The sequence below is a fragment of the Dromiciops gliroides genome, chromosome 5 (genome assembly GCF_019393635.1).
Source record: "Dromiciops gliroides isolate mDroGli1 chromosome 5, mDroGli1.pri, whole genome shotgun sequence".
In the NCBI taxonomy this organism is placed as follows: domain Eukaryota; kingdom Metazoa; phylum Chordata; class Mammalia; order Microbiotheria; family Microbiotheriidae; genus Dromiciops; species Dromiciops gliroides.
The window spans coordinates 224307439-224379527 of record NC_057865.1 but is presented as its reverse complement, the minus strand read 5'-3'; the positions used below and the strand labels follow the sequence as shown (position 1 = coordinate 224379527).

General features: G+C 38.9%; 4 protein-coding genes and 3 pseudogenes across 4 annotated transcripts in view; 2 read left to right on the top strand and 5 right to left on the bottom strand.

The window, feature by feature from the left end:
- Positions 1-20469: 20469 nt before the first annotated feature.
- On the bottom strand, positions 20470-21396 carry LOC122729692 (olfactory receptor 6C4-like). Its single transcript, XM_043968689.1, has one exon. The coding sequence runs from the start codon at positions 21394-21396 to the stop codon at positions 20470-20472; it is 927 nt and encodes a 308-aa protein (XP_043824624.1).
- Positions 21397-28126: 6730 nt separating this feature from the next.
- LOC122728976 lies at positions 28127-29428 on the top strand (annotated as a pseudogene).
- Positions 29429-37418: 7990 nt separating this feature from the next.
- On the bottom strand, positions 37419-38366 carry LOC122728622 (olfactory receptor 6C2-like). The gene has a single exon (XM_043967412.1). It carries the CDS (start codon positions 38355-38357, stop codon positions 37419-37421), a length of 939 nt encoding a protein of 312 aa, XP_043823347.1. The 5' UTR covers positions 38358-38366.
- Positions 38367-52639: 14273 nt separating this feature from the next.
- Positions 52640-53566, bottom strand: LOC122729634 (olfactory receptor 6C4-like). Its single transcript, XM_043968605.1, has one exon. The coding sequence runs from the start codon at positions 53564-53566 to the stop codon at positions 52640-52642; it is 927 nt and encodes a 308-aa protein (XP_043824540.1).
- Positions 53567-57166: 3600 nt separating this feature from the next.
- Positions 57167-57507, bottom strand: LOC122728975 (annotated as a pseudogene).
- LOC122728974 lies at positions 57508-64011 on the bottom strand (annotated as a pseudogene).
- Positions 64012-71218: 7207 nt separating this feature from the next.
- Positions 71219-72089, top strand: part of LOC122729366 (olfactory receptor 6C2-like) — a 942-nt gene continuing 71 nt past the window's right edge. Inside the window, exon 1 of the mRNA XM_043968213.1 lies at positions 71219-72089. This exon is cut by the window's right edge and continues 71 nt beyond it. Within this exon, the coding sequence (XP_043824148.1) occupies positions 71222-72089 (868 nt within the window). The 5' untranslated portion in view covers positions 71219-71221.

Below are 72089 nucleotides of genomic sequence, written 5' to 3'. Positions count from 1 at the left end.
TACTCCAGGCCCAGAGCTCTACCCATTGATCCACCTTGCTGTTTGCAAGGAAAACAGAGTTGTGACTTGCCCATGGCCACACAGCTAGTGAGTGTCTGAGGCCAGATTTTAATTTTTCCTGACCCAGTGCTCTATCCACTCAGCCAACTAGATAACTCAAGTAATCAGTAAATCTTTTTTTTTATATATTGGGTTGAAACTTGTGTGATTCCAGCCTATAGAGTAATTTCCCCCTTTGATGTGGTTGTGCCACTAATTGGGAAGGTGCCTTCCTAGGGAACAAAAGGAGGTTTCTAGAAGTAGTTTTTATTTCTGTTGTAAGGCACTCCAAGGAGTTCTAAGGAGGAGTGTTCTAGCACCTCAAAGTTTCCACTCCCCTGGATCTCTTCTTCCCTAATCCCCTGCAATGTTTCCCTTCATTCCTAGATCATCTAGATCCCTTTCTCATGGATGAAACATTGCCCCAAGTTAGAATCTGGGGAAAGCATTATATGGACATTATAGATTTGTTAAGAAGAATGATGATGTCTTGAGGAAGGGGTTCTAGAATCTACTTGGCATATTCTTTTTGTCCTGATCTCCATGGACAAAAGCACATATGGGTCTTGTTAGAAATAAGATTGCCTGGGACGTCCTTTGCTGATTTTTTCTCCATGACTTTATTAGTCATTGATCTAAAGCAGTGGTGTCAAACTCAAATAGAAACAAGGCCTCTAAAGCATGCATAAGGATCCCTATGGGCCATAGATCAACTTAGAAAACATCACATTAACATTATCTATATTCAATTATATTTTAATTTATTTTGTCAAATATTTTCCAATTACATTTTAATTTGGTTCAGCCTTACTCAGGAATGTTGCAGGAGATTTGGAGTTTGCAAAACAAAATATTATTTTATTTTATCCTCACAACAACCCTGCGTGATAAGTGCTGTTATTATCCTTAATTTTTAATTGAGGAAATTGAAGGATAGATAGGGGTTAAGTGACTTTGCCCAGGATCACACAGCTAGTGTCTGAGATTAGATTTGAATTTGGGTCTTCCTAACTCCAGGTCTAGCCCTCCATCTCCTGTATCACCTAGATGCTTTGTTGGCTTGTGATCCCAAAGGATGTTCAACTTCACAAACTCAGAGGACCTAGCAAAAATGGGACTTACACACATACCTGGAAATCCAGAAAGTAAATGGAGGTTTTCAATCCTAAGTGTTCTGAGGGATAAATCAAAGATGAGAGTTCATAGATTGGTGACAAAGCAGTATTGCACATAACATGTTTTCTCTTAGCCTTTTACCAAGTCCTGCTACTTTTATCACTGTAAAAGAAATAGGTTTTCAAAGAAGCAACAGAGCTCAGTTCACCTAGACCCATGACAACTTTGTGGGCATTTATCTCATTTCTATTATTTGCATTAATTCAACTTCCAAATGAGTTAAAGACTGTGAGAGAGCTGGCCTTATCTTTTTATGCAAGTGGACAAGTAGATGCAGTCAGAAAGGAAGAAATGGGACTAAGGTCAGAGTATGCTCCAAAAAGATAGATGCTGATGACCTTTGGAGGCCTCAAGGGGTCTTGTAAGCTCCTACACTAATTAGAATCACTCGGGTTTTATATGCTCTCTTCTGTATGGGCACTAGGGGATCATTTGGGTGAAACAGTCAAAAGGTGCCTTTGGGAATCATTTTTGGATGTTATTAATGAACCTCCTTAATTGGCAATTTTGGAAATAAACCTTGAACAGGAAGAAGTTCCAGAGAGACCGGGGAGTAAGGTGCTAGGAGAACATTAGCTGAGTTTCTGGAGGCTTCTACTGGCTGTGGGCATCCTCAGCTGTGTGTCCATAGCTACCTGATACCACATCAGGAATAAAATTGTTCTGGGATGAAGGTCATCTTTTGGCATCTTCCCTATGGTCCCAGGTGACCTTGGAAGTTGTTGTTTCAGGATCATAAGATTTAAAGCTGAAAGGAATATTAGAACTTATCTAGTCCATCTTTCTCATTTTATAGATGACCTGAGGCTCAGATGTTAAATGAATTAGCTAAGGACATGGAGTGAATAAGTGAGAGGTCTGGGATTCAAACTCAGTGCTCATATTATACTTTGCCTGGAGCAATTCCTTTTATTTCCCTGGCAATGAAATGTCCTTTTACTATTTTGAGCACTCAATCTCTCTCTCTCTCTCTCTCCTTTACTCTTTGATTATTTTCTTGTTTTTTCCTTATTACCTACAAATAAAATACTACTATCATCTCAAGCTATCACCCTACGTCTTTCCTTTCATAGACAAACTCCTAGAAAAATTTGCTTGCACTCATTGCTTTCACCTCCTCTCTCCTTACTGGCTTCTCAATGTTTATTGGCTTTAGACTTCATCACTCAATTCAAAGTGTTCTTTACTGAGTTAGCAGTAATCTTTTTTTCCTGCTGCATTACTTTTGTTTTATTTTAAAAATAATAATCATTTTTATTTAAAGTTTTGAGTTTCAAATTTAATCCCTCCTTCCTTCACTTGCCTCTCCCTCCCTGAGGCAGTGAGCAATCAGATATAGATTATGAATGTGCATTTATGTAAAACATTGCCATATTAGTCATTTTGTATAAGAAAACTTGAATAAAAGAAAAAAAGAAAGTGAAAAATAGTATGTTTCAATCTGTGTTCAGTCAATATCAGTTCTTTCTTTAGAGGTGGATAGTATTCTTCATCATTAGTACTTTGGGATTGTCTTAGATCATTGTATTGCTGACAATAGTTAAGTCATTCACAGTTCTTCATCAAACAATATTGCTGTCATTGTGCACAGTGTTCCCCTGGTTCTGTTCACTTCACTATACATCAATTCATATAAGTCTTTCCAGGCTTTTCTGAAATCATTTTGCTTGTCATTTCTTATAGCACAATAATCTATTACAATCATACACCACAGCTTGTTTAGCCATTCCCCAACTGATGGGCATTCCTTTGATTTCCAATTCTTAACCACTACAAAAGAGCTGATATATATATATATACACACACACACACACATATACATATATACACACACACACACACATATATGTATATATATATATATATAAACACACACATATATGTATATATATTTGTACAAATAGGTCTTTTTCTCTCTTTTTGGAATACAAACCTGGCAGTGAGTTACCAGTAATCTTGTAACTGCCAAATCCACTGCTTATTTTTCAATCCTCCTTGACCTCTCCAAAGGCTGACACTTTCTTTATCTTTTCTTCTCTTGGTCTTTGTAACTCTGTTCTTCCTTGGTTCTCCTATTGATCTGATTACTTCTTCTCAATCTTGTTTGGTTTGTCATACAGGTCCTGTTCTCTAGCTGGGGATGTACCACAAATATCTGTCCTCAGTCTTCTTTCACTATGTACTCTTCCTTTTTTTTATCTCACTAGCTCTCCTGAGTTTAATTATGTCTTTGCAAATGGCTCACAGATATATACATATCTAGCCCTTGCCCTCTCCTAAACTCCAGTCCAGCAGCTCCAAATACCTTTTTGACATTTCCAACCTCTTGTTTCAGAGGCATCTCAAATTCAACATATCCCCAAACAGATCTCTTATTGCAGGAGCCTTTTCCTCCTCAAAAGAATATGAACTGTTTATTGATTTTTGTGGAAAAATTCCAAATTATGATCATGCCATGGCTCTACTAAACAAAGAAGAAGAAGCAATTGTGCTATATGATAATAATTGTACCATGAAAAAGAGGGAAAAAAGCCCCAACAAATTAAAATGGTCAAAGTAAGGGTTTTATAGGACAGATACAATATTCAGTATCTTTCTATATATTTGGGTTTCACAATGATTTTGCCATAGACTTCTCCCATGGGGAAAAATTAAATATTTTTTACTTACTTTTCAACTATTTTTCTGACATAATTATCAAAAAAACTCCAGAAATTTATAGAATAGGTAAAGTTTTCTACTTACCATTTATGTAGTGGACATATTTATTGTGTTCCCCAGGAGAGAAGTCCTTTTTATCATGAATAGAAATTTAGATTGTTTTAAATTGTGTTTAAAGATTTCTTAAAACAGAAATCAATAACTTCAGATTATTTTCATGTGTAAAACAAAAGATTGCCTCTGTAACATCGTACTATCACAGGGACTTCCAGGCAGATCTGGAAGCCCAATTCTTCATCTTGGCTTGATTGGAGTCCCACCCTTTGTGGGGATTAGGAGGAGAGCTACCACTGGGCAATCAGTGTCTTACTCTCTTATGTTCAAGGGGAGTATGGTGGTTGGAATTATTTCCATCATGCATCAATTATTTATTGTCTAGGTTTTTTTTCAGGGTCCAGGATAAAAGTCACTCCCCTGATTGCTTGGGGGAGGGGAAGTTGTTCCATCTCAGACTTGTGGGGTAACAGTTTAATTTAGGTTGGCTTAGTTTTTTCTTCCATCAAACATTTAAACCAGGTGGAGGGTAACTGACAGGCTTCAAATCTGTCAGCAAATTAGGGGGATGTCTACTCCAAGCATGTGAAGACTTCCTTCCAACTAAATGGGTGGATAAGAATAATTTGTTCCAATGGCCACAAAGGCAGCTGAAGCAGGCACTTGTGAAGCACTTAGAGATTGGTCAGGTATCCAAGACACCAAGGTCATCCACTGGATTCCAGGTTATTGCCAGTTGTTTTTACTTTTATCCTGCTACTGGACTTCAATGACTCTGGAAGAGAGAGTGAGCCTGTTCTCATAGCAACTGACTCATTTAAATCCAATTCGTGCGCAAGTTAAGACATAACCTGTGATGTCATTGGTACTCTTAGAAAATGAGGGGAAAATAGCAACAATATTACACAAAAGAAAATCATAGCCAATGAGCAAATAAATTTATCAAAGCAAACAAGTAAACACTGTAATGGAAAATCCATAGATTAGGGGACAAACTACACAATATATAGGGAATTTTATGACCCAGTAGGGAGATGAAATTTTAACTCAACAGAGTCAGCCAGCCAGTCAATAAGCATTTGTTAAGCACCTACTATGTTCTAGGCACTATGCTAGGCTCTGTGGATACAAGAAATAGGCAAAAGACAATTTCCGTCTTACAGTAGCTTACGGTCTAATGGGGGAGAAAACAAGGAGACAAATATAAGGATCTTTACAAGATAAATAGGAAATCACTAAGAGTGGGAAGGCACTAGAATTAAGAGCGGTTAAAAAAGGTTTCCTGTACAAGGTGAGATTTTTGTTAGAATTCAAAGGAAGCTAGGGATGCCAGAAGTTGGAGATAACAAGGGAGATCATTTCAGGCATGGAATTCTAGCCAGAGAAAATGCCTAGATCTAAGAGGAGTGTCTTGTTTTTGAAACAATAAGGAAGCCAGTGTCACTTGATTATAGAATAAGTGAAGGAAGGGAAGACTGGAAAGGTAGGAGAAAGCTAGATTATGAAGGACTTTCAACTCCAAAGAAAGGATTTTGTATTTGATCCAGGAGGTAATAAAGAGTCAGAGGAGTTTGTTGAGTGGGGGAGGGGGGACATGGTCAGACTAGAGTCTTAGGAAAATTGCTTTCTTTTCAGAGCTTCCCCAACTCTGAACTAGCTCTGTCAATATGTGCATCAATTTCCTCATCTAATTGGATCTCCCTGGACAGTCTACTGCCAAGGCAAGTGAACTTATCCACAGCATTAAAAATTTCTCCATTTGCTGTATGGATACTACAGTGCTGGTGGAGAACCTCATTTTTCTTGGTGTTGATTGTCAGGTCAAAATTAGCTCGTGTCAGAGAATTGATTCACACTCTGTTGCATTTTGGTCTCAGAGGCTGCACTGAGTGTGTGATGATCTGTGAACAATAAGTCATGCACTAACTCTCCTTCCACTTTAGTCTTGGCCTGTAGCTTTTTCCAAGTTAAATAGTTTACCATCTCTGGGTTAGCTGATCTTTATGCTATTTTCATCCTCCTTGAAAGTATCTGACATGATCACCGAATACATCATTCTAAAAAGCATGGGAGCAAGCACACAGTCCTACTTCAATTCATCAGTGACTGGGAAAGCATATTAAGAACCTGTGCAAACAAGCCATCATGAAACTGGTGTACAATACTGATAAACTTTCCCAGGCAACCAAATCTTGCCATGATCTTTCACAAGCCCTCAAGACTGACAGTATCAAACACTTTGGTCAGGTTGATAAATATTTTGTACAGACTTCTGTTCTTCTCCTGGCATTCCTCCTGGAGTTGTTGGGCAACAAACACCAAATCTACCATTTCTTGGCCCCTTCTGAAGCCATATTGACTCTTGGGTAGATGACCATTTTCCAGGTGTGAATAACAATTAAGGAGGAAAAGCACTTTAGTATTTGAATGGAGGATGGTTTAGAGTGGGGAGAGATTTGAGGCAGGCAGATCCACCAGCAGGCTATTGCAATAGTCCAGGTGTAAAATGAAGAGGACCTACACCAGAGTAGTGGAAGTATCAGAGGAGAGAAGGGAACATAGTCAAAAGATGTTGAAAAGGTGGAAGCAACATGTTTTGGCAACAGATTGGATATGAGAGTCTCACCTCACAGACAGTGTGTGTGTAGGGGTGTCAGACATCTGCATAGGAGAAGATTGAAAGATCCTCTGCTGCCAGTGTATACCAGGCCCAGATGTGCTGCCGAGACATCTGGTGAGAAGGAACTAGCACATTTCTGTTGAGTGCAGAAGAAGTGGGGTGGGGATGCTGCTGGCTATAGGCACTTATAGGAAAGCTGAGTTTCTGGTTTCAGTTTCAGGTCAGAGGGGAGAACTGAAGGTTATAGCCACTAGAGGGTCCTCAGGAAGTGAGAACATTTCCAGCATAGTGTGGTTGGGAGTCCTAGCTGTGGCTTGGAGGGGGAAAGGAGTGCTGAGTTTGGGCCCTGGACAAAGCTTAGAAAATAACAGTAAGAAGGACCTGAGGCCATAAGCATCACCCCCCACACCTTGGGACTAGAGGTGTTTATAATAATAAGCTGCTAAAAATTAAAAAAAAGCAAAATAAAAATAAAAGTGAGTAAGCAAAGGAGAAATAACCCAACCATAGAAAACATAGACTAGGGGGATAGAGAATATCTGGCTTTATTTTCAGAGGGAATACTGAAGTAAAAAAAAGTCTCTCCTACCTCAAAGAGCAATGTCAAATGGTCAGTGCCCAAAAAGAGTTCTTGGAAGAACTTAAAAAGGACTTTAAAAATTAAACAAGAGAGATTGAGGAAAAATTAGAAAAAAAAGACAATCCAAGAAAACCAAGAAAATTATGAAAAGAAAGTCAACCAAATGGAAAAAGAGATCCAGAATCTTATGGAAGAAAATAACTCAAAAAATAGAATTGGGCAAGGGGAAGCAAATGATATTATAAGATACCAAGAAATAATGAAGCAAAATAAAAATAAAGAAAAAATAGAAGAGAATGTAAAACATCTCATAAGAAAAACAACTGATTTGGATAGCAGATCACAAAGAGAAAAAAATATAAGAATTATTACACTACATGAAATGTATGATCGAAAAAATAATCTTTATACAATATTATAAGAAATAATTGAAGAAAATTGCCCTGAAGTTTTAGAACAAGAGGGGAAAGTAGAAATAGAAAAAAAATCCACCAATCACCATCTGAAAGAGATCCTAGGATGAAAACCTACAGGAATATCATAGCCAAATTTCAAAGCCCCCAGGCAAGGAGAAAATATTATGAACAACAAGAAAAAACAATTAAAATATGGCAGAATCACAATTAGAATTACACAAGACCTAGCAGCCGCTACACTAAAAGACTGCAAGTCTTGGAACAATTAGCAAATGAACTGGGGTTGTGGCCAAAAATAACTTACCCAACATAGTTAAGTATAATCCCGAACAGAAAAAAAGGATGTTCAATGAACTGAAAGGTTTTCAGGTTTTTGTCACAAAAAGATCAGAACTTAGTGGAAAATTTGCCATATAAGATCCAGGAGAAATATAAGGTAAATATCAAAGAGCAATTACAAGGGATTCAATAAGGTCAAACCATTTACTTTTCATATGTGGAAATATAATCAGTATTTGTAAGACTGTCATTAGTACTTGGTACTATTAACAGTATGAAAGAAAGGTTGGGGATGAGCTAAGTATGATGCAATGAATTTAAAAAGCAAAATTGTGTAGGTCAAGGTAAAAAGCAATTATTTCATAAAAATGTGGGGAGGGGGTGAGAGGAAGAACTGATACAGAGGAATGAGGTAGGGGGTGGAGAGCTGGTAGTGCTGAACCCTACTCTCATAAAATCTGGATTAAAAAGGGAACAACATACATCTAGAAGTACATATAAAAGTCTTCTAAATTTATAAAAAAAATATAAAATATATTTATAAATTTATAAAAAAAATAACAGAAGGCAGCTAGGTGGCATAGTGAAGAAAGCACTGGCTCTGGATTCAGGAGGACCTGAGTTCAAATCCGGCCTCAGACACTTGACACTTACTAGCTGTGTGACCCTGGGCAAGTCACTTAACCCTCATTGACCCACAAAAAACAAAAACAAAACAGTGTATGAGGGAATAGGATAAGGGGAAAGACTTTAGAAGGATGTATAGATTAAGATTGAGGAGGGTGGGGGAGAGGAAAAGGGAGGAACCTCTAGAGGAGTGGGTAGAATAAGGAATAGGAAGGTTAGGGGAGAGGATAAGAGAGATTCTTTTAAAAGGGTGTGGAATGGGGAGGTAGTGTTTAGAAGTAAATTAGAGGGGAACAGCTGGTGGCACAGTGGATAAAACACTGACCCTGGATTCAGGAGGACCTGAGTTCAAATCCAGCCCCATCCCCTTGACACTTACTATCTGTGTGACCTTGGGCAAGTCACTTAATCATCATTGCACTGCAAAAAAAAAAAAGAAATAAAAATAAAGTCACTCTAAAGAAGTAAATTAGAGGAGGGATTGGTTAAAAAGAAAAGGCAGAAAAGAACAATAGTGAAGAAAAATAGGAAGGAGGGAAATATACAAATAGTAATTATAACTTTGAATGTGAATGGGATGAAATCACCCATAAAATGAAAATGGATAGCAGAATGGATTAGAGATCAGAATCCAACAATATGCTGCTTGTAAAAAAAAATTTAAAAATGAGAAATACACACAGTTTAAATAAAGGACAGGAGTAGAACGTATTATGCCTCAGCTGATGCAAAAAAATAAAAAGCAGGGGCATCAATAATGATGTCAAAGTCAAAGCTAAAATAGATTTAATTAAGAGATAAAAAGGGAAACTACATTATGATAAGAGGTACCATAGATAGTGAAATAATAGTAGTACTAAACTTGTACCAAATACTAAAGCATCTAAAATTTAAAATGAAAAGTTAAATGAATTACAGGTGGAAATAGATAATAGCACTATAATAGTGGGGGACTTAAATCTTTCTTTCTCAGAACTAGATAAAACTAACCAAACAATATGTAAGGAAGAAGTTAAAGAAGTAAATAGAATTTTAGATAAGCTAGATATGATAGATATCTGGAGAGAGTTGAGTGGAAATAGGAAAGAATGCACCTTTTTTTCAGTGGTAAATGGTACCTTTACAACTATTAGCATGTATTAGGGCACAAAAATTTTATAGCTAAAAACAGAAAAACAGAAATATTAAATATTTCCTTTAAAGACCACAATGCAATAAAAATATTTAATAAGGTACCATGGAAACAAAGGGGAAAATTAATTGGAGACTAAATAACCCAATCTTAAAGATTATGGGTTAAAGAATAAATAATAGAAACAATCACAACAATAAAACAACATATCAAAACCTATGGGATAAAACAAAATCAGTAACCTGAGGAAAATTTATATCTCTAAGTACTTATATCAATAAAAAAGAGAAAGAACACACCAATGAATTGGGTATGAAATTTAAAAAAAACTAGAAAAAAGAAGAAATTAACCCCCACTCACTTAAACACTAAATTGGAAATCCTAAAAAATTAAATGTGAAATTAATAAAATTGAGTATTAAAAACCCATTGAATTAATAAATAAGACTAGGAGTTGGTATTATGGAAAAATGAATAAGTCATTAATATGATTTAATAGGATTAATAATATGGTTAATAATATTAATAAAATATGGTTCATATGATTAAAAAAACAGAAGAAAACCAAATTATTAGAATCAAAAATCAAAAGCATGAATATACCACCAAAGAAGGTGAAATCAAAGAAATTATAAGGAGTTACTTTGCCCAATTATATGCCAATAAATTCAACAACTTAAGTGAAATGCAAGAATATTTACAAAAATACAAACTACCTAGATTAGCAGAAGAGGAAATAGAATAATTAAATAGATCCATTTTAGAAAAATAGATTGAATAGGCATAAATGAGCTTCCTAAGAAAAAAGCACCAGGACCAGATAGATTTTTAAATGAATTCTATCAAATATTTAAAGACCATCTAATTCCAATATTAAAAAAAATTATTTGGAATAATAGGCAAAAGGGGTCCTATCAAATTCTTTTTATGAAACAAATATGATTTTGATACCTAAACCAGAAAAAGTAAAAACAGAAAGAAAATTATAGACCAATTTCAATACTGAATATGAATGCGAAAATCCTAAATAAAGTACCAGCCGAAAGATTACAATGATATATTACAAATATTATACAGTATGACCAAGTGGGATTCATACCAGGAATTCAGGGATGGTTCAACATAAGGAAAACTATTAACACAATTGATTATATCAATAATAAAAGTAACAAAATCACATGTTAATATTACTAGATGCAGATAAAGCATTTGATAAAGTACAACACTCATTTCTATTAAAAACACATGAAAGTATAGGTATAAATGGACTTTTTCTTCAATTGATAAGAAACATTTATCTAAAATCATCAGCAAGCATTATTTGTAATAGGGATAAGCTAGAAGCCTTCCCACTAAGATCAAGTATGAAACAGCATGTCCACTGTCACCAATATTATTCAATATTGTATTGGAAATCACAGCAATAACAATGAGAATAAAAATCAATAGAAGGAATCAAAACTGGTAATGGGGTAATAAAACTATCATTTTGCAATTCATATGATATATACTTGAAAAATCCTAAAGACTCAACTAAAAATTTAATTGAAATAATAATTTTAGCAAAGTAGCAGGATATAAAGTAAACCCACATAAATTATTAGCACTCATGTATTATGAACAGGATCCTTCAGGAAGAGATAGCTAGAAGAGATACCCATTTAAAAATAACTCTAGACAGTAAAAAATACCTGGGATACACCTATGAAAATAAACCCATGATTTATATGAACAAAACCATAAAAAACTTTGTACACAAATAAAATCAGATATAAATAAGTGGAGAAATATTAATTGTTCATGGGTAGGCAAGGCCAAATATAATTAAATGACAATTTTAACAAAATTCATCTATATTTACAATGTCATCTTAAGTAAATTACCAAAAATTATCTTACAGAACTAGAAAAAAAATTCATTAGAAGAACAAAAGGTCAAAAATATCAAAGGAACTAATGAAAAAATGTAAAGGAAGGACGTTTAGCAGTACCAGATCTTAAACTGTATTATAAGGTAGTAATTATCAAAGCTATCTGGTACTGGCTAAGAAATAGAAAGGTAGACCAGTGCAATAGAGTAGACTATAGCAGCAAATGAATATAGTAACCTAATGTTTGGCGAGTCCTTTAGAAATCTGAACTTATTTCTATAGACTATTCAAATAATTTTTTTCTATCTCTGTCTTTTCTATTTTATTATACTTTTGGACTTTTGTTTCTTTTCTCTGTTTTGTTCTCATGTTGCTTCTCCCAGTCCTTACTAAAAACAATCATTGTGGATATGGCTTTGAGAAGCGTTTAAGAGAAAATTCCATGTATACGATAACTGGACTCTATTTATCGCCTTGATTTTTTAGATTATAACTTCCTTGAGAGTAGTGGCTTCATAGTTTCATAGTATCTTGAAAATAGTAGGTACTAATTAATTGATTTATAATCAAACAAAGTTGGTTTAAAGATGATTGGTTTATAATTTGAAATTTGTGAATTGAATTATAATATGAAAAATATACTGAACTCAAGTGAGCATGTAACCAGGCTATCAAAATGCAACACTTTATTATGAGAAGTCTGCAGAACAAATTATGGGCCAATAAACATGACACATGAAAGAAAACCAGAAGGCTTCTTTCTCATTGACATAATAAACATCCTGAAGCTTATAAGTGAAAATTGAGATTGCCTTTTAGTGTTTTACTTGTGTAATAGTCTTCCTGGAAGGGTACCTAAATAAATGGGGAGACTTTCTTTAAAAGCAGTGTGAGAGGGGCAGCTAGGTGGTGCAGTGGATAGAGCACTGACCCTGGAGTCAGGAGGACCTGAGTTCAAATCTGGCTTCAGACACTTAATACTTACTAGCTCTGTGACCCTGGGCAAGTCACTTAACCCCAATTGCCTCACCAAAAAAAAAAAAAAAAAAGAAGCAGTGTGAGAGTGCCTATAAATGTGAAGGAGTTCTGCTTTCCAATCCATGTAAGTGCATCTATAGACAGGAAGGTAGCACCACTCTTTTTTTAATTTTTTAATTTTTTTTTGGGCAGGACAATGGGGGTTAAGTGACTTGCCCAGGGTCACACAGCTAGCAAGTGTCAAGTGTCTGAGGCCAGATTTGAACTCAGGTACTCCTGAATCCAGGGCTGGTGCTTTATCCACTGCGCCATCTAGTCGCCCCCATCCACCACTCTTAAAGTAGCCTGAGTATACATCTGAGACCAATAAACCCATTGAATTAGAAAAAAAGGTATTATTTGCATGTTAGCTGTTTCTAGGTAGGTGAATTTAGGAGCTAATCCCTAAGAATCCAGAGAGGTCAGTGGCCCTGGTTAGCCTGTCATAGATATCCAGGTAGAGTGGAGATGTCCTATAGGAAGTTGGTGATGCAGGTATGGAATTCAGAGGAGAGATTCAGGCTATATTTTGAAGTCATCTATGCAGGCATGATAACTGAACCAGAAGAATTGGATGAAATCACTAAGGGAGATTATATAAAAAGAACAGGACACAAGGTGGAGCCTGAATGATGTGACCAAAGAGATACATTTTCTTTCAGGATTAGCTAAGTATTGCTTGCTATCAAGTGGGATATCAATGTAGGAGACCTATGATTATCAAATATGCTTGTCTATGTCATGGAGGCTGTCCTGGGTCAGTTTCAAAAAAAAAGGACCCCCTGTTCCCACTCTCACCATCCTAAATTTTATTTGTTGCAATAAAATTATGTTGATTGCATGGAGCTCAGGAACACTATGGAGACTCCTCTTTGAGAGCCATGGTCACTGAAAAAAGCTTGGCCTAATCCTACATAGTGGGAAAACAAAGTATTTGAAGAATTCTGGTTCAGACTATGACATGAATTTGGATGGAAAGCACAATGAGTTAGCGCAGGAATATATCTGTCTTTGAAAGTGCAGATTATAATAAAAAATACCTACATTAAATTAACACTGTGCTTTAAGATTTAAAATGAGCTTTCCCTATATCAAAATTATGAGATAGGCAGAGAAAGTATTTTTCTTAATTTCTAGAAATTCTGACAGAGGATGAGTGGGATTAAATTACCTGCCTTGAGTCATTCAGCTATTAAATATCAGAGCTAGAATTAGAACCCAGGGCTTTTCTGATTCCAGTCCTCATACCACAATTTGATACAAGCTCTTATGGAATGTGAATCAGGTCTAGAATTAACTAGGGGGAGGAGCTAGAAATGAATCGATTTGCTAGCAGTTTTAATTCTTCCAAGCTACTTGTTGCTACAAGAGCCCAACTTTTCTTCCTGAAATTCTTTGAGTAATGATCCCAGGAGAATCAAAATTGCAGGTAACCCAAAAGCCTATGGGAAATTTCATGTTGGGTCTAACTAACCAAAAACTATAACACATGTAGCACTTTGTAAATCTTAAAGCACTAAATGGGGATTAGGAGACAGGAACAAGTAGTTATTAAGTACCTAATATCTGCCAGGTATTGTGCTAAGTTCTTTAAAAATATTATCTCATTTAATCATCTACCCTAGGAGGTAGATATTATTATTATTATCCCCATTTTCCAGCTGAGAAAACTGAGGTAGACATAGGATAAGTGAATTGCCTAGAGTCACACAGCCAGTAAGTGTCTGAGGCAGAATTTGAACTCATCTTCTTGACTCTGGGTCCAGTGGTCTATCCATAGTGCCTCCTTGTTATTGTTCAGTTGTTTCAGTCCAATCTAACTTTTTGTGACCCCATTTGGATTTTTCTTGGCCAAAATACTGGAGTGGTTTTCCATTTCATCCTCCAGATCCTATTAAAGTTGAAGAAACTGAGGTAAACAGGGTTAAGTGACTTGTACAGGATCAAACAGCTAGTGATTATCTGAAGCCAGATTTGAACTCATGTAGATGAATCTTCCTGAATCTAGTCCTGCTACTATTATCTACTATGTCACCTGGGTGACTCTAAATAAGTGCTAGCTCTTAATATTATTATTAATTTGGCTTAGCATATTCTTATTTATGATGATATATGTGAAAAATAGCCTAAAGAAGGAGGCAGAAAGGAGATCATGGAAAAAGAGCTTGGCAGATCATGAAGTGGGAATATATAATAGATGGCCATGCTAAATTTTCCATTGACAATCAAAAACATTTCAGGATCTAGTTGAAGGCTCTTGGCATATTGGATAGAAGCTGTTAGGTTGCTTGGTGCTCCAGTAGATTTTCTCTTTTGGGAATGGGAATCCAGAGGAAGCTTTGATGTATTCATGATTCTGATAAAGTTTTTTATTGTTGTTGTTGAGTCATTTCAGTGTTGTCATGACCCTATTTGGTTTCTTTTTGCTAAAGGAACTGGAGTGCTTTGCCATTTCCTTCTCTAAAACATTGGATTAGACAGTATCTAATATTAAACTTTCTCAGCAATCAATATATCAATTAATTAAGCACCTCTTACACTATCTGGCACTATGCTACTTGCTGGGGTTAGGAACATATAGTCCTTGCTTTCAAAGGATTTAAATCATTTGCCCTGTACCTTTGTGTGAGCTTGTGTGCGTGTCTGTGTGTGTGTGTGTGTGTGTGTGTGTGTGTACCCACATGTGGGTGCTGTTAGTAACCAAGTATTAAGACCTGCTTAAGGTACACATCTATACACACAACAATGACCATATGGGGTTTCCACCACTGCAATCACTTTCTGATCTCATTGTAAAGCAAACACTGTCCATATCCACTGGTTCTCCTCTATGTTAGCAATTTTAGCACACTGATTGGTTTCCCACTGTATGGTGATAAGCTTCCTATTTCCTGATTTTTATTGAGTCATTTTTTATTCATGCCCAACTTTTCATGACCCCATTGAGGTTTTCTTGCTTTTCATTCCCTTCTCCAGCTCATTTTACAGATGAGGAAACTGAGGCAAACAAGGTTCAATGACTTTCCCAGGGTCACACAGCTAATATATGTCCAACGCTAAATGTGCTCAGGTCATCCTGACTCCAGACCTGGTACTGTATCCACCAGCACCTAACTGCACCCCAAAATAACTTGTAGAATTATAATCAAACATTCCGTTTTCTAGGTGACCCATAAGGTCAAGTGCATCTCTCTTTCTCTGCCCTGTGGTTTGCCTTTATCCTTACAGATCCTCTATGAAGGTTTATAGAAAGGCATGAACTGAATACAATGAGGAGTTGTGAGTGGAGTGATATCTGCCCTGGTTGAAGAAATGCACGTATTGACAAAGCACATATTCACAATTGAAGTAAATACAAAATTTTAAAGTCCATTTTTTTCTAACAATGAAAACTTTTTGAATCATCATTCACTTATGTAGACTATTGGTGATTCTTTCCAATTCTGTGTCACTCTTCCTATGACTTTGTAAACATATATTGGAATAGGGTCTTGTGACATATTTCCTGCTCTTATTCTTCCTCCTGTGCTGTATAGACTGAGTCTCAGCAAAGACTCTGGTGTGGTCCTGGTACCCTCCAAATAATCATCAATCAATTAATCCAACTTTTTGGTAATTGCTGATTGACCAATTAACTGCACTCAGATCAAATTTCCATTTCAAGATCCTGTCTACACAAGAGGTGTTGTCCAATGCTTTTCTGAAATAAAGATAACCTGGTGATCCCTAAAACATGTATATATCATTGCCTTGATCTATCAATTTAAGCATGTAAAAAAGAAATGAAATTACTAGAATCATAGATGTAGAGTTCTAAGAGACTTCAGAAACCATCTTGTTCAACTTCTTCATTTCAATGATGAAAAAAGGGAGCAGAAAATTGGTGATGTTAAGTGACTTGCCAAAATTACAGAACTAAATAAACCTTAGAGGCAGGATGTGAACTCACCTTTAAAGTCTTTGACAGTATGCTGGTGCTTTTCATGCAAGATTTTTTCCTTTTTGGGCTTCATTCATCTCTAATTTTTTTATTTTACCCATTTCTGTTGGAACCTCAAACACTTTGGTAGTGAAGACAACAGAAAAGTAAGATTGAAAAGCAGAAGACTCAGCCATTAATGAGTGCACAAGCATCTGTGTAAGACCAATATTTAAAATCAATATTGTGTTGGTGATGTTGTATAGTTGTGAAACATGCAACACCATGTTCTTGGGAGAATAACCAATTGTTGGTGGCCAGAAGGGCAACGGGAAATACATTAGTGATATAAACAGGTTTCAGAATATTGCCAGCAATAACCCACACAAGATGTGTAAAAATCCTCATCATTGGAGGTGGGTGATAATAGGACCACACTGAGGATCACAGCTGAAGAAGCAACTTTTTTAAGTAGAGAGCAAAAATCTACATCATTATCTGGATATATTTATATCTATATCTATATGTTTACTGACAGCACTTTTAGAAGGAGAATGGAAAGAGGCAGAATTCATTTAATTTGAAACCATTTTCACAATAACTTTTTATTATCAGTCTTGCTTATTGAATAAACCATTGGGCTAGGACCTGTGAATTCAAGGATAGAAAGCAATGCAGTCCATCCCTTTGGGAAGATTATAGTCCAGTAAAGGGTTTCAGATACAAGCACAAGAAACCATAATTCTGAAATGCTAAAATTCTTGTATATTTAAAGTGCAAAGGAAAGGTTCAGATAAAGTGCTAGGAAAAAGAATTAAAGAGGCAGTTGGAGAAGGCATCCTAGGTGAAGGAGTACCTATCCTGGGGCTTAAAGGAAGAGAAGGACTTTCACCAGATAGGATTGTGCAGATTTTTCAGGGCCAGGTGTATTCTTTCCAAGGATGGTTAATAGCTAAGTCAATGCAGTGATGTAGGAGAGGTCAGTATAGTACTGGAGAATGTGTAATTAATACTCATCATCCAATTTGACTTGAAGCTAAAGTGGGTGAAAGAGAGTCAAGAGAAATAAAGCTGGACAGGGAGGCTAGAACCAGATTGTGAAGGGTCTTAAATGACAGGACACCCTGTTTGCATTTTATTTGCAAGGCAAAGAGAAGGTAATTGACTGTTTTTGAGATAGGGAGTAATGTGGTCAGAACTATGCATTAGAAAAATTATTCTGGTAACTATGTGAAGGATGTATTAGAGAGAGGAGATGGCAAGTAGGAAGTTCATGAAGGAAGTTATTAAAGTTAATGAGAGCTTGACCTAGAGTGATGGTAGTGGCGTGAGTAGAGAAGAAAGGGCTAATTGGGAGAAATACTATGTAGGTGATGGGGGAGAATGTGCCCTTGCAAGGTGGTGGCAAGAAATGTTTGTATTTCTGTTCTTGCTATAGCTTTAAAAGTAACAATCTCTTTGTACAAGCTAATGGCTGCTTACTAGTTAAATGGAACTGGGGTACTAGTGACTGGCAGCTAACAGTGGGGAAACACGCCACATGGGGGCTTGTGCTGATGCCTTTGGAAAAAGATATTGCAATATCTCAGGGGTAACCCTAGGACTTTGAAGGGGAAGAGTGAGGCACAAATTCTCACTATACTTCCATATAGGTGGACTTTCAGGAATGTGTGATCTCATGGATGGCAATACTCTTTTCTTCTCTCTTTCTTTTTTTTTTTTTGGCAATACTCTTTTCAATAGTGCTAATTCATTCCTCATGCAGTGTGATTCATATCTGTCATGTCAGGAAAACTCCTTCCCAATTAGCTTTTTTTTGAGCACTTTCCTCTGGATCCCTTGATATTCAGAGTCTGAATATCAACTACACATGTGTTATTCCTCTTTCCACAGGACTAGTCTATCTCCTTTTAATAAATTTCTTTCATCAGTTTCATCGAAGAAGATGCAGAGTACTTATTGTCTAGCCTAGACTTACAGTTGCTTAGATAACCCATAGAGATGGTGCATTAGTACATATATCTTGGACAAAAATGGATAGTAAACTGGAACAAGAATTGTATAAAAGGAAGATGGATTGGATTACCAGGGGGTTGCAAATTATGTACTATTTTTTTAATGATTTCAAATGTGTCCCTGGAACACAGGTCCACTTTTTCAAGACCAATATTTTTTTCAAGGATTCTCCATTGCTTCAAAAGTTATAGTCTACAATGGATAAGTTCCAGGTTACTGAAAGAGAAATGGGGTGAGACACTGTGGGCATAAGTAGACTTAGCATATAATCAAGGAAGAGATGCTCAAGAGAATTGGTGCAGAAGATATACAGTATCTTCCCTATGTCAACCCTTGAAGTATTGGAAAGCAATCTCTACTTTTGAGTTATCTTTCCCCCAGGCTAAACACAAACATTTATTTCAGCTGATCCTTCTATGACCAGATTTCCAGTCATCTCACCAACCTGACAACTAAGTGGGGCTGGGTCACCCTTCCCTGGCCAAACTTCAACTTGTCAATCTATGAGCCTCTACACTGTTTGAGACAGAACAAATCTTTTTGTATTTCAGTTATTTGATTCTCTCTCTGTTTCCAGGCTCTGCCCTTTAAATCTGTTCTCCAAAAGTTGTTAATATGACATTCCTAAAATACAAGTCTGATCATGTCACTCCTCTACTCAAAATTCTTCAATGGCTCTCTATTACTTCTGGAATATAAAATGCAAAAATCCTCCATTTAGTTTTCAAAGTTCTCCACTGCCACTTACATTTCTGCTCTTATTTTCTATTTCTTTTCTTCATGCACTATCCATTTCTTTAGAATGTCCTCCTACCTGTTCTCTATACAAGACATTCCATCTCTACACTTTGTGCTTGAGTGTTGGTGGTCAGTTGCCATTTCCTAAATAAGACTTTTACTGGTCCTTCTTCGACCATGCCCCCAACAACCCACTGTTAATTCTCAATCCCCTTTAAAATTACTTTGTATTAAAATGTTTATAGCTGCTCTTTACATGGTAGCAAGGAATTGGAAGTTGAGGGGGTGCCCATCAATTGGGGAATGGCTGGACAAGTTGTGGTATATGAATACAATGGAATACTATTGTGCTGTAAGAAATGATGAGCAGGAAGAGTTCAGAGAAACCTGGAGGGTCTTGTGTGAGCTGATGATGAGTGAGATGAGCAGAACCAGAAGAACATTGTACACAGTATCATCAACATTGAGTGTTGACCTACTGTGATGGACTATATTCTTCTCACCAATGCAATGGTACAGAAGAGTTCCACGGAACTCATGATAGAAGAGGATCTCCAAATCCAAGAAAAAAAAAGAAAGAAAGAACTGTGGAGTATAGATGCTGATTGAACCATATTATTTCTTTTGTTTTGGGTGCTGTTGGTTTTTTTTTTCTTTCTATTTTGAGGTTTTGCATCACTGCTCTGATTCTTTCTCTTGTAACAGGATTAATGCAGAAATAGGATTAATGTTATTATGTGTATATATATGTGTGTGTATATATATATATGTATATGTATAGAGATATATAGATATAACCTATATCAGATTACCTGCTGTCTAGGGGAGGGGGGGAGGGAGGGGTGGGAGGGAGAAAAATCTGAAATTGTAAAGCATGTATAAACAAAAGTTGAGAACTATCTTTACATGTAATGGAAAAAATAAAATACCTCATACATAAAAAAAATTACTTTGTATTTACTTATCTGTACAGGCATTCTATTCTTGCAGTAAAATATAAGTATTCTGGGGGGAAGGATGTATTTCTTTTTTGTCTTTGTCCTCAGTGTCTGGTATAGTGCTTTGTACATAGTAGGAAAAAATGCTAATTGAATTGATTTAAAATTAATTCATCCAGTTTCTTTCTTTCTTTTTTTTTTGGTGAGGCAACTGGGGTTAAGTGACTTGCCCAGGGTCACCCAGCTATTAAGTGTCAATGTTCAGAGGTTGGATTTGAACTCAGGTACTCCTGTCTCCAGGGCCGGTGCTCTATCCACTGTGCCACCTAGCTGCCCCTCAGTTTTTTTGTTATTATTTTCCATCCAGGCTTTAATTCTTTTAATTTATCAGTGACTCATGATCTTTTGGATTAAGTCCTTGAAGGCTTGTATCACTTGCTTGTTCCGTAGGGTATAAATGAAGGGATTTAACAGGGGAGCAACTGAGGTTTGGAGGATACTTACTCCTTTATGGAAGCTGACGTCTTTTGTTGAGAGATTAATGTACATAAACATGCAGCTGCCATAAGAGAGGGAGATGACAATCATGTGGGAGGAACAGGTTGAAAAAGCCTTTTTCCTCTGCTGAGCAGAAGGAAATCTCAGAATTGTATGGAGGATGTTTGTATAGGAGAGAAGCACCAGTGCCAGGGTGACCAGAAGTGTCACTATGGCTAAGAGAGTATCAACTAGCTCTACCAGGCCTATGTCTGAACAGGAGAGCTTCAGCAGCGGAGCAGTGTCACAATAGTAATGATTCATAGTATTGAATGAGCAGAAATTCAGACGACTTGCTATTATAATTGCTGGGGCAGCAATCAGGAACCCTGCCAGCCAAGAGCAGAGGATGAGTAGGATGCAGACCCTGCTGCTCATGATGGTTGTGTAATGCAGGGGCTTGCAGATGGCAACATAGCGGTCATAGGACATGGCAGCCAGAAGGAAAAACTCAGTGGCCCCCAGAAATATGGCAAAAAAGTACTGAAGGAAGCAGCCAAGAAAACTAATGGTTTTGTTCCCTGTGGTGATACTGAATAGCAGTCTGGGAGTGAAAACAGACGTGAAGAAAATTTCTAAGATGGAAAAATTGCGAAGGAAGAAATACATGGGGGTTTGGAGGTGGGTGTCCAGCAGTGTGAGGATGATGATGGTCAGGTTGCCAATGATGCTAAACATGTAGGTGAGAAAGAGAAAGAGGAAAATCACAACCTGGAACTCAGGGGCATCTGTCAGGCCCAGCAGGATGAACTCAGCCAATGTAGTGAGGTTTTTCATTGTGACCGTGGCTGCATCTGAAGGTGAATAAAAGAAGAATTAGTGCTGAGGATAAAAGAGGTGCTGTTCAAACTAGGACAGTCAATGGAATCAATCCATGAGCATGTATGCTTTTGATCATGCTCCCTACAAGCTCTGTTTTCTGGTAGAACACAGCTTATCTTGAAAGTTCTTTTCAGGACCTCCCCATGCCACCACCTCCCCATAGCTCATTTCTAGATGGATATTGATAAACTGAAGAGCAGCCAGAGGAGAATGACCTGGAGGGTGAAACCATCAGGATTCTACACTAGTAGGTATTTTTGTTTACCTGGGGATGCTTCACCACAGAACTGTTTGGGTGACATGATTCAGGAACGGTATTCAAGTATTTGGAGTTATGTCATGGGGAACAGGGATCAGACTTGTTTGGGACTAGAGAGGAGAACTAAACAATGGGCATGTACTTTCAAGTGGTTGACTTCAGCTCAATGTCAAGAAAAAGTGGCTAACAATAATGGCTCTTCCAGAGCAGAAAGGCTTGCTCAGGAGACAGTGGGTTTCCCCTCCCTAGAACTCTTCATGTAATGGTTAACCATTTGGTGGCCATGTTGTGAAGGGAATTGCTGTTTGGATTTTGCTCCAGTCCCAGCTTCCTCCTCCCCTAGTCTAGGGTGGAAGGAAGACACAAACATTAGTGTCTACTTGAGCAAAACATTTTAGTTCCTCTGCTCTATGTCCTATCTACACTATCCTTGGTAGTGGGACCTATGAGCAACCCCGTCTACTTTTGTACTGCTCTAGTAACTATTGTCTTTCCTTTTATCAAACTGAAATTTGTTGCCGTGCCCCTTTACTTGTTGCTCCTAGTTTGGCCCTCTGATGTAACTATGTTATTTCCAGGGGCATTGAAAAGGGACTCAGGGAGGTATTTCTAGGGATTGTTTTCATTCTCTGCTTTAAAGTTTCCCCAGTGTAATCTTTCAAGGATTGTCATCAGCATCTGAATTTCCCCCATTGCTTGTCACCCTCCTTCCTTCTCTATGTTCTCCCTGATTCCTGTAAGAGAAAGGTTTCTCTCTGCAACAAAAAGTACCAACTCAAAATTCAGGGAAAAAGCTTCACATATCATCGGATCAATAGCCTTTCTAGCAGTGGTGGGGCTTCAGGAAATGTGTCCCAGGAGCCACTTTCCTTTTGGCACCTTCATCCTGTGCTACTTCTGTAGCATCTCCTAAACAAAGGGTATATCACTACTGTCCTCTCCCTGTCTGTTCCCTCCCTCCCTCCCTCCCTCCAGCCCCCAGCTCCATCCACATCTCCACTGCCCAAACCAGAGTTTCATTGTTGATTCCTTCTCCATGACTGTTACAGTCATTGGTCAGACAAATTGCGTTCTCAGGAAATAATTGTTTTTTAAATTTGGGTGGATACCCCAGGTCTCTGCCTACTTTGGTCACCAACTTTGGGTCTTCAGTTCCCAGTGGAGTCGTTTCCTTCAAAGACTTTGCATACAACTTATTTCCCTGATTTATTTGCATAACAGGTGGAGACTGTGAGTGGCCTGAGGGGGAATATGGTAAGGTAAGGACATACACCTAAAAACCCAATTATATTAATTTAGGTTATTAAGCCTAATTATCAGGAGAGGTGAATTAAAGCTATGTTAATGAATTGGAGACAAGGTAGTAATCCATGGAACTCCTCACCAAGTCCTGCTCCCTCCCCTACTACACAGCTCTAGAAAAGTATGCTTTTATTGGTAAAAAAAAAAAAAAAGGTTTAACAATAAAGCAATAAGCACCATCTTGCTTAGTCCCACACCAACCTTGTTGGTATTTATCCCATTTCTGTTCTCCACATTTATGCAATATCGAAATGCCTCAGACCCTGGAAGAACAGTTCCTACTGAAAGAGACAAACAGGTTCAGCTAGAAAGAAAGAGAAGGGGCTGCCAAGGTTAGACTATGCCTGCACTCTTTGTATCCCAGAAGAATGATGCTGGTGACCTCTGAAGGCAGCCCATGGATTCTGGCAGCATTCACACTAACCAGAAAGGCTGAGCTTTATTTGCTCTCTTCAGGACAGGCATTGGGGAATCAGCTGAATGAACAAACAAAGATCCCCTGGGGAGCTTAATGAGCTTCCTTCCTTGGCAATTTTGGAAACATACCATAAACAGACTAAGGGAAAAGGATCAGGAGAGAAAGGGATTAAGATCCGCTGAGGGCATTATCCACAGGTCTGGAGTTTGGAAAGAGCCAGAAAGACATGGTTCCAAGACTTGTTCCAATCTCTGTCATCTAATTCAGGAGTGAAATTGTTCTGAAACGAAGTCATCTCTGGGGCATTCGTCCTGGGGGATTCTGGAGCTCATTAATTTTGCATCATTCATTTTTGGATTTAGAGCTAGAAAGGGATATTAGAGCCTCTCCAGTCGAAAGGCCTCATTTTTATAGATAAAGAACCTGAGGCCCAGGTGTTCTGGGGCTCATTCAGGTTTGTGTAGGGAATGTGTAAATGAATCAAGATTTGGACTCAGGTCCTCTGATTTCCAATCCAGTATTTTCACTGCTTTCCTCACATAGTTTTCATGCTTGTTATGAGCTCTAATGCCCACCTAGTTCCATTGTACCCAACTTTGAAGGAGAAAGCATGCATTTACAGGGTTGTTGCAGGTTGGGACAAAGGCATCATGGCCTAGATTATAAAGTCATTTATATTTACTCAGTCTTCCACATCTTACCCAGTGCTATAATTGGGAAGAATCATGATTGGACTATTTTCCTAATTTCTACAATGGATAAAGAGATGCTGAGTTAATGGGATGTATGATCCCAATAGATCTTTCATTCATTTGGTGGGTTTTTTTTTTTACCATTCATTGTTTTATTGCTTTTTACTATTGTTCACTGAATTTCAACAGCTATGGGTTTGTCTCCTACTTCATTGCTAATCCTTTTGAAACTCAGTGTCTTTCAAAGAAGAGCAGACAAGTCAATTGATGCTAGGCCTTTATTGGTCCTTTGGTGTGGACGTATTTTAACTCAAAAAAGGGAAAAGCTAATTTGAGATATCAGTGGGATAAGGAATGGGTTTAAGAAAGGAGGAGTAAAGGGCAAATGAACTATCAGTTTCTTAGTTTCTAAAGAGACAAAAATATATCTGTGTTAGATTGGTGAGGGGCATCATTAAACCTCAGGTGCATTGAACTTCAGGTGCTATAGGAAGAGTAAAGGAGTTGATGCTGCTGCAAGTGGCTGCCCTCTGGAGTTGGTGCACAAGATTCTGCAAAGTTTTGTCAATTTTCCTAGTTTGGTATGGGAATTGCTGGGTCCTATTCTTTTTTTTGGGGTGGGTTCTATTCTTTATACAATATGGCAGCTTGCCCATGAAGATCAGAGACAAGACTTTTATAGGGAGGGTTAAGGTCTTTCTCAGATGTGTCAAATTAGTTTCCGACCTTTAATGTTATAGGCAAAGAGGCACAGGGCATTGCCTAGGATGTCTGGTTGAACACAACTTAGGAAATTTCCATGGGTCTGAATGCTAGCAACCACAGTGTAATAATGTTTGTAGAATCCCTATACTGACCATCTTATTCTTTCCACTTATATCCCTCTGGTCTTTTGTCCCTTTCAGATATGTTCAGTAATTTAATTGTTTTGTGATTGATAGACAATAAAAATTGAGTAGCATTTTTTTGAGGCAACCACTTAATCTTCTTCCTTTTTTTCAATTTTTAAGCTTTTCAAGTAGTCAAACTGAAGGCAGAGGACCAATGAAGGTGATTTCTATTCTAGAAAAAATTATCCTGAACAGGGATAACTAGAAGAAAACTAGAATGTGAATGACTGCTTAGGTTTTTAGATTAGAGTAGGGTTAAGGAGGGTTACTAGAGGGGCAACTAGGTGGCACAGTGGATAGAGCACTGGCCCTGGAGTCAGGAGTACCTGAGTTCAAATCCGGCCTCAGACACTTAACACTTACTAGCTGTGTGACCCTGGGCAAGTCACTTAACCACAATTACCTTACCAAACACCCCTCCCCCCAAAACAAAAACCAAAAGGATGGTTACTAGACTTATTTTGTTGGTATAGGAAACTTTTGGATGCTCTACCGGTGTAGATATTTGGCACCTTCTCTGAAACTTATAGTGTTAGAGAGTTGTCTAGAACAAGGCTTCTTGAACTTTCACCACTCACGACTCCTTTTCACCCGAGAAATTTTTATATGACCCCAGGTATATAGGTATATAAAGTTGGATCAAAGGGTATGCACAGTTCTAAAGCCCTTTGGGCATGGTTCCAAATTCTTCTCCAGAATGGTTGGATCAATTCACATCCACTAGCAATGCATTAATGTTCCAATTTCCCCACATCTTCTCCAACATTTATAATTTTCCTTTTTTGTCATATTAGCCCATCTGATACGTGTGAGGTCGTACCTCAGAGTTGTTTTAATTTGCATTTCTCTAATCGATAGTAATTTAGAACATTTTTTCATATGATTATGGATAGTTTTAATTTCTGCATCTGAAATCTTCCTGTTCATATCCTTTGCATGGATCTTTTATAATGTTCTAGAACCATCATGTTTTTCTCTCAAGTTTCTGGATTTCCTTAAAGTCAGATCTTTTTTTTATTTATTTTTTATTTTTTTAGGCAATGGGGGTTAGGTGACTTGCCCACAGTCACACAGCTAGCAAGTGTCAAGTGTCTGAGGCCAGATTTGAACTCAGGTACTCCTGAATCCAGGGCCGGTGCTTTAACCACTGTGCCATCTAGCTGCCCCAAAGTCAGATCTTTTTCATGTATAAAACTATCCCACTGACCCTTTTATTTATTCTGTTCTTTCTGAATAAGGTATACCTTTCTGGAGTTACAAGTCCCATAGTACCAAATGTCAGCGATGCTTCTGATGGAATTTGATTCCTTTCATTTAATATGTCTATTTAACCCTGCTTATTTCCCTCCCTACTTTACGCATGTGTATATAGATATCTGAAGCTACAGATTTTATTGTTGACTCTCTTTTTGGATATTGTCTCCAACAAATTATTCATCCTTATTTCTGCTATTCATCCTATTTTTATGCTACTCTCTATGCTTATCTAATTTTATATATATATATACATAATATATGTATATTTCCTTTTGGTCTTTAAAATAAAAATGGGAGGAAAACACCTTGCCCATGTATGCGTGTATATATATACATATATATATATTTACCCTCATATATGTATATATATATACCTATATATGTATACACATACACATATTCTCCCCCACCCTGGAATCACTGAACCAAAAATGGGAGGAGAAACACTTGCCCTTTTATTTTCAGTTCAAAGACTCCAGACACCTATTTTTTTTTTACCAGCCCTCATTAGTGGTACTCCATTTTATTATTATTATTATTATTATTATTATTATTATTATTATTATTATTATTATTATTATTATTGCGGGACAATGAAGGTTAAGTGACTTGCCCAGGGTCACACAAGCTAGTGTCAAGTGTCTGAGGCTGGATTTGAACTCAGGTCCTCCTGGATCCAGGGCCAGTGCTTTATCCATTGGGCCATCTACCTGGCCCTGAAACTCCATTTAATTAAACAAACATTTGTTAAACATATACTAGAAGAATAACAATTAATGTTTATATAGTGATTACTATGTGCCAGGTACTTTGTTAAGCACTTTACAATTAAATTAGTTTAGAACCTCCCCAGCAGGAGGCCGAGTGTGCGGATCTATTGGGATCTGCCCAGTGTTGGCAGCATGGCTAAGAGGGCAGGCGTTGAGTGACCGGGCAGATCCAATTTATGTGTGTCAAAGGGGGAATAATTCATCATGGATTTATCCCAGGCCCAAATTGCAAAAACGAAGCACATCAACTTGTCCTTTGCAGCTTGTGGATTTCTGGGAATCTACCACTGGGGGGCAGCACCCGCACTTTGCAAACATGGCAAATGATTTCTAAAAGTTGTGAAGGCCTTCACTGGGGCTTCTGCAGGATCTTTGGTTGCAACTGTACTGTTAACTGCACCAGAAAAAATAGAGGAATGTAATGAATTTACATACAAATTTGCTGCAGAAATTAGAAAGCAGGGCAGCTAGGTGGCGCAGTGAATAGAGCACCGGCCCTGGAGTCAGGAGTACCTGAGTTCAAATCCGGCTTCAGACACTTAAACACTTACTAGCTGTGTGACCCTGGGCAAGTCACTTAACCCCAATTGCCTCACTAAAAAAAAAAAGAAATTAGAAAGCAGTATGTGGGTATCATAACACCAGGTTATGATTTTATGACACATCTAAGAGAAGGCATCGAGACCATTCTTCCTTCTAATGCACATCAGACAGCAGAGAATTCACAAAAAGCAGGGAAAATTGGAATGAAGTGGAGCTCCCACTCTGCTGCCTCTGCCACCGCAGCTTTTGGTGCCCGCCTCAGCTTGGCTGCTCCGGTGTGCCCTGGGTTGGGTCTGTTGGGCTCCCGCCGCCGTCCTCACTTCTGCAGGTGCCGCTGCCAAGCACCGTGCTTGCCTCTTGCAGCCGGTGGGACGGCGGCTGGAGGCGTCCAGAGCTGGGCACTGATGGGCAGCGGGCAGCGCCCTCGCCCTTTCCCTGCCGCCGTCACCCCTGCTCAGGGTGGCCCGTCTGGCTGAGAGGCACTCCATCCCGCACGTCCCTTGGCAGTCTCGGCTGGTGGACGGGCGGCAGGCTGGCTGGCCGGGGCATGTAGGATGCTCCCGGGTCTGAGCCTCCCGCTACAGCAGCCCTGCTGGCCCCCGCAGCCTCCCTCGCAACTGCTCTGGCAGATGAACGCGGAGCTCTCCCCGCAGCCGCCGCCGCCCTGCCTGTGGATGGTGCCCAGCTGGCGGGGTGAGGGGGAGGGACCTGCGGCTGGCAGCAGGGGTCGTGCCCCCGGCGCTACTACTGCCCTCACCCCCCCCAGCCGCCGTCACCACTGCTTCCTGGGTGCCCAGTTAGCAGGTGCCTTGTGAGCCCTCCTTCCTGCCGCTGGTGCCTGTGCCCTCAGCGGCGCCCGATCCTCCAGCGCTTCAGTATCCCCTGCTGAACGCGCAGTGGATGTTTGGAGCTCAGTCACCTGTGATACGATCTTCTCCCTCTTCTCATGGGGATTTGATCCCCATTTCCCCCATGTGAACCCTTCTGCTCTTCCACCTCCTGTAGGGAAAAGGTGGCTAGACGAGAGGATACCCAACTGTCAGATATATTTAAGTAACACATTTCTTTTGGACTCTACTTGGATACATCCTGAGGAATCAAGATTGTTTCATGGACATGAAAAGCCACATTTAATGACAAACCAGGTGGCCATGGCTTTATCTAGGCCAGGCCTGCCTCAAGGCATCTTCCCACAGTGGTGTTGGCACCTCAGCCTATACCAGTGGGATGTCCAAATGGCCTTAAGCAAGTTGGTGGTTATCTGATCATTGCCATCACTTCAGCAGCCATAGTCTCTGTTGAGCCTGAAGGGCTTCGGGCACCTTCGGCTTCTACTGTGCAGCCGTGCCATGTGCTGACACTGGCACCCATGAAGATCCCCCTCCTGACAGCCCCCTTCTCAGGATCTGCATTTCAGATGGAGAGCCACCTCATGACTCTGCTACCTGCTCAGGTCACCAGAGTATACCAGCAGTGACATTTATGACTGCCAACTTAATGGAACAGGCATCCCAAGATAAAGGAAAAGAGTCTGGAAGATCTTCTTGTCCCCCAACACTGATCTTACACAGAGAGAGAGAGAGTTTCAAGCTCCAGACCACGAGGACTAGGACCATTCTCTGCTAATAAATGGAGGTGAGATCTCACCCAGAGGCAATAAACCTGTGCCATCCATGCCTGTCCCAGGATCACCTTGGTGTGTCATCTGGACTGGTGATGACTGAGTTTTTTTCTTCAACCCAATGATGCACCTCTGTATATGGGAGAAACCCATGGACTTAAAGAACCGAGATCTCAACCGGATCATCAAGGAACCGCCACATAAACGCAAACTGGACACTTCAGCAAGTAACTAATAGCTGTGATTATTTTCATTTCTTTTTATAAGAATGCTTTTGTTAATTAAATATCCCTATTGAACCTGGAAACCCAGATATGTTTTCTGGGCAATATCAGAATTTGAGTCATGTTAGATGGAGGTTTTTTTTTACTATTTCACAAATGTGATAATTATGGTATTCTGTGCAAAAATATCCGTATTCAAGCCTTTTACATAGTCAGCATACTTCCTTTATTTTTAGAACTGAACTAATAAATGGTTGGTTTGTCAGACAGAAAAAAAAAAGCAGAGAAAATTACCTCGTTTCACATTTTTCCTTCAGGGAAGACCTCATTAAGTTTTTCCAAGGTGGTATGATTTAAGGAGAAGTATGTTTATTACTCTCTTGGCCTGTGCTCTGGTCTACAAGCAACCACAGGCCTGCTTCTCTGCCCTGGAACCCAGAATAGAGCCCTGCTCCACTGTGGCTACAAGTTTCAACACACCTGTACTCCTCCCCCTCCTGGGACCACCACCCAAGACTGGGACCTGGATCTGAGCATGGGTGAAACTAGATTCCTGCCTCAGCACCAGCAAAAAGACTGCTGTAATCTCCCCCTGGCCACCCGCTCAACCCCCTCACTGACCATGGGCTGAATTCCAGAAGCAGCTGCTGCTGCTGCAGCTGATTCAGAAGCTCCTGAGACCTGGTTCAGTGGGGTGGCCTGTGCTCCCTTGGCTGTGCTCCACTCTCACCCTCCTACAACAGACCTTTCTTGCCGATCTTCTAAGTTGTCTGCTAGCATAGCTAGAATTTTAGCCCCTTACACTAACACCTATTGAATCAAATAAAAATGCTTTATCTTTTTATTCAAGGCCCTACATTCTGACTCCAATAAACATTTTTAGCATTATTTCAGACTGTTTTAGTTTATCTATTTTATTTCAGCCAAATTGAACCACTCTTTGCTTTTCATCCTTTATTCTTTTTTATTTTCCTTCCTTCTTGCCTAAAATGTGCTTCTCCCACCCCTATATCTACTTATTAAAATCTTTCCTTCAAGGCCCATCTCAACCCCTATTCTTCTTCTTCTTCTTCTTCTTCTTCTTCTTCTTCTTCTTCTTCTTCTTCTTCTTCCTCTTCTTTTTTTGGTGGGGCAGTGAGGGTTAAGTGACTTGCCCATGGTCACACAACTAGTAAGTGTCAAGTGTTTGAGGCCAGATTTGAACTCAGATCGAGTGCTTTATACATTGTGCCACCTAGCTGCCCCAACTCCTATTCTTTTATGAAGCTTTCCTTGACTTCCTCAGATTAATATGATTTTTCCTTGTACCTTTCACACTCTGCTTTTTTCCTTAATTATCTGTACACAATATCCTCTTTACTCTCTCCCTATCCCCTGTTAGATTAATGGCAATCGGGGTTAAGTGACTTGCCCAGGGTCACACAGCTAGTAAGTGTCAAGTGTCAAGTGTCAAGTGTCTGAGACCTGATTTGAACTCAGGTCCTCCTGACTCCAGGGCCAGTGCTCTATCCACTGCACCACCTAGCTGCCCCCAAAGCCATTATTAAAACCATATTGCTCTTCCTGTATACAATGTTCTCTTGGTTCTGCTCGCTTTGCTCTTTACTCTTTCATGCAAGGCTTTCCATGCCTCCCTAAGATCATTGTAGTATCATCACAACTATACATCACAACTCATTCAGCTATTCCCCAATTGATGGGGATCTGTGCAATTTCCAGTTATTTGCCACCACAGAGAGCTGCTATAAATATCCTAGTCACATTCAAAGTTATAATTGCTATTTGTGTGTTTCCCTCCATTTTTATTTTCTCTCACTATTTTCTTTCTCAGCCTCTCTTTTTACACTATTCCTGTGATCTTATTTTCTCCCCCTACGCTCACACTCCGTTTTTAAGAGTCCTCCCCTCCCCTTTCAGTCCCAATCCACACAACCTTTCAAAAGTCCCTTCCACATCCTCTCAAATCCTAATATACCTACCCCTCCAGCACCTCAGTTTTTTCACCTCTCTACATGTTCAGAAGACTTCAGCACCCTTCCAGATGTACACATTGTTTCTTCTTCAACCCAGATGAGAGTAAATTTCCAGTATCACCCACCCTCCTCTCTAACTTCTGTATTAGTTCTTTCTTTCGTCCCATTTTAATAATACAATTGCTCCCTTTAACCTTTCCTTACCCAAATTTGTTTTGTAGAATCACTCCACTGTACATAACTCAGCCCCAGCCATTCTATGAAACTACATTTAGTAATGATAAGTTTTAAGGCTAAAGAATGTTCTCCTTTATTCCCCTAAACTGAATTCCACTTGCAGTCTAAGATCAGTTCTTGTTTGTGGTCGGGCATATAGAACAATCCCCTAGTTGAGACAGTCATAAATCCTAGTGAATTATAAGACATCTGCCAGCCCTTCTGGTACTGTATCAAGTTGCTGCTGATACTTTTATCTATTACACTGCTGTCTTGTCTGGATTCTGCCTTTTATTTTTCCATTTCCTTGCCCTAGTCTCTCAGTCATGTTTCCTACTTCCTATTCCTGTTTTCCTTATCTCTATTGCTTAATTTACTAATTAAACAGGTTCCTTATTTTCTTCTTGGCCTTAGTTGTAGGTGAGATGTGGCTAATATTTCAAAAACTTCCTTGTAGAATGGGATTTAAAGGGTCCCAATGGACCCTTTGTTCACCTGCATGAAGAAAAACAACATCAGGAAAGATCCTTGTAAGTCTCAGGGTTTAAATTCACTATTTTTTTTGCAACAAACCTTTATTTTATTTTTTTCCAGTTACATGTAAGGGTAGTTTTAAACATTCATTTTCATAAGATTTAGAGTTCCAAATTTTTCTCCCTCCCTCCCTGTCCTCCTCCCTCCACAAGACATCAACCAATCTGTTATAGGTTATATATGTACAAACCACAAGTGCTCTTTTTATCAGTTCTTTCTATGGTGGTGGATAGTATGCTTCATCATTAGTCCCTTGGGATTGTCTTGGATCATTGTATTGCTGACAGCAGTTAAATCATTCACAATTGCTCATAGAACAATACTGATGTCACTATGTACAATGTCCTCCCATTTCTGCTCAGTTCACTATACATCAGTTCATATGAGTCCTTCCCGGTTTTTCTGGGATTATCCTGTTTGTCATTTCCTATAGCACAATACCATTCCACTACAATCATATACCACCACATCTTCTTCAGTCATTCCTCAATTGATGGACATTCCCTTGATTCCCAATTCTTAGCCACCACAAAGAGTTGCTATAAATATTTTTTGTACAAATTTCCCCCCTTTTCTCTTTTTCAGAATTACTATTGTTAACTGTTTCCCTCCATCTTAGTCCCTTCCCCATGATATTTACACTATTATCTATCTTCTTTCACCCTATCCCTCTTCAAAAGGGATTTGCTTCTGTCTTTCCCTCCCCCAATCTGCTCTCCCCTCTTTTGCCCCTCTCTCTTTATCCCCTTCCCCTCCTATTTTCCTGGAGGGTTAGATAGATTACTCCATCCAATTGAGTGTGTATGTTATTTCCTCCTTGAGCCAAATCTGATGAGTGTCAGGCTCATTTACTGCCCAGATTAGATTATTCCACCCAATTGGATGTGTATGTTAATCCCTCCTTGAGCCAACTCTAATGGGATTAAGGTCTTTGAGCCTATTCTGATGAGTGTAAAGTTTATTTACTGCCCTGCTCCTCCCCCATCTCTCCCCCCACTCCATAAGCCTTTTCATGTTTTACTCAAGTGGGATTTCACCCCATGCTACCTCTGCCCTTTCCCCTCCCCCAGTGCATTCCCCTGACCCCTCAATTTAACCCTAAGGATGTCATCATGGGGCAGGTAGGTGACACAGTGGACAAAGCATCCACCCTCCACCCAGGGGGATCCCAGCCAAAACCTGGCCTCAGACACAAGACAGTCACCCATTGCACAACCCCAGGTATGTCCTCCAACTCCATTTTTTTATGGTTCTCTAGGGTCTTGTATTTGAAAGTCAAATTTGCCATTCAGTTCAGGTCACAAATACCTGAAAGTCCTCTTTTTCATTGAAGTCCCATTTCTTCCTGTGAAAGGAAGTCAGTTTAGCTGGATACATGATTCTTGGTTGTAATCCCAGTTCCTTTGCCCTCTGCAATATCATATTCCATGCCCTCCAGTGCCTTAATGTAGAAGCTGCTAGATCTTGTGCTATTCTGACTGGGGCTCCGCAGTACTTGAATTCTTTCTTTTTGGCAGCTTGCAATATTTTCTCCTTGATCTGAGAGCTCTGGAATTTGGCTCTAATATTCCTAGGAGTTTTCCTTTTGGGATCTCTTTCAGGAGGTGATCAGTGGATTTTTAAAATTTCTATTTTACCTTCTGCTTGTGGAATATCAGGACAATTTTCCTTGACAATTTCTTGGAAGATGATGTCTAAGATCTTTCCTTGATCATGGTTTTCAGGTAGACCAATAATTTTCAAATTATCTCTCCTGGACCTATTTTCCAGGTCAGCAATTTTTGCCAGAAGATATTTCACATTGCCCTCTATTTTTTTATTCATTTGGAATTGCTTTATTGTGTTTTGGTTTCTCATAAAGTCACTGCCTTCCATTTGTTCAATCCTCATTCTTAGGCAATTATTTTCATCAGAGGGCTTTTGTACCTCCTTCTCCATTTGGCCAATTTGACTTTTCAAGCTGTTGACTTTTTCCTCATGTCTTTCCTGCATCCCCCTCATTTCTCTTTCCATTTTTGCTCTACCTCTCTAACTTTATCTTCGAAGTCCTTTTTGAGCACCTCTATGGAAGCTTTAGATATAGGGGCCCTGACATTGACATCTTCTTCTGAGGGTTCACCTTGATCTTCCTTGTCACTAAAGAAACTTTCTATGGTCCTCACCTTTCTCTGTCTGCTCATTTTGCCTTTCTTTTATTTGACTTTTAGCTCCTTAAAGTGGGGCACTATTTCCAGGCTGCACTATCTCAAGCTTCAGGAGGTCCCAGGTGGTATGATTTAAGGAAGATCAGGTTTATCACTCACCTGGCCTGTTCCCTGGTCCTTAGATGATGCCAGAACAACTTGCTAATCAACCAGCTTTGTGTGTTGTGGTTGTCAGCTCTGACAAGCCTGTGCCCCTCCACCACCTGTGCCACTGCTACTCAAGCCTACCTCCTGCTTCCCAGTAGTGGTGAAAAACCCAAATTCTGCCTCAGCACCATCATAGACCCCTGTTATCTCCCCCCTGCCAAGGACACAATTCACCAGACTGTGAGCTTAGTTCCCGATGACACTGGTGCTGCAGCTGATTCAGAGGCTCTGGGCATCTCTTTCTCTGGCGAGGCCTTCCTGTGACTGGATCTGTGTCAGGGTGACTCTGGGGTTGAGCTCCACTCCTGTCTCAGCACAGCAGTTCCCTCCTTCCCACCTTCCAAGCCATCCTTGGTTGGAAGATGATTTCAGTACATTCTTCTGTGGGTTTTTCTGTTCCAAGAATTGTCCTATGGCATTATTTGGATGTTTTTTGAGGTGATTGTGTCATGAGTTCGAGAGTTTACTGCCTTTCCTCTGCCATCTTGCCTCTGCTGCCTCTTAAATTGACTTTCAAACCTTGTTTACTCACCTAATTTTCCAAGATCCTGCCTGACTCTGCTCTTTGTTATTAGGAAATGGCTTCATTTTGACTCTGCTTTGATCCCAGGCCCCCGCTCTACTGTGACCAATGTACATCTGGCCTGAGTTCTACTGTTCTCTGGCCTACCCCATATCCAGCCTTTGATATGACGCTTTCAAGTATATCCTTTACTGCTTAAATCGGTCCTGTTTGCTACCCAATGGTGAGATTGAAAGTACACTATACCCCATCTCATGATTGCTCACCTTGTCCTCCAGGTGGCCATGGAAATCCTTGGTTAAATGGGCTGGAGAAAAAAAATGACAAACCACTCCAGTATCTTTGCCAAGAATACCCCAAATGGGGTCACAGAGAGTCAGACAGGACTGAACAACAACAACAACAACAACAACAACAACAACAACAACAACAGAGTAACAAAAGTCAGTCATGCTTTCTGGGTGGCCTCAGAAGTCTACCTCTGGTAATTTCCTTTGGCTACAGAAGCCATGTCTGCTCTTTGAATCAAGTGCATTTGACTCAGCTGTGCTTGTCAAACTCTGAAAGATCATACTTGAATCTTTGTAGATGCTAACATTGACCTCTGAGTCTTCCAAGTTACAGAAGCTTGCTGGTGTTTCCTGGGAAATACCTAAATCTACCCCTATTCTTTGACAAATCATAGTGAAGTTTTGCTCATGGATAATACTTTGAATGTTCTGACTTCACTATATTAGCTCAAAGTTTCAAATATTGAGAGAAGTGAATAGCCTATATTGACAGCATAGAACCAGTCAGGAGAAAAATGGTGGTAATCTGTCTCAGTTTTTTTCCAAGCCTGGGATCCACATCAGATTTCCATTTCATCTTCTCTGCCTATTGAATAAGTATCTACTTCAGATGCCATCTTCCCCCTGAAACCTTCCCTAATCCTTGCATATATGAAAACAAGCTCATCCATGGAAAAACACTTTGTACTTCTTCTATGAACTTACTTTTAAAAATTTTCATTCCATTAAGTTATACCCCTGAATTTTCAGCTCAACCAGATTTTAAGTACCTGGAGTGCAATGGCAATGTCTTATTTACCCTCATACCAACCACAAGCTGTGGTGTGTATACACATTGACCATGAAGTGAAATGGAATGTTTTTATCCCATAAGAAGTGAATGCTGCCTGAATGCTGGTCTAATCTTCTCTCCTGCTGTGATGTGGGCTTGGCTTACCTGGACTCTGATACCTTTTGCCAGAAGATAACTTCAGTATTTTGTCCCATTGACCAGTTCCATTTAAATACATTTTATTGAATTTCTAGAATGTACAAAGGACTTAGCTGCATGCTCCAGGGTATCATGAATTATGTAATCCATAAATCTGGTCCCGAGGAGCTTCTAATTTCTTTATGGAGGGAGGAAAGGTACATATAGAGTTATAGTGCAAATTACAATAAAAAAGAATACATAAGTGCACAGGACAGCCATAATTAAGTTGTACTAGGATCTCTGAGAAGAAGTTGATGCTTCAATCTGGAGGAGACAGGGAAGTGATGATAAAAATCAGAGAAATCATGAGAGGAAATGGACCAGAAGGTTGATTAATTAGTCAGGAAAAACAAGAAAACCAGACAGGGAAATGGGCTAACAAAGGATGAGTGATAGTGGAAAGGAGATTTAAGCATAAAAGATAGAATCTAGGCAAGAAAGATTGCAAACAGGTATGAGAAATGGCAATAAGAAAGCAATTTATTTTGGTACAAAGTAATCGGACTCCATGACTTCTAAAGAACTTTCTGACTAGAAAGGTTTTGGATTCTATGACCTTTTCTTTTTTTTTAATCTTTTTTTTTTTTCGCAGGGCAATGAGGGTTAAGTGACTTGCCCAGGGTCACACAGGTAGTAAGTGTCAAGTGTCTGAAGCTGGATTTGAACTCAGGTACTCCGGACTCCAGGGCCGGATAAAGCAATGAGTGCTTTATCCACTGTGCCATCTAGCTGCCCCTGGATTCTATGACTTTTTCAATCTCGGCTTTACTGTTGCTATGTTATGCCAAGGCAAGAATTAGTCTTGGAGGGCAGGTGTGCCTGAACATACAGGTAGAGGGAAATGCTTTCCTGGGGAAAGAGGTGAATGAAGTGCCAGAAAGCAGGGCAGATGCTGATAAGAGAGGAGGAAAATGGATCTCTCTCTCTCTCTCTCTCTCTCTCTCTCTCTCTCTCTCTCTCTCTCTCTCTTTCTGTTTCTCTCTGTCTCTGTCTCTGTCTCTCTCTGTGTTCTGTTCTCCCAGAATGGAAATATCGGCTGGAAAGTTAAACTGGCTAGCCTATAGTTAAGGGATGATTAACAAGGAAAATAGCAAAGAGTTGCAAAATCTTGGAAAGCTTTTGCCTTTGGCATCTTGACTTCTTACTGCTTTGAGAGAAACACAACCCTTTTAACTAAATCTTTAAAGGCTTGTATGACTTGCTTATTCCTCAGAGTGTAAATAAAGGGGTTCATCACGGGGGTGACAGATGTTGTTAGTACTGATACCACCTTGTTCAAAGCCACTCCTTCCTTTGCAGAAGGCTTCAAATACATGAAGATGCAACTGCCATAGGTGATGGAGACAACAATAATGTGAGAGGAACAGGTGGAAAAGGCCTTTTGCCTTTGCTGGGCAGAAGGGAATCTGAGAACTGTCCTGATTATGTAGGCATAGGACAATACCACTAAGAATAAGGTGATGATGAGTGTCAACACAGCAAAAATTAAGACCATCATCTCTATGAATTCTGTGTCTGAGCACACAATCTTCAAGAGAGGAAATGCATCACAGCCAAAATGGTCAATGACATTGGAGTCACAGAATTCCATCTGGAGACCCAGGCTAAGTGGTGGGAGGATGATCATCAGCCCAGACAGCCAGGAACCCAGTAGGAGCTGGTTACAGACTTTGCTGTTCATGATTGTTGTGTAATGCAGAGGTTTGCAGATGGCCACATAGCGATCATAGGACATGGTAGCCAGAAGAAAGAACTCTGATGCCCCAAGTAAGATGACAAAAAATATTTGGGCGAAGCAAGCATCACGGGAAATGGTATTGTCCCCAGTTGACATGCTATAGAGGTACCTGGGAATACAGGCAGTAGTAAATGAGACTTCTAAGAAGGAGAAGTTTCTGAGAAAAAAATACATGGGAGTTTTCAGGTGGGGATCCACCAAGGTGAGGGAGATGATGGTCAGGTTCCCCATTATACTCAACATGTAGTTGAGAAACAGAAAGATAAAAAGGAAAACCTGCAGTTGTGGGTCATCTGTCAGTCCATGCAGAATGAATAATGTAATCCCTGTGTGATTTCTCATCCTTGCCTTTTGAATTCTGATGGACCTGCACACAGAATAGAAAGGAGGAGGTTCAGTCTGAAGAAGAGGATGGAGATAAAGTGATAGTCATGGCAGTTGGAAAGAAAGAGGAAACAAGCAGCTCATGTAAGGTTTGTCTTAAATATTGTTACTTCTTTATATTCCACTTTTTTTTCTGGATTCTATTAGGATTGATTCTTTCCGTGTATCTTTAGAATGAACATCTTTTGCCCTTTCAAACATAGTTTTCTGTCTCTCTTCTATTTCATCCATCTTCCCTCAAAGCTCTTTATTGCCCCTTTTCCTTAGTCACACCCTAGAGAGCTGAACTTGGAGTCAGGAGACCTAGTTTCGAATCCTGGAGGTGACTTCTACTGGGTCTGCAATAAGACTGACTCTGAATCTGTTTCCCTGTCTGTAAAATGGGGGTTGCAGCACCTGTACTGCTTATTGCACAGGGATGTTTAAAAATTTTTTTGCACAAGTATGTTTTGAGAAAAAAACTTTCATAAACCTTAAATGTGAGGCATATGACTATTATTTTTTTACTCTGGGCTGATTGAAAACGACCTCCTCTATGTCTCAAATCATGAGTTCACCTTTCTTTCTGTACTCAATTGTACATAAAATTTTTTTGGTATCTTTTTCTTGTACACTTTCTCAAGGAAGAGTTAGGAATCTTTAATCTAAGATGGTAAGAACCCCTGCTTTGAGGAATATTGTGGGGCCCTCCAGACTCCCTCTCCCTGCTATTCCTGCTTCTAGTTCCCTTTGTCTGCCTGAGGTTTTCCCCTTACTGTCTCAAATACGGCCTGGCTCTGGTCGTCTGTGAAATTCCTTCCATCACTTTTTTTTTTTTTTTGCATGTGACAGGAGCCTACTTTCTGTAGCTGTCATGTCTGAAAAGATGTCCGCTGGAAATCAGAAGACCTAGTTTCAAATTCAGCTTCTGTTCTTAAAGTTTTTTCATCTTGTGCAAAGTTGTTCATTTCTTTGGGCCACAGTTTCTTTATCTGCTATATGGAACGATCGTGTACTACATTATTCTCCAGGTTCCTTCCAGCTCTACATCCCACAATCCTATGTAAATGAGTTCACAAAAGATGTAAGCAATGGTTCTTCCTAAGGGAGTAATTTCACGTGGTGAATGGGTTGCTAATTTCCTAGAAAAACCTAGAATTCTTTCTCTCTTGAAAGATGTGATAAGATGTTTCAGGGTTTATTGAAAATGTTGATACAATGTCCTACTTTTAAAACTTAAATTCTTTGTTATATTACATTTCTTCTCTCCTTCTAGTGTGGTTAAATGAGCTATTTCAGATAGAATTTTTCTTAAAGTAATAACTCATGGTTGCATTTTTTTTTTGGTGGGGCAATGAAGGTTAAGTGACTTGCTCAGGGTCACACAGCTAGTAAGTGTCAAGTGTCTGAGGCCAGATTTGGACTCAGGCCCTTTTGAGTCCAGGGCTAGTGCTTTATCCACTGTGTCACCTAGCTACCCCGGTTACAGGGTTTTTTTTCATGTGTTTTTAAACAATGGAATTATTGTCATAGGAGGAAATATCTTTACTTGTGGAATTTTTGGAAGTATGTGCCATAGTGGTATTTCTGAAGGAAGTTTGGAGAAAAGGGGAAGCTTTTGTAACACCCCCCAAATCAAATAAGCAAGTACCGTCAGTGCTGCTGTCTCCATGACCCAACTCTAATGAAAGTACTACATTCAAAGGTCTTCCTAGTCCATGTAAAATGTAATATCTCAAAAATCTTGGTTGAATATTTCTTTGAAATAGCCCTACTAATCCTTTTTTTTTGTTGTTGCGGGGCAATGGGGGTTAAGTGACTTGCCCAGGTTCACACAGCTAGTAAGTGTCAAGTGTCTGAGGCCGGATTTGAACTTAGATACTCCTGAATCCAGGGCCGGTGCTTTATCCACTGCACCACCTAGCCGCCCCCAGCCCTACTAATTCTTAAAGGTTTGGAAATTGGAAAAGGTGGGTCTGACCATTGGATCTTTCAAGGAAAGAAAGAAATAAAGATATATTACTGTCAGGCAATGTGCTGAGTGCTTTACAAATATGATCTTATTTGGTTCTTTCAACAACTCTAGGAGGTAGGTGTGTTATTATCCTCATTTCACAGTTGAGGAACTTGAGGCAGACACAAATGAAATGATTTGTCCAAGGTCACATAGTTAGTGTCTGAACAAGGATTTAAATTGAGGATTTCTTGACTTCAGTTCCAGTGTTCTATCTACTGCATTACCCAAATGCCTTTTGTATGGGAAATAGCTAGATAAATTTGATCATGCTAGATCCAAAATCAGGAAAATATGTGTCTTTATAAATTGTTGCCATACTTACATTTCTGAGAGTGCTTCATGGCATCAGCGACCAGAATAACCTCCAAAGTTCCTGGTGTCCTTCAAAGCTGCAAATAGATTGGAGGGAAATGGTGGGAGCATGGTGTGATTGGAAGGTCAACTTCTAGCTATTATTAATGACTTGTGTGAAGTTAGATAAATCACTTGACTTCTCTGAGTCCCAAGTTCCTCACCTGCAAGTAGTGAGGTTGGATTAAATGATCTGGAATGATCTTTACAGGTTTAATTTACAGATCCTGACTCTGTGGACATTTTTTCCCCCCAAACTATCTCTGCATTCCAGGATGTTAATTTACAGGCAACTGTTTGTGTGATTCCCATTTCCTAGAATACCCAAAGCTACTGGGGTAACCTCTCTCATAACTAACTCTAAATTCATTAATAATTAGAGATCTTGTACCATTTTTAAGAGTCAGAAATCTTGCCATGAAGCTAGCTGAAAGGAAGCTGAGACTTCTGGAAAAAGGAAGATAATGTCAGCACTTGCTTCTGTATCCTTCAGATAAGAAGGACTGACATGTTCTGGGTAAGGAGATGAGTTCTCATTTTATCTGTTTAATCTGAAAAAAGGTGTATGGGGAATTAATCAAGTACACAAACAAAAGGTTCCTTGGGGATTAGGGTTCAAAATAAGTAATGACTCTACCATGTACTCAACATTAGTCAAAACACAAAACAAAACAAACAAAAAACCCCAGCAGCAATCCTAAAATTTAAATACACAGAGGTGTTGGTGACCACAGAGACAGGAAAGTGCAGCCATAGTATGAAAACAGAGTTCTCAAATGGCAAGATGGAACATGTCCCTGACATCTTCCTGTTTCTTTATGGATCACCTAAGAGATCTAATTTTGCATTCTGGGGGAAGCTACAGAGGACTTCTTGAGGTACAGCAAGTTTTCATGGGATTTTCAATCATTTTATATTCCAGAGAACTCTGAGATAGTCCATTTCTTTTTTTTTTTTTTGCCATCTTTCCCAAGATTATTTTTATGGTGCCATATCTAGACATTAAAATATTTTTAATTTCATTCATGGGATATTCATTCCACCTATGCAGCCTGTGAGTCATCTATGGCATAACATTCTGTGTGAATTTTTTCCCTGAAATACCATAGGTTCTCCATAGAAGATCTACCAAGTATACTGGTGGTCTTTCTCCATGTCTTTTAACATTTCATGGGTACCAGTGTAGTACTCAGACTGTCCATTTTTAATTGTTTGCTTTCATTCCATGACAATCCCCCTATCTTCTCTGATTATTTCCTGCATTCTATATTTTGCATTACTCCTTGCCCGCAAATCATTGTTGGTAATATTCGGCAGCCTGCCTTACTGTGTTCTTTGTTTATCTCCTTTAGTTGCCCAGATGTTTGATATATCATGGAGTTCTGTAATAGTATAAGCTCAACCAGGAGCATAATATATAAAAAGGATTAGGCAGAAAAAAGAGAAAGGAAAGTATAAGAGAATAGGAATAGAAAAACACACAATGATCATAACTATGAATATAAATGGGCTAAACTCATTCATAAAATAAAAAAAGAAAAAGAAGATAGAAGAATGGATTAGAAAGCAGAAGCCAATGTTATGTTTTTTTAAAAAAATAGTAAACATTTTTAAAACATGAAGATTTAGGGGGCAGTTAGGTAGCACAGTGGATAAAGCACTGACTCTGGATTCAGGAGAACCTGTGTTCAAATCCGGCCGCAGACTCTTGACACTTACTTGCTGTGTGACCTTGGGCAAATCATTTAACCCTCATTGCCCCACCAAAAAAACGACTATTTACACAGAATTAAAATAAGGGAATGGAGAAGAACCTTTTATACTTCAGCTGAAGTAGAAAGGACAAGAGTCATCATTTCAAGCAAAGCAATTGTAAAAATAGATATGATTAAAAGAGATAAGCATAGAAATTTCATTTTACTGAAAGTTACCACAGATGATAAATTAATAACAATAATAAATATGTAAGCACCTATTGGCATAGTATCTAAATACATAAAGCAAAAGTGAAATAATTACAGGTAGAAAAAGAAAGTAAAATTTTAATAGTGGTTGACCTCAATTTTTCTTTTTCCAGTCCTAGATAATCTTAACCATAAACACAAGAAATTAAGGCTCCACTTAGGCCTCCCATTTAGTGGATTGCATATCATTGGAAGTTTGTAATTGTCTAATAGTTTTGTTCTAATAATTATTTAATATTTCATCAAGTAAATAATTACCTAATTATTTTCTTTCTTTCTTTCCTTTTTTTTTTTTTTGGTGAGGCAATTGGGGTTAAGTGACTTGCCGAGGGTCACACAGCTAGTAAGTGTCAAGTGTCTGAGGCCGAATTGGAACTCAGGTCCTTCTGAATCCAGGGCTGGTACTCTATCCACTGCAACACCTAGCTGCCCCTCTGATTATTTTCTAAATAAAATTTCCCCCTGTGTTAACAAGCACATGCAAGTTTGAAAGATTATAGTTTTGTTTCTGCACTGATTCAAAACAGTAATCACTATGTATGTAGCAATTTTGGAGTTCATGCAGTGATTGTATCAAACTATGCTTCTGACTAAGTGAAACGTGTTCTCAGTGATTCTTAATTGATTATCAAATTGTTTCCAAATTACTGCAAGGGTTGAGTATTTGAGTCCATATTGATTCCCAACATGTGGTTAAACTCATGCATTTTCCCTCATTTTCATTTTCTTTACTACACTGTAGTACTTCCCCCTTTTTGCCCTGGTATTCTGGCAATTGCATAATCATATGATCAAAATGTTACAAACATTTGAGTTCTTGCAGTATGAATGTCAGGTTCTTTGAAAATCTTGATTACTGGCCATATGTAACATAAGCCATTTTGAAATCATCATGGAGATTCACAGCATTCCACAGAAACAAATATTATATCTCCTTTTATTTCAGTATTAAGGTTGTTCCCCTATTTAAATTTATTCTCTGCTTATATGACCATTATATCTGGTAGGTTTTAAAAAAAATAACCTGCTGGGGAGCACCAGGCACTTGTTCAATAGAGTTTCTTTGAGTATGTTGCTAGTGAGTTAGTGGTAGAAAAGGAAAAAAAAAAGGGACATTTGAAGAGGTTCATTATTTTATGTAAAAACATTGTTACAAATGAAGCAATATATGCACTTTATGTGATGCAATATATGTGCAATATATTAACTTTAAGTATATTGGTCATTTAATTCTGCACTTGTCATTAATTAGGAGAAAGAGAAATATTTTATATTGTAAACAGCTATTTGTTTTTCTTCTATTGATTCATTAGTAGTCATATCTTCTAGAGTCATTGTATTCCAGTAATGGTAGTGTTTATCTGTGGGGGGACAGTCTTGATGCTTGTCTATTATTGCAAAACAGTCACTTTGTTTGTTAACTGATGGTGTATTGGATACAGTTCCAGTCTTGAAATCAGGAAGACCTGAGTTCAAACCCATTCTCATATACTTGTGATGTGTCTGGCTGTTTGACCCTGGCCTAGTTTGTCTCAGGTTCTTCAAGTATAAAATGGGGATAAAATAGAACTTCCCTGTTGGGGTTGTTGTGAGGATCAAATGAGATAATAGTTATAAAGTTATTAGTACAATTCCTGTCACATAGTACATACACACATACATTTATATGCACACACACATGTATATACATATGCACACATGTGTGCATTTATTCCTTTCCCTCACTATGAGAAATGTAAACATACATAAATTGTACTGGTATAGTATTGCTATATATTTAACAGGATTGACTATAAGCATAAAATTTCTGAAGAACCATGCTACTGTAGAGAAATTAATTTTTCCCTCTGCCAATGTAATTGTTAAATATATATTTGGGGATACCATTTCTAATGACAATGTCTTGTATTATGTATTATGATGTCTAACTAGTTAATATAGAAAGAGTATAAAATTATGTTTTACAATTATATGATACCACTGATGTTTGTAACTTTTAAATTTCAATGATATTCATAAGCTATCTACATGATTGTGAAATGGATGAGGATATGTTACTTTGATGGAAAACAAATCAATTGGTTCTCTTGTGTAATTTGCAGAGATGGAGAAAAATGAATGATTGGAAATATTTTAGATGTTGTCTTAGGTATTAAAAGTTAATAAGGGGGCAACTAGGTGGCACAGTGGATAAAGCATGGGCCCTGGATTCAGGAGGACCTAAGTTCAAATCTGGCCTCAGACAATTGACAGTTACTGGCTGTGTGACCCTGGGCAAGTCACTTAACCCTCGTTGACCCACAAAAAAAAAAGTTAATAAGAATAGAGTCTGGTACTTTATAACATAGACAAACACATTTGGCATCATTCAGAATGCCCCCAAAACTTACAAGTATATTAGATAATTTAGTCAGAATAATTAATTTAAAAAAATCTAGACCCACTATCAATTGTTTACCATTTTATTCAAGAGAGATAGGCAGAAATCAAGTTATACTTCTAAAACATACATTTTTGGTGTGGATTAGGGTTAGTGGTTAGAAGTAAATCAAATATGTGAGGAGGGATAGCGAAAAAGAGAGTGAGTAGGATAATAGGAAAAATAGGATGGAAAAATAGACAATTAATAATCATAACTTTGAATGTGAATGGGATGAACTTGCTCATAAAACAGAAACAGATAGGAGAATGGATTAAAAATCAGAATATGACAATAAGCTGTTTAGATGAAACACATTTAAAAATGGGAAATATACACAGAGTTAAAATACGGGGCTAGAGTAGAATTTATACTTCAGCTGAGGTAAAAAAAAGCAGGGGTAGCAATCATGATCTCAGATAAAATTAATGTAAAATATATTTAATTAAAAAGATAAACAGAGAAACTACACTATGATAAAAGGTACAGTAGAAAATGAAATAATATCAATATTAAACCCACGTGCACCAAATGTGATAGCATCTAAATTTTTAGGGAAAAAGTTAAATGAATTACAGGTAAAAATAGATAGTAATACTATAATATTGGGGGACTATAACCTTTCCTTCTCCAAAGTGGATAAATCCAACCCAAAAGAAATGAAAAATCAAATTTAATGTGTTCCTCATTATATTTCCTCTTTTTCACACCCATTGAACATCTTTGCATTTTATGTATATACATATATACATATATATATATATATGTATGTATGTATTATCTTAGATAAGATAGATTTCATGGGTATCTAGAGAGAATTGAATGGGAATAGAAAGGAATATACCTCCCCCCCACCCCCCGCAGTGGTACATGATACTTAAAAAAAAACTCCTGACCTTATAATAGGGCATAACAACTTTAACACTAGGAGAAAAGTTTATATACAGTTTCTCAGACAAAAGTTTCATATCTCAAACATATAAAGAACTTTGTGAAATGTATAACAATATGAATCATTCCCAAATTGATAAGTGATCAAAGGATATGAACAGGTAGTGTTTCAGTGAAGAGATCTAAACTAAATGTAGTCATATAAAAAATGTTCTAAATCACTCTGTCAGTCTGCTTGAGGTTTACCCCTTAATGTCTCAAATGTGTCCTGGCTGTGGTCCTCTGTACAGTTCCTCCTGCCGTGTGTGTGTGTGTGTGTGTGTGTGTGTGTGTGTGTGTGTGTGTGTGTGTAGCTGTCATGTCTGAAAAGATGTGCACTGGAAATTAGAAGACCTAGTTTCAGCCTCTGTTCTTAATTTTTTTTGATCTTGGCAAAGTTCTTCATTTCTTAAGATCACAGCTTCTTCATCTGTAATATGGGCAGATTGTGCTCCATTATCCTTCAAGTTCCTTCCAGCTCTAAATCCCATAAGCCTATGTAAATGAGTTCACGATAAGCAAAGCAATAGTAACAGCAGATGTAATTAAAAGAGATTAACAGAGCAACTTCATTTTCCTGAAGATATCATAAATGATGAATTAATATCAATAGTGAATATATGTACAAATGAGCATAGTATCTAAATACTTCACATTGAAAGATGTGGAAACAAATCTTATATTGTCTCTTATTGCAATATTAAACCTGTTTCCAAATTTAAATGTATTCTCTGCTTATGTTACTATTCTTCTATCTGGTGGGTTTATAAATGGCTTATTGGACAACAGAACTGGAATTGTTCAATAGAGTTTGTTGCTAGAGCACCAGTGGAGGGTAGCTTGTATATATATAAATATATATATATATATATATATATATATACATACACACACACACAGACACACACATATATATCTATGTATGTATATATATTTACACACACATTCATACACACATATATGTGTATGTGTATGTACATGTGTGTATACATATGGAGGCTAGTTTATACACACACACACACACATACAGTGTCGAAAATGAAGGAATGCATGGAACGGAACTTTAAGTACATTTTTCAGCTGAAAAAAACTGAAGTAGACATAGCATAAGTGAATTGCCCAGAGTCACACAGCCAGTAAGTATCTGAGGCAGAATTTGAACTCATCTTCTTGACTCCATGTCCAGTGGTCTATCCATAGTGCCATCTTGTTGTTCAGTTGTTTCAATCCAGTCTAACTTTTTGTGACCACACTTGGATTTTTCTTGGCCAAGATACTAGAGTGGTTTTCCATTTCATCCTCCTGGTCCTTTTAAAGTTGAGGAAGCTCAGGTAAACAGGGTTAAGTGACTTGTATAGGATCAAACAGCTAGTGATTATCTGAGGCCAAATCTGAACTCATGTAGATGAATCTTCCTGAATCTAGTCCTGGTACTATTATCGACTGTGTCACCTGGGTGACTCTAAATAAGTGCTAGCTCTTGATATTATTATTAATTTGGCTTAGCATATTCTCATTTATGATGATATATGTGAAAAATAGCCTAAAGGAACCAGAAAGGAGATCATGGAAAAGGAGCTTGGCAGATCATGAAGTGGGAATATATAATAGATGGCCATGCCAAATTTTCCATTGACAATCAAAAAACATTTCAGGATCTAGTTGAAGGCTCTTGGCATATTGGGTAGAAGCTGTTAGGTTGCTTGGTGCTCCAGTAGATTTTCTCTTTTGGGAATGGGAATCCAGAGGAAGCTTTGATGTATTCATGATTCAGATAAAGTTTTTTATTGTTGTTGTTGAGTCATTTCAGTGTTGTCATGACCCCATTTGGTTTCTTTTTGCTAAAGGAAGTGGAGTGCTTTGCCATTTCCTTCTCTAAAACAATGGATTAGACAGTATCTAATATTAAACTTTCTCAGCAATCAATATATCAATTAATTAAGTACCTCTTACACTATCTTGCACTATGCTACTTGCTGGGGTTAGGAACATAAAAGTGAAATAGTCCTTGCTTTCAAAGGATTTAAATCATTTGCCCTGTACCTTTGTGTGAGCTTGTATATGTGTGTGTGTGTGTATGTGTGTGTGTGTGTGCTTATGTGTGTGTGTGTACCCAGATGTGGGTGCTGTTAGCAACCAAGTATCAAGACCTGCTTGAGGTACTCATCTATCTATACACACAACAATGGCCATATAAAACAAGCAAATTTATTAGAAAGACCATAGCATCATGGGGTTTCCACCACTGCAATCACTTTCTGATCTCATTGTTAAGCAAACACTGACCATAGCCACTGGTTCTCCTTCTCTATGTTAGCAATTTCCCACTATATGGTAATAAGCTTCCTATTTCCTGATTTTTATTGAGTCATTTTTCATTCATGCCCAACTTTTCATGACTCCATTTGAGGTTTTCTTGGCAAAGATACTGGATTGCTTTTCATTCCCTTCTCCAGCTCATTTTACAGATGAGCAAACTGAGGCAAACAAGGTTCGATGACTTTCCCAGGGTCACACAGCTAATACATGTCCAATGCTAGATTTGTAGTCAGGTCATCCTGACTCCAGACCTGGTACTCTATCCACCAGCACCTAACTGCCCCCCAAAATAACGTGTAGAATTATAATCATACATCCCATTTTCTAGGTGGCCCATAAGGTCAAGTGCATCTCTCTTTCTCTGCCCTGTGGTTTGTCTTTATCCTTACAGATCCTCTATGAAGGTTTACAGAAAGGCATGGACTGAATACAATGAGGAGTTGTGAGTGGAGTGAGATCTGCCCTGGTTGAAGAAATGCACATATTCCCAATTAAAGTAAATATCAAATTTTAAAGTCCATTTTTTCTAACATAGTGAGAACTTTTTGAATCATCACTCACTTATGTAGACTATTGGTGATTTTTCCAATTCTGTGTCACTCTTCCTATGACTTTGTAAACATATATTGGAATAGGGTCTTGTGACACATTTCCTGCTCTTATTCTTCCTCCTGTGCTGTATAGACTGAGTCTCAGCAAAGACTCTGGTGTGGTCCTGGTACCCTCCAAATAATCATCAATCAATTAATCCAACTTTTTGGTAATTGCTGATTGACCAATTAACTGCACTCAGATCAAATTTCCATTTCAAGATCCTGTCTACACAAGAGGTGTTGTCCAATGCTTTTCTGAAATAAAGATAACCTGGTGATCCCTAAAACATGTATATATCATTGCCTTGATCTATCAATTTAAGCATGTAAAAAAGAAATGAAATTACTAGAATCATAGATGTAGAGTTCTAAGAGACTTCAGAAACCATCTTGTTCAACTTCTTCATTTCAATGATGAAAAAAGGGAGCAGAAAATTGGTGATGTTAAGTGACTTGCCAAAATTACAGAACTAAATAAACCTTAGAGGCAGGATGTGAACTCACCTTTAAAGTCTTTGACAGTATGCTGGTGCTTTTCATGCAAGATTTTTTCCTTTTTGGGCTTCATTCATCTCCAATTTTTTTATTTTACCCATTTCTGTTGGAACCTCAAACACTTTGGTAGTGAAGACAACAGAAAAGTAAGATTGAAAAGCAGAAGACTCAGCCATTAATGAGTGCACAAGCATCTGTGCAAGACCAATATTTAAAATCAATATTGTGTTGGTGATGTTGTATAGTTGTGAAACATGCAACACCATGTTCTTGGGAGAATAACCAATTGTTGGTGGCCAGAAGAGCAACGGGAAATACATTAGTGATATAAACAGGTTTCAGAATATTGCCAGCAATAACCCACACAAGATGTGTAAAAATCCTCATCATTGGAGGTGGGTGATAATAGGACCACACTGAGGATCACAGCTGAAGAAGCAACTTTTTTAAGTAGAGAGCAAAAATCTACATCATTATCTGGATATATTTATATCTATATCTATATGTTTACTGACAGCACTTTTAGAAGGAGAATGGAAAGAGGCAGAATTCATTTAATTTGAAACCATTTTCACAATAACTTTTTATTATCAGTCTTGCTCATTGAATAAACCATTGGGCTAGGACCTGTGAATTCAAGGATAGAAAGCAATGCAGTCCATCCCTTTGGGAAGATTATAGTCCAGTAAAGGGTTTCAGATACAAGCACAAGAAACCATAATTCTGAAATGCTAAAATTCTTGTATATTTAAAGTGCAAAGGAAAGGTTCAGATAAAGTGCTAGGAAAAAGAATTAAAGAGGCAGTTGGAGAAGGCATCCTAGGTGAAGGAGTACCTATCCTGGGGCTTAAAGGAAGAGAAGGACTTTCACCAGATAGGATTGTGCAGATTTTTCAGGGCCAGGCGTATTCTTTCCGAGGATGGTTAATAGCTAAGTCAATGCAGTGATGTAGGAGAGGTCAGTATAGTACTGGAGAATGTGTAATTAATACTCATCATCCAACTTGACTTGAAGCTAAAGTGGGTGAAAGAGAGTCAAGAGAAATAAAGCTGGACAGGGAGGCTAGAACCAGATTGTGAAGGGTCTTAAATGACAGGACACCCAGTTTGCATTTTATTTGCAAGGCAAAGAGAAGGTAATTGACTGTTTTTGAGATAGGGAGTAATGTGGTCAGAACTATGCCTTAGGAAAATTACTCTGGTAACTATGTGAAGGATGTATTAGAGAGAGGAGATGTCAAATAGGAAGTTCATGAAGGAAGTTATTAAAGTTAATGAGAGCTTGACCTAGAGTGATGGTAGTGGCGTGAGTAGAGAAGAAAGGGCTAATTGGGAGAAATACTATGTAGGTGATGGGGGAGAATGTGCCCTTGCAAGGTGGTGGCAAGAAATGTTTGTATTTCTGTTCTTGCTATAGCTTTAAAAGTAACAATCTCTTTGTACAAGCTAATGGCTGCTCACTAGTTAAATGGAGCTGGGGTACGAGTGACTGGCAGCTAACAGTGGGGAAACACGCCACATGGGGGCTTGTGCTGATGCCTTTGGAAAAAGATATTGCAATATCTCAGGGGTAACCCTAGGACTTTGAAGGGGAAGAGTGAGGCACAAATTCTCACTATACTTCCATATAGGTGGACTTTCAGGAATGTGTGATCTCATGGATGGCAATACTCTTTTCTTCTCTCTTTCTTTTTTTTTTTTTTTGGCAATACTCTTTTCAATAGTGCTAATTCATTCCTCATGCAGTGTGATTCATATCTGTGTCATGTCAGGAAAACTCCTTCCCAATTAGCTTTTTTTTGAGCACTTTCTTCTGGATCCCTTGATATTCAGAGTCTGAATATCAACTACACATGTGTTATTCCTCTTTCCACAGGACTAGTCTATCTCCTTTTAATAAATTTCTTTCATCAGTTTCATCGAAGAAGATGCAGAGTACTTATTGTCTAGCCTAGACTTACAGTTGCTTAGATAACCCATAGAGATGGTGCATTAGTACATATATCTTGGACAAAAATGGATAGTAAACTGGAACAAGAATTGTATAAAAGGAGGATGGATTGGATTACCAGGGGGTTGCAAATTATGTACTATTTTTTTAATGATTTCAAATGTGTCCCTGGAACACAGGTCCACTTTTTCAAGACCAATATTTTTTTTCAAGGATTCTCCATTGCTTCAAAAGTTATAGTCTACAATGGATAAGTTCCAGGTTACTGAAAGAGAAATGGGGTGAGACACTGTGGGCATAAGTAGACTTAGCATATAATCAAGGAAGAGATGCTCAAGAGAATTGGTGCAGAAGATATACAGTATCTTCCCTATGTCAACCCTTGAAGTATTGGAAAGCAATCTCTACTTTTGAGTTATCTTTCCCCCAGGCTAAACACAAACATTTATTTCAGCTGATCCTTCTATGACCAGATTTCCAGTCATCTCACCAACCTGACAACTAAGTGGGGCTGGGTCACCCTTCCCTGGCCAAACTTCAACTTGTCAATCTATGAGCCTCTACACTGTTTGAGACAGAACAAATCTTTTTGTATTTCAGTTATTTGATTCTCTCTCTGTTTCCAGGCTCTGCCCTTTAAATCTGTTCTCCAAAAGTTGTTAATATGACATTCCTAAAATACAAGTCTGATCATGTCACTCCTCTACTCAAAATTCTTCAATGGCTCTCTATTACTTCTGGAATATAAAATGCAAAAATCCTCCATTTAGTTTTCAAAGTCCTCCACTGCCACTTACATTTCTGCTCTTATTTTCTATTTCTTTTCTTCATGCACTATCCATTTCTTTAGAATGTCCTCCTACCTGTTCTCTATACAAGACATTCCATCTCTACACTCTGTGCTTGAGTGTTGGTGGTCAGGTGCCATTTCCTAAATAAGACTTTTACTGGTCCTTCTTCGACCATGTCCCCAACAACCCACTGTTAATTCTCAATCCCCTTTAAAATTACTTTGTATTTACTTATCTGTACAGGCATTCTATTCTTGCAGTAAAATATAAGTATTCTGGGGGGAAGTATGTATTTCTTTTTTGTCTTTGTCCTCAGTGTCTGGTATAGTGCTTTGTACATAGTAGGAAAAAATGCTTATTGAATTGATTTAAAATTAATTCATCCAATTTTTTTTGTTATTTTCCATCCAGGCTTGAATTCTTTTAATTCATCAGTGACTCATGATCTTTTGGACCGAGTCCTTGAAGGCTTGTATCACTTGCTTGTTCCGTAGGGTATAAATGAAGGGATTTAACAGGGGAGCAACTGAGGTTTGGAGGATACTTACTCCTTTATGGAAGCTGGCATCTTTTGTTGAGGGATTAATGTACATAAACATGCAGCTGCCATAAGAGAGGGAGATGACAATCATGTGGGAGGAACAGGTTGAAAAAGCCTTTTTCCTCTGCTGAGCAGAAGGAAATCTCAGAATTGTATGGAGGATGTTTGTATAGGAGAGAAGCACCAGTGCCAGGGTGACCAGAAGTGTCACTATGGCTAAGAGAGTATCAACTAGCTCTACCAGGCCTATGTCTGAACAGGAGAGCTTCAGCAGCGGAGCAGTGTCACAGAAGTAATGATTCATAGTATTGAATGAGCAGAAATTCAGACGACTTGCTATTATAATTACTGGTGTAGCAATCAGGAACCCTGCCAGCCAAGAGCAGAGGATGAGTAGGATGCAGACCCTGCTGCTCATGATGGTTGTGTAATGCAGGGGCTTGCAGATGGCAACATAGCGGTCATAGGACATGGCAGCCAGAAGGAAAAACTCAGTGGCCCCCAGAAATATGGCAAAAAAGTACTGAAGGAAGCAGCCAAGAAAACTAATGGTTTTGTTCCCTGTGGTGATACTGAATAGCAGTCTGGGAGTGAAAACAGACGTGAAGAAAATTTCTAAGATGGAAAAATTGCGAAGGAAGAAATACATGGGGGTTTGGAGGTGGGTGTCCAGCAGTGTGAGGATGATGATGGTCAGGTTGCCAATGATGCTAAACATGTAGGTGAGAAAGAGAAAGAGGAAAATCACAACCTGGAACTCGGGGGCATCTGTCAGGCCCAGCAGGATGAACTCAGCCAATGTAGTGAGGTTTTTCATTGTGACCGTGGCTGCATCTGAAGGTGAATAAAAGAAGAATTAGTGCTGAGGATAAAAGAGGTGCTGTTCAAACTAGGACAGTCAATGGAATCAATCCATGAGCATGTATGCTTTTGATCATGCTCCCTACAAGCTCTGTTTTCTGGTAGAACACAGCTTATCTTGAAAGTCCTTTTCAGGACCTCCCCATGCCACCACCTCCCCATAGCTCATTTCTAGATGGATATTGATAAACTGAAGAGCAGCCAGAGGAGAATGACCTGGAGGGTGAAACCATCAGGATTCTACACTAGTAGGTACTTTTGTTTACCTGGGGATGCTTCACCACAGAACTGTTTGGGTGACATGATTCAGGAACGGTATTCAAGTATTTGGAGTTATGTCATGGGGAACAGGGATCAGACTTGTTTGGGACTAGAGAGGAGAACTAAACAATGGGCATGTACTTTCAAGTGTTTGACTTCAGCTCAATGTCAAGAAAAAGTGGCTAACAATAATGGCTCTTCCAGAGCAGAAAGGCTTGCTCAGGAGACAGTGGGTTTCCCCTCCCTAGAACTCTTCATGTAATGGTTAACCATTTGGTGGCCATGTTGTGAAGGGAATTGCTGTTTAGATTTTGCTCCAGTCCCAGCTTCCTCCTCCCCTAGCCTAGGGTGGAAAGAAGACACAAACATTAGTGTCTACTTGAGCAGAAGCAAAACATTTTAGTTCCTATGCTCTACTTCCTATCTACCCTATCCTTGGTAGTAGGAGCCTATGAGCATCCCGTCTACTTTTGGACTGCTCTAGTAACTATTGTCTTTCCTTTTATCAAACTGAAATTTGTTGCTGTGCCCCTTTACTTGTTGCTCCTAGTTTGGCCCTCTGATGTAACTATGCTATTGCCAGGGACATTGAAATGAGACTCAGGGAGGTATTTTTAGGGATTGTTTTCATTCTCTGCTTTAAAGTTTCCCCAGTGTAATCTTGCAAGGATTGTCATCAGCATCTGAATTTCCCCCATTGCTTGTCACCCTCCTTCCTTCTCTATGTTCTCCCTGATTCCTGTAAGTGAAGGGTCTCTCTCTGCAACAAAAAGTACCAACTCAAAATTCAGGGAAAAAGCTTCACATATCATCGGATCAATAGCCTTTCTAGCAGTGGTGGGGCTTCAGGAAATGTGTCCCAGGAGCCACTTTCCTTTTGGCACCTTCATCCTGTGCTACTTCTGTAGCATCTCCTAAACAAAGGGTATATCACTACTGTCCTCTCCCTGTCTGTTCCCTCCGTCCCTCCAGCCCCCAGCTTCATCCACATCTCCACTGCCCAAACCGGAGTTTCATTGTTGATTCCTTCTCCATGACTGTTACAGTCATTGGTCAGACAAATTGTGTTCTCAGGAAATAATTTTTTTTTAAATTTGGGTGGATACCCCAGGTCTCTGCTTACTTTTGTCATCACCTTTGGGTCTTCAGTTCCCAGTGGAGTCATTTCCTTCAAAGACTTTGCATACAACTTATTTCCCTGATTTGTTTGCATAAAAATAGAAACAGGTGGAGAGTGTGAGTGGCCTGAGAGGGAATATAGTAAGGTAAGGACATACACCTAAAAACCCAATTATATTAATTTAGGTTATTAAGCCTAATTATCAGGAGAGGTGAATTATAGCTATGTTCATGAATTGGAGACAAGGTAGTACCCCATGGAACTCCTCGCCAAGTCCTACTCCCTCCCATACTACACAGCCCTAGAAAAGTATGTTTTTATTGGTAAAAAAAAGGTTTAACAATAAAGCAATAAGCACCACCTTGCTTAGTCCCACACCAACCTTGTTGGTATTTATCCCATTTCTGTTGTCCACATTTATGCAATATCGAAATGCCTCAGACCCTGGAAGAACAGTTCCTACTGAAAGAGACAAACAGGTTCAGCTAGAAAGAAAGAGAAGGGGCTGCCAAGGTTAGACTATGCCTGCACTCTTTGTATCCCAGAAGAATGATGCTGGTGACCTCTGAAGGCAGCCCATGGATTCTGGCAGCATTCACACTAACCAGAAAGGCTGAGCTTTATCTGCTCTCTTCAGGACAGGCATTGGGGAATCAGCTGAATGAACAAACAAAGATCCCCTGGGGAGCTTAATGAGCTTCCTTCCTTGGCATACCATAAGCAGGCTAAGGGAAAAGGATCAGGAGAGAAAGGGATTAAGATCCGCTGAGGGCATTATCCACAGGTCTGGAGTTTGGAAAGAGCCAGAAAGACATGGTTCCAAGACTTGTTCCAATCTCTGTCATCTAATTCAGGAGTGAAATTGTTCTGAAACGAAGTCATCTCTGGGGCATTCATCCTGGGGGATTCTGGAGCTCATTAATTTTGCATCATTCATTTTTGGATTTAAAGCTAGAAAGGGATATTAGAGCTTCTCCAGTCTAAAGGCCTCATTTTTATAGATAAAGAACCTGAGGCCCAGGTGTTCTGGGGCTCATTCAGGTTTGTGTAGGGAATGTGTAAATGAATCAAGATTTGGACTCAGGTCCTCTGATTCCCAATCCAGTATTTTCACTGCTTTCCTCACATAGTTTTCATGCTTGTTATGAGCTCTAATGCCCACCTAGTTCCATTGTACCCAACTTTGAAGGAGAAAGCATGCATTTACAGGGTTGTTGCAGATTGGGACAAAGGCATCATGGCCTAGATTATAAAGGTTATTTATACTTACTCAGTCTTCCACATTTTCCCAGTGCTATAATTGGGAAGAATCATGATTGGACTATTTTCCTAATTTCTAAAATGGATAAAGAGATGTTGAGTTAATGGGATGTATGATCCCAATAGATCTTTCATTCATTTGGTGGTTTTTTTTTTTACCATTCATTGTTTTATTGCTTTTTTTACTACTGTTCACTGAATTTCAATAGCTATGGGTTTGTCTACTACTCCATTGCTAATCCTTTTGAAACTCAGTGTCTTTCACAGAAGAGCAGACAAGTCTTTGGTGTGGACATATTTTAACTCAAAAAAGAGAAAACCTAATTTGACATATCAGTGGGATGAGGTATGTGTTTAAGAAAAGAGGAGTAAAGGGCAAAAGAACTATCAGTTTCTTAGTTTCTAGAGAGACAAAAGCATATCTGTGTTAGATGTGTGAAGGTTGCAATGAACTTCAGGTGCTATAGGAAGAGTAAAGCAGTTGATGCTGCTGCAAGAGCCTGTCCTCTGGAGTTGGTACACAAGATTCTGCAAAGCTTTGCCAATTTGCCTAGTTTGGTCCTATTCTTTTTTTCGGGGTGGGGGCGGGGTCCTATTCTTTATACAATATGGCAGCTTGGCCATGAAGATCAGAGTCAAGACTTTTATTGGGAGGGTTAAGGTCTTTCTCAGATGTGTCAAATTAGTTTCCCACCTTTACTGTTATAGGCAAAGGGGCACAGGGCATTGCCTAGGATGTCTGGTTGAACATAACTCAGGACATTTCCATGTTTTCAGTTTCAGGAAGGTTCAAGGGATAGAAGTTTCCCTAAACAGGAAGGTGTGGTGGGAGCAATATGCTAAGTTTTCACCCCATGCAGGGTATTCTAGGTTTTCCTTAAAAGTCATTCAAATTATCCTTGGGAAGTAATTACCTCAAGGTATTAAGTCCAGGAGTTTCAACATTTCTTTGGTATCAGGGTCCACTTCAATAATCTCCTGATCCAAAGCAGAGACCTCAGGAACATAGTTATCCCTCTTTTCTCTTTTTTCTTCCTGCAGTTTGATGGAGATACTTCTCACAGGGCCTCTCTGGATCCACTTCATCAGATGAGTAACATCCCATGATCTCCTTGCAGAGCTTCTTGCTGGGGATGCTGGGTGATCTCCTTGCACACGCATTGGTTGGTGTGGAAGTCTTTGCCCAGGTGGGTGTAATATTTTTCGATGATGACCTGCGCCGCCTTCTTCATGGTCTTGGTCCAAACACGACCCATGTTGGTTTCTGGGGGTGAAGGGACCAGATCATCTCTTGTAACATATTGATCACTATGGCTGACTTTTACATCCAATATAGAGGAAATGATTTCAGAGAGAAGGGAATCTGTTATTGGGACCTTCCAGTTCTTCAAGCAACTTAGAATGCTGGTCACAGAATTTAGATGCTCTCATATCACACAACTGAATTGTCCCTTTACTGCTGCCATACACAAATATGGCACAGACGTTGGGATGGACTTCTGCTGCCACTATCACCTCTCAGCCCTTCCATGCCGGCAAGTTTGATACCGACAATATTAAAGCCTCTGTCCATAATTTCAAAATTCCAAAGATTCATCTACAAATCATCGGCAGATAAATATGTTTCATAATCACAACTGGTAGAGATAGAGTTGATGTGATTGGCAAATATTTTTTTCAGACTTGCCTCAACTTCATATCCATGGGCCTGAATGCTAACAACCATAGTGTAATAACATTTGTAGAATACATATACTGACCATCTTCTTCCTTCCACTTATATCCCTCTGGTCTTTTGTCCCTTTCAGATATGTTCTGTAATTTAATTGTTTTGTGATTGATAGACAATAAAAATTGAGTAGCATTTTTCTAAGGCAACCACTTAATTTTCTTCCTTTTTTTCAATTTTTAAGCTTTTCAAGTAGTCAAACTGAAGGCTGTAACGATTGGAATAACGCCACCTGCTGGAGCCTTACTGTAGAAGAGTTCTGCCCATGAAGCGAAGGTCTTTGAGGGCAAGACCAGGAGTCTTTTCTTTGGCATCAGGAAGTGATGCAGACTAGTGGGAGGAGGAAGGAAGAGACTGGCGCTCAGTCTCGCGCTTTTTCCTGAGGACGCTGGCGGAGAAGGGAGCTAAAAATGTGCTCTCCCTTTAATAGATAGAAATCTAGGCCTTTCTCTCTCTCTTTACCAAATTCTTATTCTCCTTAATAAATGTTTAAAAGTCTAACTCTTGCTAAAGCTTATAATTTATTGGCGACCACTCATTAGATATTTTAGACAGACAAGCTAGAATTTTAGCCCTTAACAGATGGCTGACCACGAAGAGGAAAGCTGAACCTTACTTCTGATCTTCTGGTTGGGTAAGAAATTTCCCCTACCCTTTAAACTGCTAAGTACTGGTGCACTGGCTGTGATTTTCCCTTTAAATTTTTTCAAATGGACCTTTTAAACTCCCTAATTACCCTATTTTTGATTTTAGTCTGTTTAACCAGACAAATTGGAGATAAGATCATGTTAATGCTTTGTTTTTGTGGATTTTCTATTTTTCTTTTTATTTTTGTTAAAAGAGCCAGCAACTTACTCACACAAGGAAATATCTCTCCCTCTCCCAACCATGCTTTTTCAGAGAAACCTGAAGAGATTCCCACAGCTTTTTCCAGTTCTAACACTGATTGTTGCTTTAATTTTGCATGCCTGGAGGCAATGACCCACCCTCTAGAAGCTTTTAATCCCCTAGCACCTGGAGGCAAAGTGGGGGAAGAGGAATCCAGGCCTGAGTTCAAAATCCAGTCTGATTCAAATTGCTCTGGTCCCTCCCCTCCTCTCCAGATCCCACCCTCTACTCCTCCCATGGCTAAGCCCATTGCTTCCCCTGCCTGGGAAGTCCAGAGAACTGATTCGCATGCTCAACTTTCTCTAACTACATTTGCAGCTTCAGGCTCAGCCCTTCCCCGGCCTGGCTGTGCTTCTGAGACAACCTTAAAAAGCCCTTTAAATTCCACATATGCCCGTTTTGTTCATAATTTTGCTAACCTGCTTTTGTCTTTAATTAGTAATCTTATAAAGCATTTGTATGGTGAAAAGACTGACAGACAATATAGAGGGGTTAAAGAAGAAAAACTTAAGCCGAATAAGAATGACAATCATCAACATAGTTCAAGACTCTGCTTCTTTTGCCATGGAGGGGTATATATTTTACAGAAATGTAGAAGTCAGCAGCAAGGTATTGATATGAGTATTGGGGATTTTAGATACCGGAATCAAAAGTGTTCTGAATTCACTCAGAGTAATAGTATCAGTTCAGAGGTTACATAGGATTTCTATGCTATTACATATACATTTTGAAATTAATGGTATGGGTTTATTTTCATACAGATTTTCATGCTTTTGAGATTGTGTCATACTTAGTTTTTAAAACAAGGAGAATATTTGTAAAAGCTTTTTATAGTCATGTGATCAAGTTTATATTTTATAATACTCTTATTAATATTAAATTCATGCTCATTTAGATTTCCTTAGTTTGAATTTCACTGTTTTTTATTGTTCCATGTGTATTTTCTTCTATTCATTTATCTAATTTTAAAAAATTGAGAGATGGTTTTGATTTCATAATACAATGTTAATTCTAGGAGTATTGTGCTCCCATATTCTGAGTTGTTTGTTTTTGTTATTTTTTCTCAACTGATTATTTGATCAAACTCTTTAAAGCATTTCCCTGGCAAATCGGTTGCCATGGCAAGTGTAAATTGATTCTAGAAGTATTATTTTTGATAAGCATATTCCAAAAAAAAAAAAAGAGGGGAACATTTGTAAAAGTTTTCTTTGTTCAAAAAAGTTTTCTTTGAGATTCTGTTGTGCTTTAACTTGTATTTAAATATGTTCTGATTTTTCACAAAAGTAATAGTATACTAAGTAAAAAAAAGGGGTATTATTTGAAATTGTTGCATAATTATATATTATATTCTGAGTCAAGATGTATTCACATTTTTTGCAATCATTTATTATCCTCAATTTTTAAATCCATATGAGACTTGGATAATGGGAATTTATCATTTAAGATATTAATTGCCTTTATTCTGAGTTATCAGATGCCAGTTGGCCAAGATGCCATCCAATCACAAGAAGAATACATGCAAGAGCAGACACTGAACTATCACATGAGGGGAGACATGCATGAAGTCAAGGTATGGCCAAGGGAACGGCTTTTGACAAATGTTGAGGTTGGATTCTCTTGGTTTAATATTTTATTCTCTTTTTCCCCACAATATTGTACAGATGGCTGGAAGTATTGATCCCACCCATCTCACTTCTACACCTGGCTTCTATGCTCCCTCCTATATGCCTGATGCCATGGACCATCTCAATCCCATGCATCTGATTAAGTCTGACGCAGTTTCCTCCAATATGTTCGGTGGCATGGACATATATTCCATCCACCTGTTTTAAGGCTGGCATACTGCATGGGCAGTATATATTGCTCAAGTGTGGGAATGCTCATATCCCATCATTTCTCTGTTCTTTTATGGTAACCCCCATAATTATCTCAGGTGTCATGATAAATAACAGTGTTGAATTTGGCCTTGACACCTGTTACCAATTATATTAGATTTTCTAATTTCTCATAATGGCATGAGGATAATTAGGCAGATGATGCAAAAAGTGATGAAACAAAGATAAAAATTATTTTTAATAATTAATATTGCAGCAATTGTCTTCTCAATTACCCTCCATAAGGGGGACTATAGTAATATTATAATTTTAAAGAATGTTTCAATTTTTGTTTTATTATATGTTTCATGTGTAACAACTAAGATTATGAATTCCCTTAGACATGTTTTTGAGAACTTTCATTGTTTGATTTGATTATTGACAAAGCTATTTTAAAGTTGTGTTAAGCTCAATTTTGTAGGAAATTTCCTGGCTGATTGCCAGTATCCACACATCAACCCCTGAAAAGACTTCCATTCCACGACTACATCTAGAGGACATCTGAGAAAAGACTTTCAGAGACTTTAAATGAACAGTTTTGTTTTGTTTTTTTCTCTTTTCTTTTTCGGTTATAATATACACCATCTGTAATATGTACTCTCTGTAGAGGCCCTCCCTTTGCAAGACCAATGTCAAAGCGTCGGTTCATGAGGACAAAAAATCGCCCCTCTGGACAAAACTTTCCTCTCTTCCTTTTCTATATTGTTGTTCACATATTATTAGTTAGCAATAGTTATTATATTCTTTTTACTGTTCCGTCAAGGAAACATTTTGTTTCTTGAGGAACAACAGGGGGGACTGTAACGATTGGAATAACGCCACCTGCTGGATACTTACTGTAGAAGAGTTCTGCCCATGAAGCGAAGGTCTTTGAGGGCAAGACCAGGAGTCTTTTCTTTGGCATCAGGAAGTGACGTGGACTAGTGGGAGGAGGAAGGAAGAGACTGGCGCTCAGTCTCGCGCTTTTTCCTGAGGACGCTGGCGGAGAAGGGAGCTAAAAATGTGCTCTCCCTTTAATAGATAGAAATCTAGGCCTTTCTCTCTCTCTTTACCAAATTCTTATTCTCCTTAATAAATGCTTAAAAGTCTAACTCTTGCTAAAGCTTATAATTTATTGGCGACCACTCATTAGATATTTTAGACAGACAAGCTAGAATTTTAGCCCTTAACAAGGCAGAGGACCAATGAGGGTGATTTCTATTCTAGAACAAATTCTCCTGAACAAGGATGAACTGTTTGTTAGAGGGAAACTAGAGTGTGAATGACTGCTTAGGTTTTTAGATTAGAGTAGGGTTAAAGATGGTTACTAGACTTATTTTGTTGGTATAGGAAACTCTTGGATGCTCTACTGGTGTAGATATTTGGCATGTTCTTTGAAACTTATAGTGTTAGAGAGTTGTCTAGAACAAGGCTTCTTGAACTTTCACCACTCATGACTCCTTTTCACCCGAGAAATTTTTATATGACCCCAGGTATATAGGTATCTAAAATTGGATCAAAGGGTATGCACAGTTCTAAAGCCCTTTGGGCATGGTTCCAAATTCTTCTCCAGAATGGTTGGATCAATTCACATCCACCAGCAATGCACTAATGTTCCAATTTCCCCACATCTTCTCCAACATTTATAATTTCCCTTTTTTGTCATATTAGCCCATCTGATAGGTGCGAGGTCGTACCTCAGAGTTGTTTTAATTTGCATTTCTCTAATCGATAGTAATTTAGAACATTTTTTCATATGATTATGGATAGTTTTAATTTCTGCATCTGAAATCTTCCTGTTCATATCCTTTGCATGGATCTTTTATAATGTTCTAGAACCATCATGTTTTTCTCTCAAGTTTCTGGATTTCCTTAAAGTCAGATCTTTTTCATGTATAAAACTATTCCACTGACCCTTTTACTTATTCTGTTCTTTCTGTATAAGGTATACTTTTCTAGAGTTACAAGTCCCATAGTACCAAGTGTCAGCGATGCTTCTGATGGAATTTGATTCCTTTCATTAATATGCCTATTTAACCCTGCTTATATCCCTCTCTACTTTACGCATTTGTATATAGATATCTGAAGCTATAGATTTTATTGTTGGCTCTCTTCTTGGATATTGTCTCCAACAAATTATTCATCCTTACTTCTGCTATTCATCCTATTTTTATGCTAGTCTCTATGGTATCTGATTTTATGTATATATATATATATATATATATATATATATATTTCATTTTGGTCTTTAAACTAAAAATGGGAGGAAAACACCTTGCCCGTGTGTGTGTATATATACTTACCTTCATATATGTATATATATGTATATTATATATATACATATATATACATATATACATATATATATATATATATATATATATATATACATATACCTATATATGTATACACATACACATATTCTCCCCCACCCTGGAATCACTGAACCAAAAATGGGAAGAGAAACATTTGCCCTTTTATTTTTAGTTCAAAGACTCAAGACACCTATTTTTTTTTTTACCATCCCTCATTAGTGGTACTCCATTTTATTATTATTATTATTATTATTTTGTTTGTTTTGTTTTTTTGCTGGGCAATGAGGGTTAAGTGACTTGCCCAGGGTCACACAGCCAGCAAGTGTCAAGTGTCTGAGGCCGTATCTGAACTCAGGTACTCCTGAATCCAGGGCCGGTTCTTTATCCACTGTTCCACCTAGCTGCCTCTTCTTCTTCTTCTTCTTCTTCTTCTTCTTCTTCTTCTTCTTCTTCTTCTTCTTCTTCTCCTCCTCCTCCTCCTCCTCCTCCTCCTCCTCCTCCTCCTCCTCCTCCTCCTCCTCCTCCTTCTTCTTCTTCTTCTTCTTCTTCTGGGGCAATGAAGGTTAAGTGACTTGCCCAGGGTCACACAAGATAGTAAGCATCAAGTGTCTGAGGTCACATTTGAATTCAGGTCCTCCTGAATTCAGGGCCAGGCCACCTAGCGTTCCTGACACTCCATTTAATTAAACAAACATTTGTTAAACATATACTAGAAGAATAATAACTAATCTTTATATAGTGATTACTATGTGCCAGGCACTTTGTTAAGCACTTTACAATTAAATTTGTTTAGAACCTCCCCAGCAGGAAGCCGAGTGTGCGGATCTATTGGGATCTGCCCAGTGTTGGCAGCATGGCTAAGAGGGCGGGTGTTGAGTGACTGGGCAGATCTAATTTATGTGTGTCAAAGGGGGGATAATTCAACATGGACGTATCCTAGGCCCACCTTCGGCTTCTACTGTGCAGCTGTGCCATGTGCTGACACTGGCGCCCATCAAGATCTCCCTCCTGACAGCCCCCTTCTCAGGATCTGCATTTCAGATGGAGAGCCACCTCATGCCTCTGCTACCTGCTCAGGTCACCAGAGTCACTGCTATGTCTACACCAGCAGTGACATTTATGACTGCCAACTTAATGGAACAGGCATCCCAAGATAAAGGAAAAGAGTCTGGAAGATCTTCTTGTCCCCCAACACTGATCTTACACAGAGAGAGAGAGAGCTTTAAGCTCCAGACCACAAGGACTGGGATCATTCTCTGCTAATAAATGGAGATGAGAGCTCACCCAGAGGCAATAAACCTGTGCCATCCATGCCTGTCCCAGGATCACCTTGGTGTGTCATCTGGACTGGTGATGACCGAGTTTTCTTCTTCAACTCAGTGATGCACCTCTGTATATGGGAGAAACCCATGGACTTAAAGAACCGAGATCTCAACCGGATCATCAAGGAACCGCCACATAAACGCAAACTGGACACTTCAGCAAGTAACTAATAGCTGTGATTATTTTCATTTCTTTTTATAAGAATGCTTTTGTTAATTAAATATCCTTATTGAACCTGGAAACCCAAATATGTTTTCTGGGCAATATCAGAATTTGAGTCATGTTAGATGGAGGTTTTTTTACTATTTCACTAATGTGATAATTATGGTATTCTGTGCAAAAAAATCCATACTCAAGCCTTTTACATAGTCAGCATACTTCCTTTATTTTTAGAACTGAACTAATAAATGGTTGGTTTGTCAGACAGAAAAAAAAAAAGCAGAGAAAATTACCTCGTTTCACATTTTTCCTTCAGGGAAGACCTCATTAAGTTTTTCCAGGGTGGTATGATTTAAGGAGAAGTATGTTTATTACTCTCTTGGCCTGTGCTCTGGTCTACAAGCAACCACAGGCCTGCTTCTCTGCCCTGGAACCCAGAATAGAGCCCTGCTCCACTGTGGCTACAAGTTTCAACACACCTGTACTCCTCCCCCTCCTGGGACCACCACCCAAGACTGGGACCTGGATCTGAGCATGCGTGAAACTAGATTCCTGCCTCAGCACCAGCAAAAAAGACTGCTGTAATCTCCCCCTGGCCACCCGCTCAACCCCCTCACTGACCATGGGCTGAATTCCAGAAGCAGCTGCTGCTGCTGCAGCTGATTCAGAAGCTCCTGAGACCTGGTTCAGTGGGGTGGCCTGTGCTCCCTTGGCTGTGCTCCACTCTCACCCTCCTACAACAGACCTTTCTTGCCGATCTTCTAAGTTGTCTGCTAGCATAGCTAGAATTTTAGCCCCTTACACTAACACCTATTGAATCAAATAAAAATGCTTTATCTTTTTATTCAAGGCCCTACATTCTGACTCCAATAAACGTTTTTAGCATTATTTCAGACTATTTCAGTTTATCTATTTTATTTCAGCCAAATTGAACCACTCTTTGCTTTTCATCTTTTATTCTTTTTTTATTTTCCTTCCTTCTTGCCTAAAATGTGCTTCTCCCACCCCTACATCTACTTAGTAAAATCTATCCTTTAAGGCCCATCTCAACTCCTATTCTTCTTCTTTTTCCTCTTCTTTTTTTGGTGGGGCAGTGAGGGTTAAGTGACTTGCCCAGGGTCACACAACTAGTAAGTGTCAAGTGTCTGAGGCCAGATTTGAACTCAGGTCCTCCTTAATCCAGGGCCAGTGCTTTATACATTGTGCCACCTAGCTGCCCCAACTCCTATTCTTTTATGAAGCTTTCCTTGACTTCCTCAGATTAATATGATTTCTCCTTGTACCTTTCACACCTGGTCACCTGTGGAGAATACTTACGAGCTTCTCCCAGACTTCAGAAAAAGAATTCCTTTGACAATAAGAGAAGAAGCAGTCAGGTAGTAGACATCTACTTGTCATAGTTTCACAATGTGGTTAATTCTGTGGTTGTACCTTCCTGACTCTGCAGGTAATGAATAGTCCCACAGCTGCCTCTTAAAAGTTTTTTGCCAAAATGATTTACATAGGGGTTTCATTAGCGATTCAAAAATGGGAATCCTCAAGGGCCTTTTTATTTATTCCCCTAGTTGATCCCCTTTCACTTGTAGATTCTACAAATAAAACAGAGATCTCCTTTCCCAGATTGTGCATGTCTTCTCTTTGATGCAAACAAAGGCAGGTCTTGATGTTCCCTTCCCTTGATAGTCTCCTCCCACCCCCATCCTCCTTTCTGCTATTTAGAACAAAGAGAATTGTGTCCTACTTTTGAATTGTATAGACTCCTTGATAAAATGCCATTTTAGAGTTGGAGGGTGGGAGATCAAGTTGACTCAGGATCCCTGGATGTCTGAAGATACAAGAGAGCTGTGGCAAAACCCACACTTGGTTATGAGTATGAGGGGGTGGGTATATGAGACAAAGTTTTCTCAAAAGTTTACATGCACTTCCCCACTCACATGTCGTCTGTAAGCTTTCAGTCACACCAGAGAGTTCAACTGAACACTGAGAAAATGAAGCCCAGTCAGAAAAGTAAGTATGAGAATGATTTGTCACATCGGGCTTAGTGGCTGTGGTTATACAATATATGTTGTTCTTTTCCTTACATGGAGGCAAAAGCATTTGAGCTCTATCTCTCTCCCTGCTCCAAATCCCAAACTTAGAAAGTGACTGGATTTTCCAGTGAGGGGAATGAGCAAATATGACATGCGTTGTTTCTCCTGGTCCCCAGATCTACCCATTTTACCCTTGGATGAGAGTGACTGTATGGGGATTCCATGGCTTCCTGTGAAGTGTACAGGAGATCTCAGCTTTCTAAACTTCTTTTCCAAGCTCATGCCATGATCTTCTTGAAGTTCAGTTCAATTCTGCAAACATTTATTAAGGGCTATGTTGTGTGAAGTACTCTTCATTTAGGAGCTAGAGTCCTAAGAGAATCCCTGCTCACAAGGAATTTATATAAGGGCTTAGGGGATATAGTCATCATAAACCAGGTATTCTTAGCCTTTTTTTATATCAAGGACTCATTTGGCAGTCTGTCGAAGCCCATGATTCCCTTTCCAGAGTTATGTTTTTAGATGCATAAAATAAAATACACTGCATAACAAAGAAAGCTAATTATGTTGAGATAGTTATCAACATATTAAGAAAACCCACATGCATAGGTCCCAGATTAAAAGCCCCAGTCATGCCTATATTTCCTGTGTGAGGATATAAGCTTCTTGTGGACAGAGATTTAAAAAAAAATCTTTGCATTAACAAATAAATACAATACATGATACGGTGTATTGGAGACAAAGGAGAAATTCTGAGTAAGCCCTCTAGAAAAATAGGAAGTGAGAGGACCCTTTCATTTGGGAGCATCAAGGAAGGTGAGAGCAAGGAGGTAAACTGAGTTAAGCCTTGAAGAGATGGCTTTAGGAATAAAAGTAGATGATAAATGGCATGTTAAGTTTGGGAAATAGGTAGCAGTCTAGATTAGCTGGAACATAGAAAGTATGAAGGGAATGTGAAATAAGGTTGGAAAAGTAGACTGGATCCAGATTGTGGAAGGCCTTCAATGCCAGCACAAGGATTTTGTAGTTGGTGCTATAAGAAAGAATGAGACACTGAAAGTTTTTGAGAAGTAAAATGACATGGAAAACACTGCATTAGGAAGATTTATTTTGGACAATTATATGATGGATGGAAAGATGAATATTGAGCTCTATAGAGAGACTTGGGACAAGGAGATCAGTTAGCAGGCTATTTCAATAGTCCAGGGGAAGAATGATAAGTATTTTTCTAGGGAAGGGTTTCTTAACCTGGAATCCATGAGGTATCTGATCTCTGAACTTGGATGAGAAAAAATTCCATCTTTGTTTTCTAAGTGAAAGTAAGCATCATCTTTAGTTATTTTAAGACATTATTCTTATAAAAGGTCCTTAGACTTTACCAGACTGTAAAAGGGATGTATGTCACAAAAAAGCTTAAGAATTCCTAATCTAGGAAGTAACTTGAAAGGAGGGAATGGATATAGTATGAGTAGTATCAACAAGATTGGGCAAATGATTGAGTTGGGGTGGAGTAAGTGAATGAGAAGGAAGAATTAAAGATTAATTCAAGATTCTGAAATAAGGGTCATGGTGTCATTGACAGAATCAGGGAACTTTTAAGGAGGAGCAGGTTTATTGGGGATCGATGGTGAGTTCAGCTTTGGGTATGTTGAGGTTGAGGTGCAAATGTCCATTATTGGAAGTATAGAATTGGAGAGTCCAGAAGATTCTTAACTTAAAATTCAAATACTCACGAAAGGATTACTAGTGCACTGGAAGGCTCAGAAATGATTTCGGCTGATAAATACAGGTATTCCTCACAGTTTTGTCTGATAACACTGAGGGAATCTGAATATTCACGAGGGAGAAGGGAATTGTGGATTTTGGGGCACTGGCTAGGGAAGGTAGAGCTTGGAGATAAGAGGGCCCTTGGTTTCCTGAGGATAGTGATTACAAAAAGGAGAGGTAGGTAGGACCCAAGGTGACTTATGGCCAGGCCATAAGTTTTTATTGGTTAGGCATTCCCTATGTGAACCTTCAGTATCAGACCTCTCCACTAGTCATAGATTTCACATACTGAGGTCAGTGTCCCTGATTTGTAATATTGTCTGGAAACACTGAATAACAAATCAAATATGTGTGAGATGATAGCAAACTTATTATTGGAAAGATAATATTGTTCTTTCTCTAGTCTTAGGGAAAATACTCTCAAGGGCTCTGTGGGAAATATTTTAAAATGATCAAGTACAATCCATTCCCATAACTAATTGAGCTCTCCTGAGAGGAACTTATTGCCAGCATATGGAGGGATTATACAGTACTAGCAGAAATTGATTGTAGATAGACACACTCAAATATTTGAATATATTTCAGTAGCTCCCAATTTAATTAACTAGTAATTTTTGAGGAGCAAGTAGGCTAGATCCTACCCCAAACAAAGCATTGGAGTGCCTGCCATCTGACTTTAAAAATCACTTGGACAGACAGGCCCACCAGCAGAAGTGGCATCAGCAAAGAGATGCCCTCACCAGAGAATGGGGAAACTTGGCTATTGCTGTCTCTTAGCAAAAGGACACTATTGGGACAAACAAATGATTTTTATCTGACACTTTGCTGAAGAAACAAAAACAGTTAAAAGAACAAACTGCCTTGCAGGCCACCAATACCCTGCAGGAAAAAGAGAATTCTGAATTTTACCTGCAGACATCCAAAACTTTTGAAGAAACAAACCATCATAATAACTTTCTGAAACAGAAGGCGAAGATATTTATTAAATGAGATACATTTGGAAAGTGGCTTATGAGCCTACACAAATGTTAGTTATTATTATTTGCATGTTTTTATAGCCTTTATTTCCTTGGTGAATTTGAAACATAATTTTCCCCCCATATAGGAGAAGGAAAGTACTAGCAGAAAGGAGATAGCTATTAGTCTTTAGTCTAGTAGTTATAATGAGTTGAAACTGTGGAGAGACAAAGTTTAGCACAATCTAATAAAAGTCTGCCTTGTCCTCAGAAGTGTCAAAAAATCACAGAATAACATGCTTATAATCCCTGCTTCTGGAGGGAGGCTAAGGAGGGTCTTGATTTCTCAGTTAAAGTGAGGCTAAAGGGGGCAGCTAGATGGCCCAGTGGATAGAGCACCAGCCCTGGCGTCAGGAGTACCTGAGTTCAAATCTAGCCTCGGACACTTAACACTTACTAGCTGTGTGACCCTGGCTGGGCAAGTCACTTAACCCCAATTGCCTAGCCAAAAAAAAAAAGTGACTGTTTTTTTTTTAAAGTGAGGCTAAAGTCAATAGAGTGTCCTCACTAAGTCTGGCATAGCATTATGTACCCCTAAGAGCAAGGACACCAAGCTGCCTGAGGAGAAATAAACTATCTCAGAATGGAAACAGCAGGTCAAAGCTTCTCTTGGTCAGAAACAGAGCCGAGTCAAAGCTTATGTGTGCATGAGCTCTGGAATAGGGATCCATGAGTGGTGATTAATTTCAGCCTGGGTAAGATAGGGATACCCAATGAAAAAAAGTTAACCAACCCCCCTCCCAAACCACAAATCCATTGAACCACAGAACTCAGGGTAGAGAAAGAGGGATTAAATGACCTTTTAGAAATGATTCTGTTTTCAGTAGAAATGCTTCTTTATAGGGTTTTCAGCAATATTGGTATGTGGGGGTCAGTGAAAAGTGAGAATCAGACATGCACATATGCTTTACTAGAGCTAATGACTATCCACTAGCATAGGAGCTAACAGTAAATCACTCCAAATAGAGTTTGTGATAAGCATATAGTCTAAATGTTATTCAGCAAAACAGTCCACCCCAGGGAACAAGGATGATGGAAACAGACTTGACAGGTCCTTTCTACTTCATCACTTTTTGAAATTTAGGCAATCAACAAAACGATAAACTGAGCTCTTATTTGTAGTGTTTGTAGATTTTTGAGGTGTAAAATGTTCACACTGAAAATTTCACAGGTGACTCACTCCTGGTAGGAAGGGAAATCAGAGGCCATCTAGTTTAGTATATATCTAAATAGCAGTCTCTTCTGTAACAGCCCCAACAAATCCTAATTCACCTTCCAGCAAGAAGGAAGAGAATAACTCAAGTAGTCCACTTTGGGGTACCTCTAAGTGATGGAAAGGAGGGTCTGTCTACCTCTGCATGGCTCTAGGTGATAGGATGGGAGTTGGATTCTCACCACAGAAGAGAAGGGTAGATAAACACTTGTCAGAGATGCTCTAGTAAGAATTCCTGTTTAGGTGTGCCTTAGAATAGGTGAACTCTAGGCATTCTTCCAATACTGAGATTGTGTGATTCTGTGGAAACAAATGCCTTGCCAATATTTTGGCATACACCTCAAAGGAGCAATGCCAGTATTGGCATTATTAAAAAAAAACATACAGGGGGGCAGCTAGGTGGTGCAGTGGGTAGAGCACCGGCCCTGGATTCAGGAGGACCTGAGTTCAAATCTGGCCTCAGACACTTACTAGCTGTGTGACCCTGGGCAAGTCACTTAACCCCCATTGTTCTGCATAAAAAACCCCCATACTTATATATTATATTTAGTATATGTATATACATGCAAGCAATGAACTTCCTTTTTCTTCTTTTCTCACATAACTAAGTTGTCACCCTCTAGCCCTGTTTCACTTTCTTTGCTCCATACAGATCAAGCAGAAGTCATAAATCAGAGATGCAAAACCACACAAGGATAACATTATTTCTCCTACGGGGAGTGACGGATGACCCACAGCTGCAGATCCTGATTTTCATTTTTCTGCTTCTCACCTATGTGTTGAGTGTAATTGGCAATCTCACCATCATTACCCTCACCTTGATGGATCCCCATCTTAAGACTCCCATGTATTTTTTCCTTCGAAATCTTTCCTTCTTAGAATTATCATTCACAAATGCTTACATTCCCAGATACCTCTACACCATTTCAACTGGGGACAATACCATTTCCCGTGATGCTTGCTTCACCCAAATATTTTTTGTCATCCTTCTTGGGGCAACAGACTTTTTCCTTTTGGCTATCATGTCCTATGATCGCTATGTGGCCATCTGCAAACCCTTGCATTACACAAGCATCATGAACAGCAGAGTGTGTAACCAGCTCCTCTTGGGTTGTTGGCTGACTGGGCTGATGATCATCCTCCCACCACTTAGCCTGGGTCTCCAGTTGGAATTATGTGACTCCAATGTCATTGACCATTTTGGCTGTGATGCATTTCCCCTGCTGGAGATTGTGTGCTCAGACACAGAATTCATAGAGAAGATGGTTCTCTTCTTTGCTGTGCTTACACTCATGATCACCTTACTCTTAGTGCTTCTGTCCTATGGATACATCATCAGGACAATTCTGAGGTTCCCATCAGTACAGCAAAGGAAAAAGGCCTTTTCCACCTGTTCCTCCCACATGATTGTTATCTCGATGACTTACAGCAGCTGCATCTTCCAATATATCAAACTGTCCACTACTGATGGAGTGGATTTGAATAAGGTGGTAGCCATGCTCACAGCTTCTGTCATCCCCAGTGTAAACCCTTTTATATACACCT

Coding starts and splice junctions, on each gene's coding strand:
- LOC122729692 (XM_043968689.1), bottom strand. CDS start 21,396: ATGAAAAACCTCACTACATTGGCTGAGTTCATCCTGCTGGGCCTGACA.
- LOC122728622 (XM_043967412.1), bottom strand. CDS start 38,357: ATGAGAAATCACACAGGGATTACATTATTCATTCTGCATGGACTGACA.
- LOC122729634 (XM_043968605.1), bottom strand. CDS start 53,566: ATGAAAAACCTCACTACATTGGCTGAGTTCATCCTGCTGGGCCTGACA.